The sequence below is a fragment of the Erpetoichthys calabaricus genome, chromosome 2, assembly GCF_900747795.2.
Source record: "Erpetoichthys calabaricus chromosome 2, fErpCal1.3, whole genome shotgun sequence".
Classification (NCBI taxonomy): domain Eukaryota; kingdom Metazoa; phylum Chordata; class Cladistia; order Polypteriformes; family Polypteridae; genus Erpetoichthys; species Erpetoichthys calabaricus.
Genome location: NC_041395.2, coordinates 40,399,152 through 40,471,240, shown reverse-complemented (window position 1 = coordinate 40,471,240; position 72,089 = coordinate 40,399,152). Strand labels below are relative to the sequence as shown.

The window sequence follows — 72,089 nt, the reverse complement described above, 5'->3', positions numbered from 1 at the left end:
CCTCCATACCACACTTTGAAAATATTTTTAAAGGTAGAGCACAAGTATTTTGGCTAAATTATATTTTTGACAAAGAGCCTTTTACACTGTTTCCTTGTGACAAAAACTCGGAGTCTATCCACTAATTTTCTTACAAACTCTTCCCAGAATTGTATGCAAAACAGAAACCAGCACTGGATAGGATGCCAGTCCACTGCAGGCAATTTTTACAATCACACATACGAGGTGAGTGTAGAGCTACCAGTTCTTTTATCATGCATGTTATCTCGAAGTATGAAACACATGAGAAGACCAATGTGGATACAAGAAAAAAACAAACACTACATGAATAGTGGCAAACTGTCAGACAGCTAAAGCTTGATTGGGACTATTCCAACAAAAAGGCTCTTGTAAAGACTTCTTCAATAGCCAAATCCCTGTAAAGTGCACCCTAGGAATAATTATCAACATATATAACTTGCTTCATTATGCCTTTGCATTACTCATATTAGTTATTTCAAATAGAAAGTGCCTTTGAAGGAAACAGGAAAGCTTCAGAGAATAATACTTATGTCAAAATAATGTCTTACTGTATCTCAGGATTATTGAAAGGAGAAAATAAAGCCATTATTCCTTCTCTTCTTTTCACAGAATCAATTTTTAAACATTTTGCACACTAACTTTAACATGATCTCTCTGTCTAGCAGAGTCTGAAAGGCATACCATACCAAGTCAGGTCCATTAGTCATGGGGTACCAATGAGAAACCTAAAAAGGTTGTTGTGCCTTGAGCTCAACTCTCCTTAACCAAAGGCAGCTTCCTCAATTAAAAACCCAAGATATCCACATTTTATTTTGCTTTTGCCCATCATTTCTGACAGGAATATCCTTTAGGGACCAACTACTGTTGAAATGATCCATTTCATGAAAGTACAGCACCTCGTATTAACATAACTCATTCGGATGCTCAACATGCTTCCACACTGCTAAACTGCTAAAATTGTTGGTGGCCACTCATAAATTCTACTTGTTGTTTTAACTAAGCCTACTTCAAAAACATAGGTATGTTTTTTAAATATGCACTACTCATTTATCGTTCATGGCTATGCCTTTTTTGACTGACTGATGCAGAGTTTATTATGTGATGCTGGGATCACTGTATAAAGTACTTATTAATGCAGTACATAGTGCATCTCCAACCAGCTGGATTGATCTTCTCCCAGGGCAAATTTTCCATAAGCCATGTGTGAATTTTAGACACATTAAATGTAGGATTGGGTGACATAGTGGTTTAGCACTGCTTTGTCACAGCCCCTCCAATTTTTGTTCAATTCCCAGCCACTGACTAGAAGCAGATAGCACATCCTCCTCTGTTCATGTAGATTTTTCCCATGTAGTCTGTGGGGTTACCTAGAAAAATTAAACTGAGAAGGGCTGAGTGAGTGAGGTTGAGTGTTTAAAGTAAGTGGGCACTGTTATAGCTGAATAGATTAGTTCCCACATTTCACCAAATGCTGTCTGCCTTATCACCCTACTGCCTGTCAGGTGTATACTCCAGTTCTGCTTCTGAACACATCTTAGCAATGTGGCAAAGTGGAAACAGGATTTAATTTTGAACCACTAAGCTGACAGTTGAATTGATATCTCCTATCCACTGTGTGACCATGAGCAAGTCACTTTACTTGCTAAGGCCAATTGTAAAAATAGATGTAAACATTTATATTATGAATCAGTGCTAAAGGCACTATATAAAATAAAGGTGGTTTGTTTATTCAGACCAGTCTTGCTCTGTTTTACACCATACCAGATAGACTCCACCTCATATCATTCTAGACACACCCAAAAGATATAAAATAAATTTCCATATATCCTTAGATCTTTTAGTTTTTACCTGCAGAGATGATTCTCCCTAGTGTATTCTGGAGAGACGTTTGGAACATTACTCTCCAGCCAAAAATGGAAACGCTGACACAGCCCATTGTCTCCTTCAACTAGAAACACAAACCAGTCTTTGCATTTGTGTAATTTTGTAGTTTCTGCGATACTGATGATAAAAACAAGCTTGTCACCTGCCTTGGCTTTCCTAACGATCAACTGGTTCCCTTCAATTGGCAGTCATTGTTAGCCATTTTATCCATCCAGACACCCATTCTCACTTCCTTCCCCCCCATTGGAAACACACCACCTCCTGCAATCACACCTCTCTGTTTTGTTGTTTTGTGAAAGCTGTCTCTCATCTCTCCCTTTGTATTTTTTAGTGTAATCTACTTTCTAACATGAAGAGTAAATTTATCAATCAATTATTATTATTATGTAATTACGAGTGCTGCCTCAAAACAGTTTGCAAAATAAATCATCACATAGTGGTTTGATTTCAGCTTGCAAACTTGTTAATAATTACATTATACTAAGAAGAACCCCCAATGAAACAATACTTCTAATCTTACTTTCTTTTCAGTGTATTGTTTTTTTTTTTTGTTTTTTTTTTAATTTAATACTGTATGTATTCTTAGGACACACATCATCACATCCTGCTTTGTTTTTTCTGTACTTTTAACTGCCTAGTCTATTTTGGGAGATATATATTAAAGACCCAAGTTTTATGTAGGTCTAATGATTTTACAATACCATCATAATACATACAATGACTCATTTCTCTCTAGGATTTTTTATATTCAAAAGGCAAAAGGCTCAATTAGCAATTATACAGTCATATGAAAAAGTTTGGGAACCCCTCTTAATTCTTTGGATTTTTGTTTATCATAGGCTGAGCTTTCAAAGTAGCAACTTCCTTTTAATATATGACATGCCTTATGGAAACAGTAGTATTTCAGTAGTGACATTAAGTTTATTGGATTAACAGAAAATATGCAATATGCATCATAACAAAATTAGACAGGTGCATAAATTTGGGCACCCCAACAGAGATATTACATCAATACTTAGTTGAGCCTCCTTTTGCAAATGTAATAGCCTCTAGACGCCTCCTATAGCCTTTGATGAGTGTCTGGATTCTGGTTGGAGGTATTTTTGACCATTCTTCCATATAAAATCTCTCCAGTTCAGGTAAATTTGATGCCTGCCAGGCATGGACAGCCTGCTTCAAATCATCCCATAGATTTTCAATGATATTCAAGTCAGGGGACTGTGACGGCCATTCCAGGACATTGTACTTCTCTCTTTGCATGAATGACTTTGTAGATTTTGAACTGTGTTTTGGGTCGTTGTCTTCTTGGAATATCCATCCCCTGCGTAACTTCAACTTTGTGACTGATGCTTGAACATTATCCAGAAGAATTTCTTGATACTGGGTTGAATTCATCCGACCCTTGACTTTAACAAAGGCCACAGTCCCTGAAATAGCCACACAGCCCCACAGCATGATGGAACCTCCACCAAATTTGACAGTAGGTAGCAGGTGTTTTTCTTGGAATGCGGTGTTCTTCTTCCGCCATGCAAAGCGCATTTTGTGATGACCAAATAACTAAATTTTTGTCTCCTCAGTCCAAAGCACTTTGTTCCAACATGAATCTGGCTTGTCTAAATGAGTATTTGCATACAACAAGCGACTCTGTTTGTGGCGTGAGTGCAGAAAGGGCTTCTTTCTCATCACCCTGCCATACAGATGTTCTTTGTGCAAATTGCGCTGGATTGTAGAACGATGTACAGATACACCATCTGCAACAAGATGTTCTTGCGGGTCTTTGGAGGTGATCTGTGGGTTGTCTGTAACCATTCTCACAATCCTGCGCATATGCCACTCCTGTATTTTTCTTGGCCTGCCAGACCTGGGTTTAACAGCAACTGTGCCTGTGGCCTTCCATTTCCTGATTTCATTCTTTACAGTTGAAACTGACAGTTTAAACCACTGAGATAGCTTTTTGTAGCCTTCCCCTAAACCAGGAGACTGAACAATCTTTGTTTTCAGATCTTTGGAGAGTTGCTTTGAGGATCCCATGCTGTCACTCTTCAAATGAGAATCAAAGGAAAGCACAACTTGCAATTGACCACCTTAAATACCTTTTCTCATGATCAGACACACCTGTCTATGAAGTTCAAGGCTTAATGAGCCAATCCAACCAATTTGGTATTGCAAGGAATCAGTATTGAGCAGTTACATGCATTCAAATCAGCAAAATTACAAGGGGACCCAAATTTTTGCACAGCTAGTTTTTCACATTTGATTTAAATTCATACAACTAAATACTGCTTCACTAAAAACCTTTGTTCAAAAAAGACCCCAGTACTCAGATGTTCCTAGGAAATGTAAGATATACCACTGTTATCTTTTTTGTTGAAAGTAAATTATTATGCAGGCTGAGAGGGGTTCCCAAACTTCTTCATTTGACTGTATAAAATTTATGGAAATTCAAGTCTGTTTGTTTGATGTTTGGGGGAAGGTGTTCATTTTTTTGACATTGTATTTATGAAGCTACAAAAACTTGAATGGTCAAAATGTTTTTCCTAAACTCTCATTCTTAGAATATCACATCAACCATAAACCTACTAATACCTCATTAATGAACAGAAAGAAGCCCTAGGGTTCTCTTATACATCTTGCTAAACTTGGCTTACTTTTTTATTTAACATTAATACTGTAACACAGCCAGAGCTGTTAAAAACTGTTTATGTTAAAACTGTTAGATTACAAACTAATCTGTCCTGTTTGTCATATAAATTTACTGGATTAGTATCAAAAATAATTTTCTCTGGTTTGTATATAACTTTTAAGAATAGTGTAATGAGCTTGTAGATTCAGGAAATCCTTTAAGTAGATGTGCGGTTCCCAAAGATCAAGAGTTAGCATGTTGATGTTGTTTTAGGTGTTCTGCTTTAGTGAACTAGGTGTACTATATCGGGGTAACTCTGGTCCTGGAGGACCACAGTGGCTGCAGGTTTGCATTCTAACCCTTTTCTTAATTAGTGACCTGTTTTTGCTGCTAATTAACTTCTTTTGAATAAATTTTAATTGACTTGCTCTTAAAGTCTCAGACCCCTTAATTGTTTCTTTTTCCTTAATTAGCTGGCAAACAATAATGAGATGCAAAATGAGCCAAAACATGACCAGTAAACTGTGTCCATCATACAATATCTGAAAATAAAGAAAGGTGAAGGTCTCAGGAATGTTGATCTGCGGAGGTCCCCAAAACATTTTAATAGTACTCTTAGAAAAGAGAAAATCAGCAATTTAGAAAATGTATGTTACTCCACAATGAGCGCAGCAATGAGCCATTGAATTAAAGAATGAGTTTAATTAATGACAAGAATCAGAGCCTAATTAAGCAGCTGGTTGGTCTTCTGTTGGCTCACTCATTTCGAGTTTCATTTCTGTTTGGGTGCCATTTAAGAAACGAAATTAAGCAATTCAGGAAACAATGAAGGAATTCAGGGGAAAAAAATCTTAAAAAAACAAATCAATTAAAATTAATTCAAAGGAAGTCAATTAGCAGCAAAAATAGGCCACTAATTAAGAAAAGGCTTAGAATGAAAACCTGCAGCCACTGTAGTCCTCCAGGATCGGAGTTGGGGACCTCTGTACTAGATGTACTAGGTAGGGTCCATTTGAAACAGACCTCAGAGCAGGCCCAGGACCTGATAAAGGGGCTCTACCTTATAGGCAGTGTGGTGTAGTGGTTAAGGCTTTGGACTTCAAACCCTGCGGTTGTGGGTTCAAATACTTCTACTGACACTTTGTGACCTTGAGTAACTCAATTAGCCTGCACTCCAATTGGAAAACCAAAAGAAATATAGCCTATTGTATCATAAATGTTGTAAGTTGCCTTGGATAAAGGTGTCAGCCAAATAACTAAATGTTATATCCTGCATATGAACCAGTGGGAATCTTCCAAGCAGCAGGAAACAAAATTTGCTTGAGGTTCATACATGTTATTTTATTTTTGCTATGCCTTGGGAAGTGTGGTAAAGTACTAATAAGAAGGGATGGAGACCCAAGTTCAAGATTAGGCTGGTGATGCTTGGAGATTTCCTCTAGGGTACATTAATAAAAATGACTGCATTCAATTTTAAAGTGTTGTAATGGATGGACAAGCAAAATTTTAAGATTGTTATGGTTCCTGTCAGGGAAATCCTGTTTAACTGTCATAGGCAAAAGAAAACACAAAAGAACAGTAAAAAAATATCTTGGTTGGAGAGACTTTGTAGTGGTCCCTTCCATCTAAATTAAATCAAATTAGTCTGAGCCCTAGTTGCAACATGCTTAAGAGCTTGCTGGTCTTAGACTGGTGACGATTTCCTGTTGCATCGTTTCTTAAATAGGGCATCGGAAAGACAATGTGTTAAGGATGGGGAGAAAGTGATGTTACTGATCATCAGGTAAAATCTTCTCCATTCTAAGACCTGAAGCAAAAAGTATGTTAGTGACTGTGAAATCACCCCTCTCTTCACTACTAGGCATCTCTAAACTCTTAAAACAGTCCCCATAAGACAATTGCTGGACCTGTGTATTTGACAATTGATGTGGTATTTTGGTGTGATACTCAGCTTTTTTTTAACATATTTGTCTATATAAATATATTATATATACATATACAGTATACCTGCGGTGGGTTGGCACCCTGCCCAGGATTGTTTCCTGCCTTGTGCCCTGTGTTGGCTGGGATTGGCTCCAGCAGACCCCCGTGACCCTGTGTTTGTGTTCAGCGGGTTGGAAAATGGATGGATGGATATACAGTATACACATATACAATATATTGCTGTTGTTAGAACAAAGGATTTCCTTTAGCCTCGCCTAAAAGATGGCATAGCTTGGATTATGTGATAAGTATTTGTATTTTAATATTTTCCAAGTAACTCTCCTCAGTCTATAAGATAATTTACTACTTGTTAGCTGTCTTTCTTATCTTTGTCTACATACATTTTGGAATGCTTTTGTCTTGTAAGAGGGGCAAAAAATCACAGAGTTCACTTGCTGCTTTCCAATAGATCTATTGAATAAATAGATACATAAATATATACTGGGCCCTTTGCCAAATGATGTCATAACATTTCTTTAAAAGTAATTCATAACAATAGGAGACACTTACAAAAAAAACGTTAAGATACTGTATGTGGATTCCCAGGCTGAAGATCAGGTTTTCTGGCACTGTGTATAAATACAGCTGATATATAGCTGAATCCACAATAACAATCAATTAGACACTTGTAGAAAAATAAGCCAGACTTTAAACTCACCTGTTCAAAATGTAACTAAGTATAGATATGTTTCTCTTTCTTTTGGAAGGCTGTGAGTTGTAGTGGATATGAAACTGTCCCCTAAACCAAAAGACAATCATTTTGATTCATGCTTCTGATTCACTGTGTGACCCTGAACATGTCATTTAATCTGTCTGTTTTCTAGCTGTTAAAAATAAAATGTAAAAAATATACAGTGGATCTCTATTTGTAAAGTACCTTGGGATGCTGTTTGCTATAGAGTAAAATAAGTCTGTTTGTTTGTTTGTCTAGGCGAAAAAAAAAAAATTCAAATAAACTTGGCTGGTCTTAAATGCCAGTAACTGTAATAATAGAACCCATAAGAAAAGCCAGCCACACACAGGAAGCAGTGCCTAAACTTAGTAAGCCACTGGCAGCTGTGCTAAAGCCTAAAAAAATAATAGAAAAATAGTGCCAGATGAAGATAGATATTGGACTAGAGTAGAGCTTTCCAAATTGGCTATCAAGAGATGTTACAAAAATTATCCTCTAATTTTTACTTCATATATAAAATAAAAATCGGGAGTGGTCTCCCCTAGACTTTCTCGCATACACAGATATGGGGATGGATATTGGAGGAGTACACCGCAAGACAATGATTATATTTTATATTATGTACATTAAAGAACAACCAACAACAAATCAAATCAAATAATAATATATTGAACAATTATTATAAAAAATAAAGTTGAAGAAATTGGACTCTGCAGTTGCATAAATAAAAGGTAAAGTACCACTTCTGGTTAGCGGAAATAGCCCAAAAGTTGACAGAAATCTACGTTTTGTACCATATACTTGTATGCAAAATTTGGTCGACCTAAGTGAAAGCGTACTCAAGTTATCGTGTTTATATACACAAACACACACCGACAGACACACAGACATAATTCCAAAAATGGTATTTTCGGACTCATGGACGTCTAAAATGTTGAGGTTCATCAAAATCTCGACATGAAATCTTTGGACGATTACAATACTTTCCCTATACTTCGTATACGAGAAAGTAAAAATGTGGTGCAGCTGCAAAGCTTGAAATGCTTATGATTCACAGAGAGTTGCTTAAGCCTTCTAATGGACGTGGCACCTGAACAGACAGCTGTTCACAAAAAAAGGCATGCTCTGGGTACATAAAGTGAAGTCATCAAAGAGAAAGCTGAATGGGGTACCGCCTGCATTGTCATTGTAACTGCACACTAAAACAACAAAATCACTGGTGACTGCTCAAACACATTAAATTAGGACATTAATCGATTCTTTTTTCTATTAATCTTTAAAAAAGAAAAACACAGCTACTTGATTACTAATTGAGTGTGTATTCCCCATCTTGATGCTTCACAAAGCAGGACCCCAGTTGAGTGCTGCAGGCAAGAATAGAGAGTCAAGGAATAACATATGGAATAGATACATCTAAAACATAATACAGAAAACCTTAAGATCTATCATTCATAACACCTTATTGTTTTCATCATTGTGTGACAAGCCGGCAGCCAATGAAGAAGAAATCAGTGCGTGAAATATATTGTATGCTGCATATGTTAACTTCTGTATCAACACTCTTGTACCCTCAAAATCAATGCACAGCTTTTCAAACAACAATCTCTGGATTGCTAAGGTATTAAAAAGTCTCTTGAATAAAAAGAAGAGAGCATTCAATCCTTGTGAGAATAAACTCTAATTGTGTACAGTGAGTGCTGAAAAAAAAAACATGAGTGAATATAAGGAAGCTTACTGAGCTGAAATAGAAACCAAACACACTCGGAGTAACACAAAAGATGTTTGAAATGTATTGGGCATAATTAAAGGACTCAATCCAGGGCTCAGGTGCTAGAAAAATGTGGACAAGACTAATACCCTGAACCAATTTTTTAATAGATTTTTCCACCTTCTTGCAATGACCAGTCTCCCCACACCATCCCTACTGCATCAGCAACTCCTTTCACTTCAGCTGGCATGACCAGTGATCAGTTCATCTCTGACCATCAGTATGGTGATCAAGTGAGGAGGCGATTGAGGAGGCTACACACAGGAAAAGCCATGTGACCATATGGCATCACTCCTCATATTCTTAAGACCTGTGTTGACCAATTTTGTGGTGTCCTTTGTCACCCGTTCAGTATGTCACTAAGGCTCTAAAAAGTTTTGCTGCTTTGGAAAATCATCCTGTATTGTTCCAATTCCAAAAAAGGCAATCTCCTCTTCACCTAATGATTTCACACAAGCAGCCTTTACATCCCACATCACGAAGACCTCTTGTCCTCTTGTGAAAGACCACTTGAACCCACTGCATTTTTCCAACTGGACAAAGATTGGAGTGAAAGATGCAAGTATCTACCTGCTCTACAAGGCTGAACAAAGCTGACAGCACTGTGGCGATTACACTGATTTCTCTAGTGCCTTCAATACTATCCAGCCATCCCTGTTAAAGAATAACCTCAGAGATATGAAGGTGGATGAACATATGGTGTCCTTAATAATGGATTCTCTGCCAGGCAGACAACAGTTTGTGAGGCTCATGGACTGTGTCCCTGATGTGGATGTGGGCAATGCTGGAACACCAGAAGAAGCAGTCCTTTTCTGCTTACACTGTAAATTTCATTCTATAAATATAACACCAGTTCATGTTGCTTGCAAAAACTCTCAGGTGATTCAGCATTAATAGGGCGTATTACACACATTGGAAATTTGGGAAAGGGTTATAGAGAGAAGATTTGGAGAAGAGACCATCATAGCAGAGGAGTAATTTGGTTTTATGTCAGGGAGAGGAACAACTGATGCAGTCTTTGCATTGAGATAGCTGATAGAGGAGCATCAAGAAAAACAGAAAGGATTGCATATGGTCTTTATCGCATTGGAAAAGGCTTATGATAAAGTGCCACATCAAGAGGTCTGGCGGTGCATGAGAGAGAACGGTGTACTAGAGAAGTATGTGAAGATTGTCCTTGATGTGTATGATGGAGTTAGTACTCATTTTAAAAGCAGTGTTGGGGTAACAGACAAAATCCAGACAAGTATGTGGTCAATGTACAAACTCCACACTCACAAAGATCTAGCTGAGGATCAAACTGTGGTCCGAGGAGCTATAAGACTAGAGCATTAGTCAAGCCAGTGGTTCTCAAACTATGGGGCGGGCTCCCCCTTAAAGGGGGCACGAAGATGTGAAAAAAAGAAAACAAGAATCGAAAATATGAAAAATACATCTATTGAAACCAAAACAAATTAACTTAAACTACATTCTGATACTAGAAAAATAAATATAGAGTTAGATAAATGTTGATAAAAGTTAAGTAGGTATAATAAAATATGCATCTATGATATATCATGAATTAAAAAAGAACAAATTGGTATTAGTGGGCTCCTTTCAAAAAAATGTTAGAGGGGCGCGATTAAAATTGTTATGAAAACTCGGGTCGCAAATACTTAAAGGCTGAGAAATGCTGAGTCAAGCCCTAGACATCTGCAGTTGTTAATTTAAATATTTCGTAGTTTTCATACAGTTTTACTATGTTTAGCACCTACTTAATTTTCATCAATGAAATTTGATACCATACTTTAGCTAGCATTAAGAAGATTCCCTGGGATTTATCTTCATGCATTTCTGTCCAAAAAATTTCTGATGTGCTTATCCAATATAGGTTGATGCAGAGCTGTCGCATTTGGCACAAGGATATTCAGTAGCCAACCCTTGACACGGCGTCAGTCCATATTTGTAAATTGCTGATTAGAGATTTTACTAAATAAAATAGAAACTGAAAATTAAACCATTTATACCAATACATAAATGACCTGTAATATATGCACATTTTTAAAGTTAAAATTCCAGTATGGGTGTCAAACATTGTAAGTGAAATTTGGGTCTAACAATTAAAAGCCAATAACAGCACTAAAAATAAACGGAACAAAAGAAAGAAAGAATAACAGAAACAAGGCATTTTCGGTGTCTGTTTCAAACTTATTTATGTTTTGGCATAAAAATTTACTTTTACCTATTTTTTCACATAGCAGCCATATGCTGATAGCAGCTGTAACTTAATTTCTGACCACAGTATAGTTAGCACTGGACTGCAGTTGATGGCAGGTGTTAATTACTGGAACATGATAAGGTGCACTATCAGCAGAAGACACCTGATGTTTAGTTTTTGGCCATTTACTCCAGTTTGTCCATGTTTTCAAATGAAGGTCCGTCAATTGTTTATCTTGCTTTCAACAGCACTAGGGTAATGCTTCCACAAACCACCAGGTGTCATTGTAATTATGATGAACCTAACACAAACAGCTTTGAATGGCCCGCCTCTTTAAATCAGTCCCAGTAACTGTTGTGGCTGAAGGTTGTCATTCTGGCTCATTTCAGCTTTTAACTGGGTTTTCACTTTCATTAAATTATACTGTTATTTTCAAGCTTCTGTCTTTTTCTGTCAATTCAAATATTACAAATTGTGATAATTATTAATATTGTCACACTTTGAAGAACTGGAACCAAATCAAATGTTGGTTCCCACATTGTGCACAGTAGGATAGGCACAAACAATTTTATATCTCATTACAATTTTTATGCAAACTTTTTACAAATGGAGCACAGGCAGGATGAGGGCTTTTATGGGAATGTTAAAGAGCTTTTGTGTTATAAAACCAAAAAAATTAATTCTAAGATTTTGTACTCATGTTTATATTCTGGTTCTATAAAATGTTGTTTCAAGTACAGTACGTCTGCTTTGCATGTTGGATACAGTGAATGAAGCTAACTCTCCAAAAATAAAATGAAATAACACAAAAATGACAAAAGAGATTCAAGTATTTAAAGTTCAGACAATTAGACAAATCTTAATACATTCATTACAAATAATAATAATAATAATTCTTTATAAACAGACCACATAAAAGTAATAATGGTACCCTAACTGTGAAACTGGTGGGAATGAAAACCTGCAGCAACTGCAGCCCCCCAGGCCTGGACTTGGGAAGGTCTGTCACATTAGCTAAAGAGGCTGAGCTGAGCTAGCTTTTTGTCTAATATTTGTCTGGTTTCACTTTTATCCATTGATAGAGTATGTTTGTTTATGTGTACTCTGCTGTCATTACTGTATATTATAGTTATACATTTGTATAACATTTGTATTTGATTACTGTACTCTGATTCTGTACTTAGTACAGATAACTCTATAAGAACAAAATCTTTAATTTAAATCACAGTGTACTGTATTTTGTGGAAAATCAACACACTTATTCATCCTGATTTACTCTAAACATAATATTTCTGTTTGGTACAAGTGAACAAATGTGTTTTTCTGTCCCAAGAATGACCAAAATCCCAAAGTCACAAATATCTGGACAGAAAATGTAAAACAAAATTATTGTCAGAAATCTTAGATTAAGTTAATTATACATTGAACAATCAATCAACTTTACTTAAAGTGCAGAATCACCATGCAGCACAGTCCCAATACACAATACAAATAAGAAGAATACAAGGGACAATGTATAAAGTAAGCAAATAAAAATAGAAATTAAAATAAAACAACAACATCAATGTTGAAAGAATATTAATAATAAAATTTAAATAAAATGACATTAAAGCACCAACTTAAGGTATGCCAACAAGTAATAAAAAAATACTTCAAGCATTTAAGGATTATTACAAAGATGATAGACCTGACTGAATTCTAAGGCAGGTTGTAAAGGAGTAAAAATAAGTTTTTAGTCTTGATTTAAAAATATCAACTGAGTGGGCTTCACTTACTCATAATGGTTGCCATTTCAAAGACAAGGTGCATGGCATGCAAATGCTCCATGACCAAGTGGATTTTTTTTTTAACTGGGGGAATTATCAAAAAACCAGCATTAAGAGAGTAAAGAGGACGTAATAGAGTGTATGGTGTAATTATTTCAGCTATGTGAGGTGGTGCAAGTCCATTCAAGGCGTTATACATTAAAAGAAGTTCTTTAAAAGCAGCTCTAGTTTGTAGTAGTAACCAGTGAAGAAAACTAGAGTCAGGTGTTATATGGTGAAATTGTTTGTTTTTGACAAGATTCTAGCTGCAGCTTTCTGAAAAAGCCAAAGACCTCTAGTAGCACTAGAAGTCTTCATACACAATACTAGTAGTATTGTGGAAAACCAACACAGTCAAGAGAAGGATGTGACAACATCAAACTGATTCAACCCCCAAGCCCTATGGCTCTAAACACAAACAGTATGAGCTGCATCACTTTGCTACATTTTATTTTTTTATTTTCGGAAATACAAATTAAATTAAAATTCTCTGTGTTTCCATGATATGGATAAATGTAATGAATGAATAAGATAACATAATAGTATAAAGTCTCCCTAAATTCTAAAATAATACCTTTTTCCAGCAGATATTCCAGCTGAAGTGTGTTAATGTAAGAGTAATGTAATGTCACAAATTTGCCTGTTACATTTAGTATGGGATGTGTTTTGATCCATCTACCAGTTGGCTCAGCAGTGATTGATAATTCAGAATGCAATTGCTTTCTATAAAATAATTTAATTCTCAATAGTGTATTTAATTTTAATGGAAACATGACCATTCATCTTGGTAACTTAAACAGCAGATTGCTTCTACACATGATTTTTTTGTTTATTTAAATCTAACCAGGTTGACTTTTAATGATATCCTGTGCTCCGGGTATAGTTTATTAAGATGCATAATAACAAAAAAGGTTAAATGCTAATAAAGCTTTGGAAATATAAAATTAATGGTGTATCATTCCTCAAGTACCTTTTTCACAGGGATGTATTTTTGAATTTATTGACTTAATTATGTTTGTTCTGTGTGCTAATTTTATAATTCAAGGAAGCACTTTTGTTTTTTAAGAATGTATAGTTTGCTTGTTCACCTTGTACTTATATATATGTTACCACCAAGGGTTCAACGAAATGTGGTTAAGCTGATTATTAGTTCCAAAAGTCACCAAGGTAAATGAGCATGAAAATCAGTGTGCCCTGGTTCATTGCCTCGTGACCATTGATGACCTGAGATATCTTGGCTCTCTATAGCCCACACAAGTATGCATTCAGTGGCCACTTTATTAGGTACACCTGTTCATTAATACAATGGTTTCCTCTTCTAAACAACTAATAATGTGATGCAACTCAATTTACTCTGCATGTAAACATGATAATGAGGTTTAGTTGTTGTTCGGTCAAACATTAGAGTGGCCAAGATACCTGATCTAACTGACTGTGGCATGATTGTTAGTTCCTGATATAGCTGGTTCCTTCCAGCATCTCAGAAACAGCTGCCATTTTGGAATTTTCACACGCTACAATCTCTGGAGTAGTGTTTCTCAAACTCAGTCATGGAGACCACATGTGGCTGCAGGTTTTGGACTCCCAGCCTAAATAAGATAAGTTAAGAGAGGTTATGCTTAAGGTACTGTATGTAACACACTATTCTGGAGTACTGGAGTACTGTATTCAGTTTTGATGTTCATATTATCAAAAAGATGTAGCTGTGCTTTAGAAAGTTTAGAGGAGAGTGATGTGGCTGATTCCAAGATTGAGAGGTATTATCTATGAGGAATGATTGAAGAAACTGAACATTTTAGTTTAAGCAGGTAAAGTGACATGATTAAATTGTTTGAAATTAAAAAAGGAATTAGTACAGTGTATCTTTGCTGTTAATTTAAAAGAAATTCTCTAACAACAACACTGGGACTGGGTTGGAAACTTGGTAAAGACAATATTTCACAAATATCTTCACACAAAGAACCATAGACACATGGAACACGTTATCAAGTAGTGTGGTGAAGAGTATGACTTTAATGACCATCAAATTTCTGCTTCACAACATATCTAAAATTGTCACTGACCACATACATCCCTTTATGACCATAGTCTACGCTGTTCTAAATGGATACCTCCAGCAGCATGATGCACCATTGTTGCAAAGCTCAAATCACTTGAAGTTGGCCCAAGAAATGTGACAGTCATTTTAGTTTAATCCATTTGACAGCATAATCCAAAGATTTGAGTCCAACTGACCATTTTTGTGAAAAAGTGGAACAAAAGGTTCACAGCACAAAAGTGTGACCAACAAATCTGTAAGAATTGTGTAATGATATAACATAAGCAGAAAACAAACCCTACGGCTTGTTCATGTACTATTTTGAACCTATGCTTTAAAGAATTCAGGCTGTTCTGGAAACAAAAGGGGGTTCTACCAGGTTGTAGATAGGTACAGTATATCTAATAAAGTGGCCTTTGAATGTAAAACAGATATAAAATAAAGACAACTGATCAACATCTCCTCAAGAATATTAGCATTCATTCTGTTGTCCATCTTAAGAAAAACATTACATGGAAAACCAACTGAAAGGTTAAAAGGTTAATTTTAAATAATATTTTTATATCTGTCTCTGTTGTGAAATGCAGCTTATCTATGTTTGTTAATTATGGAAGGAAATGATAAAAGTTAATATAGTCCTACTCTAACGTTATTTATTTTAGCCTCTTATTTGCCTTCTACCATAGCACATTTTACAGATTACAATGAAACAAACTTCCCCCAGCAGGTTTTTGACAATTATTATGTCGCAATTGAAATTTTGCTCTTGATTAGCATGGTAAACTTCATAATGTCAAACTAAAAACTAAATTGTAAGATCATTTTAATATTAACTATAAAAAAATCTGAAAAAATCTGATATCCAACGTATACTCACACCCTATAATCTGGAACACCTAAATTGGCTCTTCATATCTTCTTATATAATATGCTACCGTGGTTGTTCGTTTGTCTGTCTTGTATTAAATCACCTGTAGCTCGCAAACCGTTTGAACTATTGGCCTGAAATTTGGTACACATATACTACATGACGTCTACTATCTACTTTTGGGGTGATGATTGACATCCAAGATTATTCCTCTTTTTATTTTTATTTTATTTCATTGTAGAATCAACTCTCGGCAGCAGCCAGCAGGATGGCCGTGCGGCGCATGTGTTCAGGCGCCGTTCTCATCCCTACAACCTTCGCCGTCACGTCCCCTACCTCTTCATATATTAAATCATTCTTGAGGCAGATTGAATATTTAAGTGCCATCTTAAGTGAAAAATTAAAGAAAACATACTAAGTAATTGCAATGCAAACACTGACTTAATCAGTTTTAATGTAAAAACATGCCGTCGAAACAAGAGAAGAAGCTGGCCGCTAGGGTAGAGAAAAGAAGCGCATCCACCTCTGTGCAAACGAATGCTAAACTACAGAGAAAGAGTATGAAAACTGCATGCTCAAGTCAAGTGTATTCACTGCACATTATTGTGCAGTGCACCGTTACTGGTATTACATAATATAGCATGATGAATTGAAACCACCTATGTACCTATCACAGGGGAGTACCACAGTTAGAATAGTTCCTATCTAAAATGACATCATTAAGACTAAGAAACACTTTAAAAAGTTCATATGGTTGTTGAAACTCCCCAAGGCACTGAGAATCCCAGCTTAAATTGCAATAAGGAAATGGAGAATATATATTTCACTACTGTGAATCTTTCTAAGGAAGGGCATGTTCTAAAATGAGTGAGAACATTAGTCAGTGAAGTCACCAAGAGAGATATGGAAAATATAAACAATTACAGTTTTTCACAGATGGGATGGGAAAATAACCCATATCACAGTTAACAGCAACGGAGAACCAAAACAGCTACTGTCAGGGAGAAATTCATATTAGATCTTGACAGTAGATTACAAGAAAACAAGTAAAGAGCATGGTCACCAACTGTAAGAAGATTCTCTTGTCTGATGAGACCGATGTTGACCTATTTGTTCTCTTCTTTAAGCTTTATATTTAGTACAAGTTTAATGTAGCACACCATCTTGAGAACAGCAAGCATATGATGAAGCACAATGACTATGTAATGAGGACATCCTGGAAAGGATGTTAAGATTAAAAGGAAAAAATGGACGCACAAGAGTAGGCCTACAGATAAATTCTAGAGGAAAACATTGAAACCACATCTAAAAGACACTGGATTTAGAAGAAGACTGACCTTTAGAATATAACAAAAGACACCATAGATGTTTAAACCAGACATTTCACTATTCTGGAATGGTTCAATCAAAGTCCAAACTCTTTCCTATGAGAAAAAACAACAACAGTTGATTACTCTTGCACCACCTACCACTAGACACCAGTTCCAAAAATAAATAATAAAAATGGCCATGTCTGGTGTGGAAGGCTGGTATAGATTTTTCCGTTTACTAACACAGCTGTAATTTGTACCAAAACTGCCTCTACCAAATACTGACTCAAGATGTGAATACTTAAGTTAATTTTGAATTCTTTTAAAATAATTTTGAAATGTTTGTGTGTTGGTCATTTACAAATAAATCTGAATTAAATAAATGACTATCCCATATTGCTAGCACAAACAAGACTCTGTTAATGGTGGGGCTAACTGCAGGACTCAGGACACAATATAAATAAAATGTCCCCAGAAGTAGCCATGGACTAAGGCTAAAATTTAACTCCATTTCACTGGCCAGTTGTGTGGGTTCAGGAGAAATTTACTGGTAAGTGCTGTTCTTATGAGAGAAAAAGAGTCCAGTGTGGCAGGAGAAGGGCTAGAAATGGTCAGATAAAGTGTAGGTATTTAGTTTTGTTTCTGTTAACATTATACTTTTATCTAAACCCTTTCTTGTGACTCCCCTATATTTCATTAACACACTCTCCTTATATACTCTGGACTACTTGAAATTATTTTGATTTGAAAGGATGCTATAAGGGAGCTGTCTTGTCCACTCTATTGAATAAAATGTAAAAAATTAGGTAAAAGTTAAAATGAGAGTCAATAATTTTAGAGGTGCTGAAAGATTGTAAGGCTAGATACAGACACTAAGTCAATAGTAGATTGCATGAATTAATAGTAATAATCAGTGTTACATCTTAAAAGTAATAAGAATTAATAGACAACAAAATAGGAGAACTGGCTATGGCTGGAAGCTGAATGTTGGGCTGAATGAGATTCTGAGAAAAACATTAGGATAGAGTTCCAAAGAGCTAAATGAATAGTGCAGTGTGGTTTTGGAGCAATGAGATGTTTAGAATCATTAAACAGATTTAAATTATTTGGAATGAGTAATGAGGACAGATGCTTAGTTTCACAGTTATATGAGTGATTTACAGAGCCCTTAAGAAAACTGACAAATAAAAGGATACCAGTGGTCCTGGAATATTTGAATGCTACTTAGTTACAAAATATGGTACATGCTTGGATTCTACAAATAATATTTCAAGAACTGAAATATTTATTGTGGAAAGTGGGTTATGAGAATGCCTGAATCAATCCAACAGAGAAGTAATGAAATTATAGTAGGGAAGTTATAAATCTGAAATGGAGAAGGTTAGGGTCTACAGCAGGGGTCTGCACAGTCAGCCCAGCGGGGCTGTAGTGGCTGCAGGTTTTTGTTCCAACCTAATTGCTTAATTAGAAACCAATCTTTGCCAATAACAAATCTTATTTGATTTTATAGCTTGGTAGTGTTTTTCTCTATGTTAGGTCATTCTTATACTGTAGATTTTTTCCATTCCAAGGATATCATCCAAATGATTTGAAACCTGAAGCGGATGACTAATTATTAGTCCTTCACCTTTTTTCTCTTCAGTTTCCGTCCAAATATTTCATTAAACCAGATATTTCATAATGAAAAGCTAGATAGAGAACTGCTGGTTCCTTTATTACTTGTATCTTACAGCTTATAAGGAGCACCAAAAACATGAATGCAGCTGTTTAAGACTAAAATAAGCAATTACGGATCTGTCCTCATTCTCCTAGATCTCTCTTCCACCTTCGACACCCTCTCTGACCTTGATATCACTGAGACTGCTTTCAAGATGGTTTGAACCCTACCTTTCTGGTAGATCCTCCCGTGTGTCATGCAGAAGAGAGATGTCAAGGGCACATCAGAGAAGCATGGTAGTACCCCAAGGATTGGTACTGGGTCCTCTCCTCTTCTCTTTATGTACCATCTCACTAGGCTGCATCATTCTATGCCATGGTTTCTCACATCAGCTGATTACACACAGCTGTACTTTTCATTCCCTACAGAGGAAAATGAGTATCAGTTTGAATCACGGCATGTCTTCCTGATATCTCAACACAGATGAATGAAAACTATCTCCAATTCACACTAAAAAAAGATGGACATCCTTTTTTGTCCAAACCAGCCACCCCCATCTCTGTTCAGCTTGGGTCATTATAGGTAACACATGCCAAGTCTTTTACTGACCACATTGCAGATGTCCCTTGGTTTTGCAGATTTATTCTGTACAACACCTGTAAGATCAAACCATGTCTCTCAGAGTATGAAGCACAACTTCTGATCCAAGAGTATGCTACATTTGAACTACTGCAACTCTCTACTTGCAGGAGTATCTACGTGTGCTACCAAGCCACTGTATATGATTCAAAATGCAGAAGTATGTATTGTGTTCAACTAGCCAAGACAGACATGTCATTGCTCTTTTCAAGTTGCTACAATTGCTGCCTTTAGCAGCATGTATTAACTTCAAATCCTTAATGCTTACAATACAGAGTAGTCAAGGGGTCAGCACCTATGTATATGAAGACACTCATGAGGTCCTATGCTCCTTCTCACCCACTCACGTCTGCAACTGAACAGAATTCACTGATGCTATGTCTCTACGTAGCATCAAATCTCAACTGACTCTTTTCATTTGTACCTCTGAGCTGGTAGAATATGTTGCCCAATTCCATCCTACTGCTGACTCCCTCAATGTTTTTAGTAAGTGTTTTAAGAGTTTCTTCTTCTATGAGTACCTGTCTAACAGATATTGGCTTTGATAGATTCTTGTTCTTATGGAATGATTAACTAGTTTTTTGTTGTTTGGTTTAGAGTTCCTCACTTGTGATGATCAATTTTGTAGACTTGTCCTGTAAAACTTGTTCCTAAACAGTTCCCCAGACTGATGTTAACTCCTTTATGTTGACTCATTTGTAAGTCTCTTTGAATAAAAGTGTCTGCTAAGTGAATACATGTAAATGTAAATGAATCTCAACAGGAGAGACAACTATAATGCAGCATAAAACTTTTGCTTGAGCAATAAGTGCTACAACAGCAATAATTGAATTCTTACTAAAACTAGCCATGTTACCTGTCAAAAACAGGTAATGGAATACATTTTAAAACATTTGATATACCTTACCCTATGTGTACCATCAGTGCCTTTCCTCAGTATCCTTGTGTGTCTGAACCTCTCTTGACCATCACTCCCTCACTCAAGACTGTCATTTCGAGATGCCTTGCTTCCTCCTGCCTGCTTTTATACTTTCCCACAGTGCCTCCCATGCCTTTACTCCTCCTCATGTATCTTACACTTGCACTTTCTCTTTCAATCAAGCATCACTGAATCCAAACTAACCAATGATATTGCTCAGAGGAACTGGACACACACAAACACAACCCTTATTGTTTTATTATATAGCAGATTAGGTTATAAAAAAAAATCTGCAGCCACTATGGTCCTCCCGAACTGTCTTTACAGACCTCTGGTCTAGAGGATTGTCTTCAGATGTCAGAAAGGCATTTTAGCTATTAGCTAGATCTGCATGTGGAAGTTTCAAGATGATAACAAAGGTTGTTGGTTTTATCCATCCATCCATCCATTTTCCAACCCGCTGAATCTGAACACAGGGTCACGGGGGTCTGCTGGAGCCAATCCCAGCCAACACAGGGCACAAGGCAGGAAACAATCCTGGGCAGGGTGCCAACCCACCGCAGTGTTGGTTTTATTCTTCCAAAATAATTTTACATGCTGTTCAGGAGGATTTTGTTGTCAACAGTGTCAAAATGTATAGAGTGGTCAGGAAGAGCAAATATATAAAGTGATGCAGCAATATGGGCTGATATTGTCTGCTAGGCAAATCTTAGTCTTCAGTAAAGTTAATGGATGGTAAAATTGATTGAGACTGAGAATATGTATGATAATGAAAGAAGAGTACCAGAAGGACCAAAATCAAGCAAAGCATCCAAAGCACAGAATAGTTGGGCCTGAAATTAAACTTTATATATTATCATCAAGTAAAAAGTGACATATATACAGTAGTTCCTGAGGCAGAAGGCTGGGCAAGGAGAGGTACTTTGAAAACTAGAAATAATTTAATCAGAAAAGTGGTGATGTCTAGTTTACCCTAATAACATCATGACACCTATCAGCAAAGGAGGAGAAAGTTTTGTCTTTACCACTAATGTGAAGAAACTATTCAGTGGTGTTAAACTATATAGATCATTATAACCCCATATCCCAGTACTAAAAGAAGTTGCATTAGTTAATTAGTACTAGGGTGTTGTACCGTGTTAGCCATTATGAATTTAGAGAAAAGCCAAGCAAAATGACACCTTTTATTGGCTAACTAAAAAGATTACAATATGCAAGCTTTCGAGGCAACTCAGGCCCCTTCTTCAGGAAAGATCTTTACATCTTGCCTGAAGAAGGGGCCTGAGTTGCCTCGAAAGCTTGCATATTGTAATCTTTTTAGTTAGCCAATAAAAGGTGTCATTTTGCTTGGCTTTTCTCTACATTAGTTAATTAGTAAAGGCAATTGCCTGCCTATATTACGGCTATACAAATATTATGCATATGTATTTTTTCCCCACAAATGTGAGCTACGCAAATACAATTTTGCACAAATTGCATTTGACCCTTTTTGGTTTAAATATACTAAATACAAAAAGGAGTGGCAAGTTATTAGTGCACTTTTATTATTGTTCTGTTGACACTTGTTCAATTTCCACCCAGATCACTATCTGTGTGATTCTTTTCCCTGTGTTTCAGAGTTTTCATCAGGGTAACCTAAGTTCGTCCCTCATCCCAAATATGTGCAGGTTAGGTTTCGTCAGGTTTCTAAATTGACTCGGTGAGGGTGAGTGCACTCCGTCAAGGATTTTCATGACAGCCATGTTGGTTCTTGTGTTTCTTTAAATGATGGTGTTATAACCTCAGGCTTCATGCAAATAGAAATTTAAAGAAAATCATCAATATTTCATGCCATTATTTAAATTACACAATATTTTTTATCAAAAATATTATTATAAACATTAAAAATATACAAGGTTACTTTATTTCAGATTTTGATCATGTAAAGTAAAGCCATGCTACTGTACTTAGGTTTACTGGTCACTGATTTCTGCAGTGGTCAGTGCTGTGCTCCTTCTTTATAGCTCTAGGAAAATTAACTAGATTTCCAGCCTGGCTGCTACCTGTGGGAATTGCACTTTTTCCCTGAATATGAGTAAGTTTTTCTCATTGTAGTCAGGTTTTCCTACAGCATCTTATAGATGTGTAGTTTGGGCTGAATGGTGACTCACTCTGAATTGATCTAAAGTGAGTGAGTGTGCCCAGTGATAGACTGGCATCCTATTCTGGACTGACTTCTCCATTGTACCTGATGCTGTTGGGATAGGCTTCACCACCTTCTAACCCATATATTGGAATTAGCTGGTCTAAATAAGGAAATGATTAGTGATTTCTGGCCTAGAACTCACCTTGATACTCCTATTATTTTTAATTTCTCAACATGTAATTTTAAATCATTCCTGTTTATCATGGTGCCATAGAGTGGAGATATGTTGCAAGGTCAGAAATGAAAGTAAGAATTTCACTGAATTCTGTACACATAACACAGCTACTGGTAGTACTACTGCTGCTATAACAAGACTTAAAAGGGTTGTTTAGTGACTTCAGGACCATTACCGAAAAGTCCCACTGATTTTTTTCCATTACCCTACCTCTTCTATGTTGATACTGTACACTGTTCTCTTTGTTTACTTTTCTCTACAATATGCTTAATTAGCATGTCATCTCTGGGATAATGCATATTCATTACCAAAATCCACCTTGTTTATTTAAATATAGCAATCACGGATAAGTATAGAATAGTTAAGTATAGCTTCACTACTTGGGAGATTCTCTCTGTGTTCTGAATCATTTAGAAATGCATTCCTGCTTTCTTCCCCAATAGCTAAATGAGATCAAAAACATATTATCTAAATTAGCTTTTATCTGAACTTCACATTAGATTTTCCACTACCATGCGTAACACTGAGGTACTCTAAGACTTACTATGTTGAACTAATTTTTAAAATTTTTATAATATTTTTCATGTGAAAATTAGCTTAGCAAGTTCCATGTTCTAATGCTAAAGGAATGAAACTAAAACTGTTGACAATTTCAGTCAAACTTCAGCCTTGAGTTGAATGATTCATTCTAGCTATTCTTTTAAGTCAAAGACTGTTGTATGTCCTTCAAATCATTGTTTGGCTGAACTTCTTGTTTCCCTGTTTCTTCCTTTATATTTCAGTATTAGAAAATGTCTTTGTTGTCTTTAATCTTTTTTGAAATGTCTAAAAGATGTGTGTTTTATATCAAAGACGGGGTTCACTTTTCTGGTGCTGAGTCTGTAGGTTTAGCTGTCCCGTCATTTCCTAAGTATCTAGTGATTTAAATAAGCAAATAAACAAATGTACCGTCAAATAACAATTAATGAGCTTCTTTGTTACAGAGTGGAATATACTGTATGTTCCTGGGTCAGTGAATGGCTAATCTGTAGCTCAAGAAAACATTAGAGAAACAAAAAATGCAAAAGCTGAACTATTAACCAGACAAATAAGGTTCCTAACAATTGCAAGCTGTGATAAAAATAATGTATACCTTTTTTATTTTTATAGAAAAGTACATAATACAAAGGGGTATGCCTTAATAGAACATTTAATGTAGGCACTGAGAAAAAAATCAACACTGGCACTGCTCTTAGACACAAACTGAAAATATCTAACATTTTATTTATTTATTTAAAAAAGCCATTGTCTGTGAATTCACCACCTTATTATTTGAAGACATTTATTTAGGATTAAGCAGGTTAGAAAATGGATGGATGGATGGATAGTTATTTATTTGGAGTTTTTTACATCTTTGAAAGAATTTTTAAATATTTCTATAACTGTAGTTATACATTATATCTGATGATTTTCAATTTATTGCAATGTTTGCAGAAATATATATTATTAGATTATATCTAATTTTAAACAAAATAAATGTTTTAGAATAACTTTATGATAAAACGGCAAAATATTTAGAATTCCATGTAAAAATATTTGTCCCCTTTTACAATTGTACTTCTTTTCATTATGTACTTATTATTACTAAATATGGGAATCTGGTGTAAAATTTTGCCAAATCAATATGCGGATAACAATTTTGGATGATCCGCTGTGGCAACCCCTAATGGAAGCAGCCGAAAGAAGAAGAAGAATTACTAAATATGTTTCGACAGTCATTAACAAGTTGCCCCGTCAATGTAATTTAAGCATTTGCCTTGAAATTTTGTAATTAATTCAAAAGATTGAGAGCCTGCAAATTTTATTTGCATTGATTCTGATATTATTGACAATTTGTGACTTGCAGCTTTTCACCAGTAGATGTTGCAGTATGAATAACTGCACTGCTGATTTCATGAAACTATAAGTATGCTGTCTGAGCTGGTACGGCTGAATCACCGTCTAAGAAGCACTGCCTTTTAACCACAGTACAAACCACACATGCATGCTTCGAAGGTTTGAGATATCAACTAAACTGTAAAGTATTAATTTGATAATTATTAAGTTTGTTAAGGAAAGCTAAAACTAAGAGAGACCTGGAAGCAGCAGATAGGCACAAGCACCTAACTATAGTTAGGAGCTCAAAAATGCATTGTAGCCTCTTGATGTTTTTGACATTTCTGAAAATGGAAACTCAAGGTAACCATGAAATATAGCAAACCTGACATATCCACTGACTTGGGCCGATATCTTTCTAGAATGTTTAGGCACTTCAAGCATTTTGTGTCTTTTTAATGACAAGTCACTTTTACAAAAGGACATTTTCTACCACAATGTAAAAATCATTGGAAAAACAATAAAAAAATCACTTCATATTTATGTTCAAGCTCTGTTGGCAACCCCCTAGTACAAATGTGTTTCCAGTTATCTTTTAATTGGAAAAATAGTAATATATTATCAAATGGTTAATTTGAAAATATTAAATTCAATTTATTCTTGTTTAGCATGCTTCTACCCAGATAAAAGAAAAACAATATTTATAAAATGAATAGCTGAATTGAACAGGCCCTTTATAGTAAACCTCAGCTCAAAGCACTACATACGATTAGCAAATTCAAAAAGACTACACATATTATATGAGCAACACATTAATAGTAAAAACATGAATTAATTAGAAAATAAAAATAAAATAAGAGAGTACAAAGTGCACTGTGTGATACAGCGATCAGCATAGCTGCCTTATTGTCCACAGGAGATGAATCTGAATCTCCATCTGGACCTCATCAAAAACCTTACTGAATTTGAAAGCTTTCTCGTTGTTGTCATGTGTTGTCTGCAGGTACTCTGCTTTCCTCCAATGTCATAAAAGTGTTTATATTCAGTCATTTAGTGACTCTTAACTGGCATGACATAAGAGAGTGCAGGTGTTTACATGAGAATTGTATGCACTGTGAAGAGCTCATTAAATATTTCAAGGTTTGTTAATATCTTGTCTAGTCAAGTTGGGCTCTAGCTCCTCCCGGCACAGATTTAGAAATGGATAAACAGATGAAATTAGTCCAAAGCACTACTGATATGATACAATAGTGACACAAAGAAATATAGCTTTAAAAATCAGAAATCTAGATGAGGAAAGGAGGAATGAGAAATGAGGAAAGGAAAAAATAAAAGCTCCAGTGAGGCAGATGGTCTTTAAGTAACCTCTAGTCTATGTTTGGGAATTGTTGCAAATAGAAATTTTATATAAGATAATATTCTTTTTTTACACAGAGTATAATTCAAACATACATCTATCCATCCATAAGTCTTCTTATCACTTATTTACTCAGGATCACGGGAAGCTTTTGCCTGTCATAACTGCATTTATTGCAAGGCTGGAACCAACCCTTTACCATGCTATTGCAAGGCACAAAAATACATGAATACTCACTCACATCAGGCCACTTTAGAGCCACCAGATACCCTACCCTGTACATCATTGGATTGTGAGAGAAAAACCCACCTAAGCACAAGGAGAACCTGCAATCTCCAGTTCTGAGCTTAAACTGAGAGCCCAGGAACCTCCAGAGTGTGTTTTGAATATTCTCTCCTTGTTGGAATAAGTCTGCTAGCCACTTCCCCACCTTGCCACCACTACAAAAATGATCTACTACAGAACTCATCTGATATGCTAAAACAAATTCAAGTTATGGAGTTTAATATGCTTGAGTTGCTTAAGCATGCTACATATGCACTCAACAAATTGTTTTAATCCTGCTTGTATTTTGTTGGATACAAAAACATTCTGTACAAGGGTGAAACTTTCTGATGTAATGTAAGCAAAAGATGTTAGGATTCAAGTATTCAAGTAAATAAACAAGAAATGACATTAAAAACAAATAATAATACAATGAATTTCAGGTCTAAACACCCTTATTGAAATTTTAGCTTTGGCTGATTTAAAGATCTAAATATGGACAAATTCTGTCTGACATTTTTCACCTGTAATGAGACATTATAACCAACAATATTTCATTGTTCACTGGAAAATAAACAAATGATTTTAGAAAAAAAAACTTTCAATACCATGGTTGCATAAGTGTACACATCCTCTCAAATGAGAGTCCATAACAGTGCTGAGATTCATATACAAAGGTAGTCTGTTTCCCCTGACATCAGCCAAATGGATTCTGATTGGTCCTAAATAAAATCAGTTGCTTCTGATGTTCTCTGAATGTTTCGAGGTTGCATAGTACAAAGGCAATCATGACAAGCAAGAAAATAATAAAAGATCTATTGGATCTTATTGATGATTAGTGCAGAAAAGCAGAGGGATACAAAGGAACATTAAAGGCAAAACATGAAGCATAGAACATTGGGATTCCTGAAATTGTAAAGTTGAAGAGAAATTGTACCATCAGGACATTACAAAGATCAGGATAATTGTCCAAAATTTATGACCAGGAAAGGAAAAAGCTCAGATCAGAGGATATCAAGAGACTAAAAGCCACTTTTTCCAAAAACAAGAACTTCCAACTTTTTTTTAGATTTTAAAAGAATACAGAACTTTTTACCCTCAATAGTAGAAAACATGTTTTGTGCAAACCCAAAGAACAAAAGTACTTACTTTGAAACACAATAAAGAGGAGGTAGCATCACATATTGCACTGCTTCTCCTCAGCGGACCAAGAACTTAGATCAGGATGAAGAAGGAAATAAATTGCTCCAAATATCAAAATAGTTTGCATAACAGCTGCTGCCCTCTTTTACAATATCGTACTTAAATAAAAATTTCATCTTTTGATTTAAAGATTTAAAGCACACAGCCAACGTAAACAAGTGATGGCTTAAGAAACAAGAACAGCAATGTCTTGTAATGGCCCAGTCAAAGATTAACTTTAAGTGGACTCACCTAAAGAGGGCAATCCATACCAAATGCAGTTTGACTGAGTTTGAGGACTGAGGTAACATGAGATAATTGAAAAATCTAGATGTTTTAGACTGATGGAGACTTGTCCAAACAGATCAAATGTGTTATTCTTAACAAAACAGTCTGCAAAGTATAAATAATGTTACGTATTTTAATGATTTTTTTAAAATCCTGGCACCAGAGAGGGTTTCATGTTGGTAGTATATGCAGTGAAGATTCTCACTATATTCTGTACATCTAACAATACTATTACTACTGCTTCTACTATTACTTAAAAGTTGTGTATTCTTTGTAAACAAATGCAGTGAAAGTTTTTTTTTAATACATTTACATTTTTTCTCCCTAAAAATTAACATTTTGTATTTCTATATAACTATTACTGCTTATAACATCTTATTGAAGCTGAAAAAAATATCCGACATGATCTTGATTTCAAGCTTTAACTCACAGTGGACAGCACAATTCTACACATCTTTACTGTAACTTCAACTTTTGTTGGTTTAATTTTCTAAAACTTTTTTACCTGAAAATATGCACCTTGACACCTTTTATTTACTCTATCAAAAACATTCACACTTTCACAGCTGTGACACTCCTCTGCTTCGGGTAACTAATGATTTGCTTATGGCAGCAGACTCTGGACAAACCAGCATATTAATTTTATTAGACCTCAGTGCAGCACTTGACACTGTCAGACATGACACTCTACTGTCCAGAATGGAGAACATGCTGGGTATCTCTGACACTGCCCTCCAGTGGTTTAAGTCCTATCTGACTGATAGGCAAGAGTTTCTTAGTCTTGGCAACAGAAGGTCCAGCTCACCGCCACTTACGCAAGTAGTTCCTCAGGGCTCTGTTCTCAGCCCTCTGCTTTTCTGTATCTACTGTATATGCTTCCCCTTGGCCATATTATTTGTATTTATGGACTGGGTTTTCATTTTTGTGTAGATGATACCCACATTTATTTCAATGTTAAAAGCAACACTTTATCAGAGCTTTCTCAGCTCACAACTTGCCTCAGTGAAATGAAAACCTGGATAGAGCATAACTCACTTTTGACGGTGATCTCATTAGACCTTTTAATCTCTGTGTCATTTTTGATTCCTCCCTTTCTTACTCCACCCACATAAGCCACATTAAGAAACTTTCTTACTTTCACTTCCATAACATATTCCATGTTTGCTCATTCCTCTCCTTTTCTAATGATAAGAAACTTGGCCATGCTTCTAAAACATCGCATCGATTATTGTAACTCCCTACTTGCAGGTGCCCCTTCAAATCTTATATCACAGCTCCAGATAATTCAAAACTTTTCTACAAGAGTTCTTACACAAACCAGCAACAGTGAGCACAAAACACCTATCCTGTTTCACTTCCCCTGGCTCCTTGTGTCTTATAGGATTGAATATAAAATTATATTAATAACCTTCAAGTTTTAAATGGCATTGCACCGGACTGCATCAGTGACCTTCTCCATCACTATGCTCCTGTTCGGCCACTAAGGTCCTCTGATTCTGGCAATCTTGTTTTGCCCCAGGGTGACAGGGCTTTTAGATGTATAGTTACCAGACTTTGGAATGACCTCCAAAAATTAATGAGATCAGCTGACTCAGTTCATTCTTTTAAAAAACAACTTAAAATGCATCTGTTCAGGAAGGCTTTTAACTTAATCTAACTTCTTTCAGTTTACCTCTATGTCCATATACTCATCATAATCTGTGTGTGAGTTATATCACAAATGATGTTATTTGTTTCAGGCATTTCTTTTAGTATTAAGCTTAGTATTTTACTTTTTTTTTTCTTTTATTCTGTTTAATGAGCCTTGAGCATGGGAAAGGCGCTATATAAAATGCATTATCATTATTATTATTATTTAATGTTTTTTATATCCTTTACTTATCTGTTTAGTGTTCTAGGCAGAACATTTTTGTATCCAATGTTACATATACCCTGCTTTTCAAATAAGCGCAATGAGCATGGGAAAGGCGCTATATAAATAAAATGAATTGTTATTATTGGACAAAAGTCTAACAAAACACATTCAGAATTGAAAACTGTTATATTTGTATGCATAGCTTGAATATTCAAACAATCTAACAATATTAAACCCTGTAACTGAAACTGTCTTCTAGTGTCAAATTGATTATGCGATAAGCCATTCATCTAGATAGAATTTTCTAAGTCTCGCTAAGACTGAGGTAAAGGACGCTGCAAATACATATTTTCCAATTTTTAGGATGCCCAGAAGATGGCGATAGGTATTTGTTTTTCGTGAATTTTAGCCGCAAAACCGCCATAAAAATGATCAAATAATTTTATTGTTAAACAAAAATCTTCTTTAAACATTAAATCATCGTGTAATATTTACAATGATTATTCATCAGTCTCTTGTAAAAAAAATATTCTTATTTAAAAGTGTAGCTCTCTGCTTCAGATTCGTCGAGGAAAAAAAATCTCCAAAATCAACTCCCCTTTTTTATCCCAACTCCACCTCCAGCAAAATTCAGCACGCAACTTGGGGGCTGGAGTTCGTTCTTCATCTTCCGCTTTCAGTGAAAACTTGCTGCCAAATCCGATTTCTCTGGGGAAGCAGTACCACGTCTTCAACTCCGAGGAAGACTACAAAACAAAATAAAACAAAAAAAGAATTACCAAGGAAAGTAAAGTTCAGATTTTGGCAAGACGTGCGTCTGCTTGGGAGTCCCAAACGATTTCAGCTTGGAAAATAAGCTTTAAAGAACTTTTTAAGTAGGGGGACACCCCCTTTGGGAAAGCGGTTTCAGTCCAGTCGCAACTTCGTTTGCTGCTCTTAGAATTCTGATTTTCACGCGTCACTGACAATTTGGGGTACGCAAGGAATAACGTGAAGTGAGAAATGAGATGTTTCAAGATTCCTACATTCCTCCGAATGTATTGCTGGTTGCATTGGTTCCTATGCATTATCTGTTCGCATTTAAGTGAAGCATCCGTTAAACAGAGCTTCAGCCCAGAGGTGAGTAGAAAAGAACAAAACGAAGTAAACAACGTGCCGGACTGTCGGGGGTAATCTGCCCAGATCTTTTGTTACCCACTTGTGGGCACATGTGTGTTTATATAGACATGAGTATAGTGTATATAAACCACCTGTGTACGAGTAATATTTTGAACTGTACCAACCACTGTTCCCGTTTGTTACACTTTTAAAATTTTAATTTTGCTGTACAGAATGCAGTTCTCAGTAACAACTGCCCACCACCCGATTGTCACTAAGTGAAGGACTCGTTTTGTCTGCTACTGTGAAATGTGTGTTTCCAGAATTCGTTAAAAAACTATTCCCATGCCATACTAGATGATGCCAGTAAAAAATCGTTCGTTTTTAATATTATTTTTAAGCATATATCTCTAGCGATTTAGCAGATGGACGAACTCCAGTGACCATTAAGTTGTTTCGTAATGTTGTTTTCGTGCGACCGTAACAGAGGCCTTCCAGCGTATTGTGAACGACCGTCCTTTGGGATGTGCTTAACTGACGGTGATAGTCTCTACATTTTCCAAAAAATGTTGGAATGGAGGCTGACTAACTGACCCAAGTGTTTTTTAAGATTGTGTTAGGTATCGGTGTTTGGTTACGGTCACCTCTTGAACTCCGCATTAATGGTCCGCTTCTCAAACCTTTGATCTTTGTTTCAAACATTTGAATCAAACCGCCTCAACCTGCAAAGCCAAAGATTTGAGGCCGGCAACCCCGGGCAAGGCTAATGTGTATAGATGAATTACCGCCTCCTGAGTCCTACCTCTGTTTAATTCAGGTTAACCCAACCCAGAGTTGAGTTAGATAGCGAGGGCGCCACCACTTTTTTAAGTCGAGTAGTGTTAATCATACGACTAGTACAATGAGACGTATAGCCTTCTGACGTCAGTATTTTGGGTCAAGACCTGTACAACATCTTTCAACTGCCTCATGAAGTCCCATTAAACACGAGGCTAGTATTTGCGCAATGGACCCAATCTCCTGTACGCACCAAGAGTTTTTAGGTTCGGCCGCCAGTTGCGCGCCAACAGTTTCGGAACCATGCCGGTTCCTGCGCTCCAATATTGTTTCGGTCAGCTTGTTTATTGGTGATGGCTGGATTTGATTGTCGCAGTGCGTGTCAATGTTTTTGCGTAACCCTCCAAAAGCCTTTATTGCGCGCAAGACGCGATATCGCATTGGTTTTTCCAGCCCGCCTGTCCGGTACTGACTGGGGCTGTTTGACAAGAAGTTGAGTCAGAAGGTTCCATATTCCTTCAGTGTTAGGGTTTGGTTTGGTTTGATTGCGCCTTTGTCCGCGTGTGTGTTTTAACCCATACAACTCGCAGCATTGCCGATTCGTTGGGTGTTGGCCGTTGTGGAAACGACACCGTTTGTAGATTTAACTTGTGGTCGTGTGGAACCCCGTTTTATTACTCCTAGAGCTAATAGGTCATTAATTTAGGCACATATTTCGCAAAGTCGCGAGTTACCATCCTGTGGATGCCGGGACTACAGTTTTGAACCACACATGAAACTAGCAAAGGTCGAAATGTGGCGCAAGGGCAGATCTCTGCAAAAAGAATTGCTGCAACAAATACAGCCCGAGGCCACATTTTATGACCTCAAAATTATTAAGGAAGTCTGCATGGGGCCCGGCTTTGAAGAATCGATGACATATTTTCATAATGACTTCGGCACGAAATGTTGCTGGGCTCGCTGCCAAGGAGCTGATCCATAGTCTCACTACTGCCCCAAGGTCACAGCAGGATTGGATATATTGCATTTAAGGACTTCGAAAGCTATGATCTTGGAGTGCTTTGTGTGATTTGGTTTCCGTCTCAACCAGTTTCAAAACCGGTGGTGAATTGCTGTTTTTAATTGGAAAAAAAAATTATGGTAGTCTGGTCAACATTAATATCTACAGGTAAAAATACATAATTTGCTGTTATAATGAAGACGTGTGCATTGCCCAGACCACATGCTTTTTTTTTTTTGTTAAAAATGTATACTTATGTCAAAGGTTTTTACAACCAATATAGGTGCATATGATTAAATACAGTTTAATTCACACAAGTTTTAGTTGTGAAAATGCGATTCTTTCAAATAATGCAGTAATTTACACATTGCATAGAAACATTTTAAGAGAGAACAGAATAAATTTATGTTAAAGCCACAGGAAGAAGACATATTTCTTAAACTTCCTGCTAAAGTGAAACAAAGGAACTGTTAGAACTGGGTGTATAAACAGTGATTGAAATTAAAAGTACCCGAGTCAGATTATTAAGCTAATTGGGAAAAAAAATCAACAGCAATAAGAAACTAAACTGTGTGAAAAGTACTTGGAGAGTATTTGGGTGAGCAATTTACATTCCACATGACATTTGTCATATTTTTTATGGCTGCTTTGACATCTCCCTGATCTCCTAGTGCCTACAGGCTCCAGGGAAAGATAATTTGTTTCAGCCTAATTTCCTGTTTGTCAAAATCTTTTGTAAAATGGCCGAGCCCAGTCTGCCTGTTTGGAGTTATGCAGACACATTCCTTCATGTGACATGTTTATAAAACAAAAACATTTGTATTCATTCTAATTTTATCTTAATATGGGCCCTTTTCAAAATATGTCACAAATAAAACCATTCTGATGTCGAACTCTGTAGATTAAGCGTTCCTTAGCTGCTCAATCATGTCATTTCTCATTTTCTCTTCCCTCTGTACTTGATTGCACTGTTTTTCCTTTGTTTTTTCTCTTTGCCATATGATCCATGCCACTCCTTCCTTCTGATGGTTGCCAGGACCCTCTCTTGTGTGCTTTCCCAGTTTCCGTGATCTCATTTGTAGAAAGGTTTCACAGCAAGCAGCCAAGTCTAAACTGAATGCCTAGCTGCATTTTTAATGCAATGTTTTTGACTTATGTTACTCCTTGACAAATATTAGTACATTTTGTATTTAAAAAACAACCCTATATAAAATTGAAAACAACTACAGTAAGTTTTAAGAAAGTTATTGTAAATTAAATAATTTTAGTATTCACTGCACAATTTACTACTTCATTTGGCTGATTTCATAACAAAGTAACAATCACTAACATGCCTGTTATATCTTCATAATTCTCACTTATAACACTGGAATGTAAACTTTCCTTACTTTCAAGTGCACCTTTTGTTAAAACTACTAGTTAACATGAAAGTTACTAAAATATTTCTGACGTCTTGTTATTAACAGAAAATTACCTGTGGTGATTCTCCCTACTATTGTTTATGCATGAAGTGATACAATGAGCTGCTTAAATAAAAGTATGATTTGCTTTGAAATGAGCAATGCACTAATGGCACCCATGTTACAAGTCAGTGATGAGGCAAGAGGTATGTGATGAAATATCACAACTTCAAGCAACAAATTCACCCTAAATTGTGTGCCTATTCATTATTGTGGAAATTCCCAGTCATAAACCAGTTCTGATATATAAGCACAACATCAAATTATACAGCATGAAATTACTGATAGATAGCAGAATAACCATCAAGTTTAGAAAATAGCCGGAAATTCAACAGTTTGCTGTTTTAAACATTCATGAGTAAAATGTTCACCAGATCAGAAAATGAGTATCTCATTATATTGTGCAAACAAAGGGATTTGTAATGTGCCTCACTTAAGTCGGAAAAATAGTGGTATAATTTACATAATTCAGAAAAATAACTTAATGTTAGTTATTTTCATCTATAAGGGATTTTCGTAGTAAACTGGAAGAAGAAATGCTTCCTTCCACAGTCAATAGACAACGTGATGCAAGTAAATGTGAAAAATTAGCTGACTGATGATGGAAAAAAGGCACAATTGGCTGATCACTATAATTAGTAATGTAAAGTGATGCAAACTATGCTTCTTTTCATCACTAGCATGCTTGGGGACTTGTTTGAAAAGGCACTCAACTTCAAGCCAGTGCCTCAGGCTAGGTATAAAAGGCGTCACTTGCTTGTGGTTTTATGAGCCCATCAGGCATCTTAACAACACTTGGGATGCATTGCCTCCTTTGGAGTACTCTAAGTAGATAAAAAAAAAGGCTCAGCTTCAGGCAGTTATATTTAGCAAAGCAAAGATCTAAAAGAATAAATACATTATTTGCCAAAAAAAAAGATACAGTGTCAGTGTGAACTTGCACATGACTTACCATTATCTTCTACACATTGTCAGCTGTTGCAGTGGCTACCTGTGGGCCTCATATGAAGCAACCTCATGGAAAACAAATTTAAGTTTTAGTTGATGTGTGTTAATGTATGAGTCAATTTATCATATTGTTATACTTGTAACAATTACTATTACATTATTAACTCGCTAAAACATAGAAGCATAAAATAATTATATTTACATACAATGATTCAGTGTAATAATCAGTGTATTTAATAATTGAAGTAGAGAAAATTGATTTCTCTTAAGAGTTTTTGAGATTTGGTTGAATTTGAAACAGAAAAAATGTGTACATTCACAAGGTATTTGACATTAAGGCCTAGTCATCTGTATAGCATTGCCAATGCGTACAGAGTAGTTTGTATTTATAGACTCGGTCTGCTAATTATTTGACTTGGAAGATACTGTACATTTTGAGAGAATGACTTAACTTTGACCAAATACAGATCCTTTTAAGATTGTTTCTTAAGCTGGTTGCATTGTAGATGTAAAATATACAAAGTGTGTTGTGCAGTGCAAGAGAGGAAAATCATTTCATTGAAGTAATCAAAGACCTCCAAGTAGCATGCATGGGACAGACCTGCTGCTGTGCCTGTGACACAAAGACTTGTCTTAAAACCCTGCCAGATGAAAATGAAAAGCCTCTTTTTCTGGAGTGTAGTTGGTTCACTGGAGGTGTTTTTAAGATGTCTTGCCAGGTCTGGGGTGGGGGTGGGTGAAAGCAAAGTTGGTAACTTCTTTTTGGATCCTAGGCTTTCCGCCTTCTCTGTCTCTTTGAATAAGAGCTATTTTCATTCTGTCTTTTTGTATAATTGACAGCTTGAATTAGTTTTGTTGTTTTTTTTTTAGGAAAAGAGCAACTAATTTTATGAGGAGAGAACTCTAGAGTTTTGATTATCCTACAGTCCTACATTTCCTTTTGCAATCTGTCTGTCTCTGTGTCTGTTGGGATTGGCTGGGGAATATGTGTTTGTTGGGGAATGTGTTGCTTGCCTGTTTCTTCGTGTTCTGTGAGGAGAGAAAGGTGCTGACACAGGTTTGATGGGGGGGGGGGGGGGGGGGGCACAGACACTACCTCAGCTCAGTTCAGTTTAAAATACAGTAGTAATTAAAGGCAGGGAGCTAGTGAGTCATTTAAGTGAACGGGTGAAAAAAAGAAAGGGGGAAGTTGGAAAAACATACTGGGTGATATTCTGGAATAGCAGCATTACGTTTATATAACTAGAGCTATGCTGGAGAAAGTGTTAATGGATACCAACCTGAGCCTGACATCAGATTTAAATAATAGTTCTTATTTACATACTCCACTCAAAACCACAAACCCATATGTGTGCACAGATGCCAGAGAGACCGTGTTGGACCATCAGTTCCAGTATCTATTCTTACTAGCTTGATCACAAATACATAGATTTTCAGAGTACATCTGGGTGGAGAGGGCGGCACAGTGGTGCAGTGGTAGTGCCTCACAGTAAGGATACCTGAGTTCCTGTCCCAGGTACTGTCTGTGGTGGAGTTTGCACGTTGTCCCCGTGTCTGAGTGGGTTTCCTGCGGGTGTTGCAGTTTCCTCCCACAGTCAAAAAGCATGGAGGCAAGATGAATTGGTGATACTAAATTGGCCCTAGTGTGTGGTTGGTATTTATGAGTGTGTTTGTCCTGTGATGGTTCCTGCCTTGTACCCTATGCTAGCTGAGATAGACTCCTGCACACTCTGCAATCCTGTTTAGGACTAAGTAAGTTAGAAAACAGCTGATTGATCTGGGTGGAGAGTGCACCTTAGTAGCTTTGCTTTTGGACCGTAAACCTCAATGTTGTTTGGCGACTCTGAACAAGTCACTTTACTTGCCAGTGCTTCAGTTGTAGAAGGTTTGGTTTAGAAGTGTAATATAAACGCATAAGTGTAAATTTAAGATCCTCTTTGTCCTGTCCTGATATTTGTTTTTTCAAGGATTATCTTTATTTCTCTATATTGTCTGGTAATGTTTAGAATAAAAGGCAGTCATAATTGAGAGTATAGTGAGCTAGGAGCATTCATAAGGGTGTACCAGTTCTTGTTTTGTCACTGAAGAGATGTTTTTAAGTAATAGTGTGACAAGTTCCCCATCACTCTGCTGGGCTTTATCAAAGTAGCTAGGCTACATTTCTTCTTTATCCATTGTATTTTGGTAAAAGTAAAATAACATGGGCTCAGAGATTTTTGCTGCCAAGAAGAGAGATCAACATCTCTGTCAGGAAGTGAGAGAGAGTAAGTGAAAATGCATAAATATGAATATCTTCCATCTAGAGATCATATCTTGAAAAAGTGCCAACAATATCCTGAAAAAAGGAATTGTCAGAAAGGATAGCATCTTTATTACTCTTAGACAAATATGTATGTTTAAGGAATTATTTATTACCCAACTTTAATTTCATATTAAGCTGTACAATCCTGTTTTTGATATGCAGCTTTGTGTCCAAGTCACTTTGTGTTCCATTTGAACTTCTTTGTCTCAGCAAATTTAAAGGTGAAGCGTTTTGTATTTTTCACTTTAACTAAAATAATCATAATTTATTTTGCACCTTATGCCCAGTTTATGGGATTTCCACTCATTGAGTATTTGTCACATGCATCAGTAGGCTGCCAAAACTGTAAAAGTTGACAGTTTGTTCCCTACAATATAAGGAAAATTAAATCTTTACTATTTAACATGTTCATTTTAATATAATCAAGAAGTAAACATTAAGATTTAACAATTGTCAAGTGAAAAATCTTGTTGTAACCCCATGTTCTGAACACTCAGGAAGAAGCTTTCGTTCTGTGGTTTATAAGCACACACTGTTCTGTCATCTGTTTTTAATGGCTCTTTGAATCAGCTCCATTTTTCTTGGTTGAAGTTTGGAGAATACCTTTCTTGTATCACCACGCATATTGCAGTAGAGATGTGGTACTTCCTGTCTATCTTTTCAGTGTCACAACCATCTGTACTTCTTTTGCCTGTTTGTATAGGGCTGGCTCCAACAGTATGGCTACTTGCCCCCTGGGGATTTGCGGACACATACCATGCGGTCCCCACAAACTATCACAGAAGCAATAGAAACAATGCAGAAATTCTATGGGCTGACCATCACAGGAGAATTTGATCCTATCACCATGAAGTAAGTTACTTTCATAATATTGCATGTATACAAGCTCCCAAATGAGCTTCCAATATGAATTTTGTGCATGTTGTATAGCTCACCTGGTTACATGTTTAGTTTCATTGTTTAATGTATTCATGTCCCGCTTCCCACTCAAGACACCGGACACAGTTTGAAAGTCCTCCTATATCTGGAAGAGTTGCATACTGTGCCGACTGATTAGTGTCTCTAAATTGACCTCATATGAGTTCATGTTTGTGTGTGTTGGTCCTACAGTAGGGTCATCTTATTCAGGGATGATTTTTCCCTTGTACTCAAGTCTCCCAGGTCAATAAACATAGACACAGACATAAATATAATAATAATAAAACATTTTATTTATATAGTGCCTTCCCATGCTCAAGGCGCTTCACATAATCTGAGAAAGATAATATGCCCCTACTCCCCATAATCATAGAATGGATTAATTGGGTGAGAAAATTCAAGTATGATTAGCCTGTCCAAAGTATTTGTGCACAAAGAAAGGGATGTAATAACTGGATATACATTACAATAAAGTAGTAGATATGCCTTTCAGATTGAGAATAATAAATGAGGAATAGGCTGCAGGATATACAGTATATGGTGGAAATAACAATACTTCCTCATCAGAGCAAGTACTCGTGGAGGTTTATTCTAATATCACATTTGTACTAGCTACACTAACTGTGTTAGAATATGTCCCTCTATTGCACTGAGGTACAGTATTCAGTTTGATATCTTGCACTCTCTGTAGGCTAGAATGTACAATTGCTGTTGCTGGTGACTGGTGATATAACATGCACCAAGAGCAATTTATTTAAACGGCTATTATATGGGTTTACCAAAGCTGTCTTGTTGCTACACAAATTTGCTTTGTCATGGTGTTAAAGTGTTTGACATACAGTAAACTACACTCCAAGCAGCATTTAGCAAAACTAGATTGCAAAGTTAATCTGTTCAATTCAGTAGTGCACATTTCACTGAGTACAGGCTGAGAGCACTTACACACATTTTCAACCTTAGCGAATAACTAAAAAATGATAAACCTTACAACATTAACATGCATGGACACTTACTTAATGTATATTAAATACATAGTACAACAGGACAGTTTTAATAAATTATCCTACCAGGCCATTATTTCATCCAGCAGCATTAGGGCAAGCATGAAATAGTGAAACAGTAAATGTTATGCAGTGATCATGAGGCACACACAGGTGACATATGAACAGAGTTATTGCTACAGCATGACTTTATTGTGCAATAATCCACTAAAATAAAACAAATAATAATCACACACACAGCAAAATGTTTCCCCCCTCAGCCCTGTGTGTGTTAAGTTTGCAGCAGATTACTGTGTCAAGATGCACTTGAGGTGCATTGTCACTGCAGTTCTGCTGTATCTTGAAAATTGGATGTGGTTCAATGAAGATTGACTATATAGAACTAATAAAGAGAGAGTAAGATGGCGACTGTTTTTTGGTAAGACCTCAACTAAGACAGTCAAAATGAGATATTCTCTTTGAAGACTAAAATGGACGTTGTGAAATATGCTTTAACACTCCATCTTACCTACAGGGCCATGCAGCGACCAAGATGTGGAGTCCCTGACAAGTTTGGCTCGGAACTCAAAACAAATGTTAGAAGAAAGCGCTATGCTTTACAGGGTTTGAAATGGAATCACCAAGAAATTACCTATTGGTGCGTTTTATACTTTTGTCATTGATGATGTTATTTCTGTGTTTATGTGTCAGACAATACATATGTTACCTTCCTAACCTCTTTTTCTCTACAGCATACAGAATTATACTCCAAAGGTGGGTGAATATGAAACAAACCAGGCAATTCGCAAAGCCTTCAAAGTTTGGGAAAGTGTTACTCCACTGCGTTTCCGAGAAATACCATATTACCTAATACGAGACAAACATGAGAAGTTTGCTGATATCATGATCATGTTTGCTGATGGTTTCCATGGAGACAGCACACCATTTGATGGAGAAGGTGGTTTCCTGGCACATGCCTATTTTCCAGGACCTGGCATTGGGGGCGATACTCACTTTGACTCATCAGAGCCATGGACTGTAAATGATATTGACATAAATGGTAAGAATATTTGTATTATGGTAAAACTGTAAGGCTAGGTTTTACCACTATGCATGCATCAGCCTTCTTATATCGTCCAAATCTGATTTGTTATGGTACTCATTTAATTCGTTATTTAAAACTTGTCAGTCACAGTAGAAAATAACATTGATTGGTTTGCTTTGTAGGCAATGATGTGTTCCTTGTAGCAGTTCATGAGTTAGGCCATGCCCTTGGAATGGAACACTCAGGTGACCAGTCGGCCATTATGGCTCCCTTCTACCAGTGGATGGATACTCAAAATTTTGAACTACCTGAAGATGACCGCAGGGGAATCCAGTTACTTTACGGTAAGAAGTATAATGTTTCTGATAGCAAAATTGTCTTTTGTATCTGTTGGGTCATATGACAATAATATCACCCTAATTTTAATTTTTCCTTTATTATTCTCAGGGTCTCCTGACTCACAACCTTTCCCAACCGTGCCCCCTAAAAAGCCCACCAAGCGACCCTCAGTACCAAAGACTCCAAGTAAACCAAATGTTCCAGTAAACCCTGGTTCACCATATAGTCCCAACATTTGTGATGGCAACTTTGACACTATTGCAGTTTTGCGTGGAGAGATGTTTGTCTTCAAGGTATTTCTTTGTCCACAATAGGTGGAGAATGCTTAAATCATGTGGGATTTCAAAGAGAAATTACACGATGTAGTGATTTTATTTATGAGGCTACTTCTGCTGAAAATGCTAAGAGCGACCTATAATATCTATAGAAGCATCAGCACACTTTTATCACTGTCATTTATTTCACTGTGTACTGTTCCTCCCAACAGGAAAAGTGGTTCTGGCGAGTCCGAAATAATCGAGTGATGGATGGGTACCCCATGCCAATTGGTCACTTCTGGCGAGGACTTCCTCCTTCAATTAACAGTGCCTATGAACGGAAGGATGGAAAATTTGTTTTCTTCAAAGGTTAGACACATTATATTAAGGATCTGTGCAGAACTCAGCTATCTGAGCAACACTTTTACTGTTTTGCACTTGTAATTATAGCAGTTAAGTGTATCTTCAGCATTTTTTCTGATTCTTTCTTTTACAAAACGTTATCACAGCACTGAATTGTAAATTTCAGCTGCCTCATGCCTTATATAAATTAATAAACCTTGTAATTGTGTAATTTCAGATTTATGGACTACAAATCTAATATTATGTTTAGTAATAACCATAGTTCCAATAAGACTATGTCTTTGTATTATATATATTGTATAGTAAACCTTTGCATTTTTTACATGTTTTATGTTCCAAAGGATTTTATTCTTATTATGAGCCTTTATTTGTAGTTTTATTGCTGAAATCTGTGTATTTCCTTTCTCCATAGGTTGGCTTTACAATATTTATTCTTAGTAGATTTATTGTATTCTTTTTATTTATTATTGTAAAATGATTACTTGCTTATCCATTTTCACAATTTTCGGCAGGGTTGTGGAGAGCCAGGCCTTGTTAGGGCATTCCTCCCACATCCTAAAAGCAGGGTTATTATTATTATTTATTGGCAATTCTTAATTTGCTTCATATGATTGTGGGTGTGTACGTCAATGGGCTCTGCAATGTGCTGGCATCCCGTCCAGGGTTGGCTCCTATCTTGCATTCAATATACCCACACAGCCTTAACTAGATCAAACAGGGTTGAGAGTGTTGTTTGTGTCATGTTAAGAAAAACACAAAATTTTAATGCATTATATGTCAAACTGGCATACCATTTTTTTGAGCTTTGGCTGAATATAGTTGCAATATGGAACAGATGTGATTTTCTTAAATTTATAGCCAAGTACTAGGTCTGAGCCAGATGTCTGCTGAATTTAATCACTCATTCAAGTTAACATTATATACGGTTTAATGAAATTTGATTTGAAAGGATTTTTTTGTTCTTTTATTTCAGGAGATAAATATTGGGTGTTCAATGAAGCCAACTTAGAGCAAGGCTTCCCTAAATCCCTCAAGGAATTGGGGACTGGTTTGCCTAGCGATAGAATTGACTCTGCACTCTACTGGCTGAACAATGGAAAAACATATTTTTTTAGGGGTAACAAGTGAGTCTCTATAGTCATTTTTTTGTCTTATAATTTGAAGCTATCCTGATTACTTCTTGCTCTATTAGTTTGAAGTAAATACAGTATGCACTCATGTATCTGAATATTCCTTTTTCATGTACTCTTTCCAGATCTTCCTTTTTAAAGTTATTTCATCCCGCTGAGATCTTTCTCTGACTCATCTTGTGTTTCTATTTTCTTTGTTTGAAGGCTTACAGTTTGTTTTTTGTTTTTTGTCCCATTTTAGCATGTGATTCACCACTCTCAGACAGGCTCATTGATATTTAGCAGCCCTAACATTCCAAGGCTGCAATTTACCCCCTCAGGGCAGCCACAGCTCAGTGACAGGAAACTCTGCCACTCTACTTGATGTCGCCTTCTTGTCTAATTATTAACAATTGTGGAATTGTGGTTTTCTGTTTGCGGGTTGCAGTTTATGACATACATACCACCAACTGGTTACAATGACAGAACAGCAAATATCTGAAGGCAACCAGTTGTTTAAAAACAAGGTACCTTGGGACTGAATGAACAATTTATTGTTTTTTAGGTATTACCGATTTACAGAGGAAACAAGAACAGTTGATAATGATTATCCCAGGTTAATCAGTGTCTGGCAAGGAGTACCAGACTCTCCCAAAGGAGCCTTTATGGATGGCAATGGAGGTAAGATGCACTTCCTTCTTCAGAGTTAGGAAGAAGGTTTACTGTCTGGGTGCTGATATGCCTAGTTTAAGACAGGCATAGTACGAGATGATCACAATGCAAGGTGTTTATTCAACCAGAAGCAGAACAGTAATTATGCAGAGGTTTTTAGTTCACACAAAAGTCTTTATAACTGTGAAAGTCCACATTATCTCAGCTAATTACACAGGAATACATTCACAATTAATTGTTCTGGTCTGCCAGCACCTCTGCAGTAATATTTTGATTAGTTAATTCACATACAGATGTGTAAAACTTGCATAGTGGTACTTTTAAAATCTTCATTTTAAACTGCAAGGCATTTTAGAGGCCTTGCAAAATTCAAAGAAACAGTCATTCATTAAACATTTTATGGAAATTCACAGTAATTTGTTCTTAAGCATGTTTCACTTTTACTGAGATATTTTGTGTGATTCTAAGCTGCTACTGGAGAGTTTCAATTGTCTAAGCAGTCAGAGTTTGTTTGCATGAATCAATTTCTGCACCACGTCTAAACGCAACAACATATTTATTGGAGAAAGCTATTAATCATCAGTTTAGTTATGCTGTAGAGCTGAATATGTCATTCAATTACTACCTCATATGAATATGATTTTTTATGTAGTATTCCCTACATTTATTTTTTTGTTCTCCATTTAGAGTTCACAAATTCATAATAGTATGTGCTTCACGCTTTACTAAATGAGTATACATTCTAATTTGACAGAGGTCAAGCAAAAAGACATTTTCCCCTCAGGGATTATTAAACTGTACCAAATATCACAAGTTTTTTTGCACCAATGTCTTCCTTTCATGAGTACAATATAAAACTGGATCTACATCAAATACATCCATTGCAGAGAACACATCCACAATGAAACTAGTAATGCAGGAGAATGTAAACTTACTCAATACAGTATTAGCACACTAGAAATTTTGCAATGAATTGAAAATCATGATTGCTCTTTAAATTGCATGCATGAATTGTGGGAAATAAGTGCTACTTTTCATTTCAGGTTTTTTATGCTGTGCTATAGTGTGGAAGCTGACAATGCTAGCATGTAGGAGTTAAAACTGCTCTGTGTTTGGACTTCACCTTAAAAAGTCTGAATTAGCAAAAGAAATTTGACGATTTACTTCACGAGGTAGAAGTACACAATAAACAAGAGCAGCTGTGTCAAATATTTAAAATATTAAAATGTGTGCTACAAATTAATGTTTAAAAGTCTAAATATGCTCGATTGTAATATAAATGTCATTTTTCACCCTCTGATAACACCGGTCTATAAAAAAATATTTTTGTTTGCTACTGGGAACTTCAGAGCAGCTCTTTAAGTTTTTTGCACTGATTTCATATATGAAATCGGAATTAAGCTTGCACATCAGATTTCTGAGATACACATCATTGCCGTTTTGACACTTTTGAATATCAATATAATATATCAACACAATATCTAGAGTTTGAACTCTGTCCCACCAAAATTTTTTGAATGTGTTTATTCTAAAAACAAACCAGAAGACAGTGCCAGAAACACTTTAAAACATGTTTATGTCAATTTACCTTATTATAAAAGCGAGGTCAGTGTGCTCAAATTTGTCTGAAGCAATTGCTTTTGCGCTTGTACTGCACATCCATCTCTCTTTGCATGAACCAACAGTAGTCACCCATCATGCTCGGAGTAAATTTTCCCTGATATCGGTTTTCCATCACCTTTGTATCTTGTTGAAATCTTTCCCCATGCTCATCTCTGACATCACTTAGATTTGGTGGAAAAAAGTCAAGATGATAATGTAAAAAATTCGTCTTCACTGACATTCTGGCTCCCATAAGCTAATATACTTTCAGCATATTCTCCACAAGCTCAGTATAATTCTCTGCTCTGTGACTGTCAAGAAAATTGTGGACAACCTGCACAAATTAGGGTGCTGATTCAGTTGGCTTCAGTTTCCTTTTGAACTCATCATCGAGCATCAGTTCATGGATTTCAGGGACAACAAAAACACCTTCCTTAATTTTGGCTTCATTTTTCTCGAGACCAAACTTATTTCTTAAATGCCGAAAAGCATCGCCTTTACTGTCCAGTCACCCTAGTTGTCCAAGACCTGGAACATCATAACTAAAAACTGGGACGTGCTGGATGAAAACGATTTTCAGATTTGGAGTCAGCAAGTGAAACTTGTTAAAGTAGAGATGAGATAAAAGAATCCCAGTAGCAAAATGCTTGTTGACCAATGTAATAGTCCGTAAAAGACTAGAACCCTAGTAAAGGATACATAACATCATATTCACAATCACTGACCTTGAAATAGTCTAAAGCAGTACCCCACGTGCTCATGTTTCAAATTTGTCACTTTTAACCTACTGGGAGTGGCTCTTAGATGGCTACGAACATCAGTAAAGAATCAAATATCAAAACATCAACACTAGTATTTAAATAGTATTTCACATGCCTATATTACCAATCCCCATTTTTCAAAGTTTTGTAGAAATTAGTGACTTTGACCCCTCACATAGAATTAGAGGGTGAACCCCTGGTGTCAGTTGATGTGGCATGCACAACTTTAAGTCCTTCTGATTCTATTTGCTGAAGACACTTATGGGTTTACTCTTAATTACAAGGTTGTAATTTCCTGCGCAAAATATGATACAAAAAATGGACTAAACATAAGTATTTTTCAGGTCTAGTGAGCCAAAAATAACCCCAAAAAGCTTGATGTCTTGTCTAACTAGACTTCAAAGCATTCCTTAGTTATTCCTATGAACACAATATAAAAGCTCAGATCTCTTATCATAATTATAAAATCCACTACTTGTCTTTGGCACTAGGTGCTGTGGTAACAGGTACAATTATGAGCAGCCTTATTTTCAAACATGATGTTTTATTACAGTGCATCCGGAAAGTATTCACAGCGCATCACTTTTTCCACATTTTGTTATGTTACAGCCTTATTCCAAAATGGATTAAATTCATTTTTTTTCTCAGAATTCTACACACAGCACCCCATAATGACAATGTGAAAAAAGTTTACTTGAGGTTTTTGCAAATTTATTAAAAATAAAAAACTGAGAAATCACATGTACATAAGTATTCACAGCCTTTGCTCAATACTTTGTCGATGCACCTTTGGCAGCAATTACAGCCTCAAGTCTTTTTGAATATGATGCCACAAGCTTGGCACGCCTATCCTTGGCCAGTTTCGCCCATTCCTCTTTGCAGCACCTCTCAAGCTCCATCAGGTTGGATGGGGAGTGTCGGTGCACAGCCATTTTAAGATCTCTCCAGAGATGTTCAATCGGATTCAAGTCTGGGCTCTGGCTGGGCCACTCAAGGACATTCACAGAGTTGTCCTGAAGCCACTCCTTTGATATCTTGGCTGTGTGCTTAGGGTCGTTGTCCTGCTGAAAGAAGAACCGTCACCCCAGTCTGAGGTCAAGAGCGCTCTGGAGCAGGTTTTCATCCAGGATGTCTCTGTACATTGCTGCAGTCACCTTTCCCTTTATCCTGACTAGTCTCCCAGTTCCTACCGCTGAAAAACATCCCCACAGCATGATGCCACCACCACCACCGTGCTTAACCGTAGGGATGGTATTGGCCTGATGATGAGCAGTGCCTGATTTCCTCCAAACGTGACACCTGGCATTCACACCAAAGAGTTCAATCTTTGTCTCATCAGACCAGAGAAGGTTCTTTCTCATGGCCTAAGAGTCCTTCAGGTGCCTTTTGGCAAACTCCAGGCGGGCTGCCATGTGCCTTTTATTAAGGAGTTGCTTCCGTCTGGCCACTCTACCATACAGGCCTGATTGGTGGATTGCTGCAGAGATGGTTGCCCTTCTGGAAGGTTCTCCTCTCTCCACAGAGGACCTCTGGAGCTCTGACAGAGTGACTATCTGGTTCTTGGTCACCACCCTGACTAAGGCCCTTCTCCCCCGATCGCTCAGTTTAGATGGCCGGCCAGCTCTAGGAAGAGTCCTGGTGGTTTCGAACTTCTTCCACTTACGGATGATGGAGGCCACTGTGCTCATTGGGACCTTCAAAGCAGCAGAAATTTTTCTGTAACCTTCCCCAGATTTGTGCCTCGAGACAATTCCTTTGACTTCATGCTTGGTTTGTGATCTGACATGAACTGTCAACTGTGGGACCTTATATAGACAGGTGTGTGCCTTTCCAAATCATGTCCAATCAACTGAATTTACCACAGGTGGACTCCAGTTAAGCTGCAGAAACATCTCAAGGATGATCAGAGGAAACAGGATGCACCTGAGCTCAGTTTTGAGCTTCATGGCAAAGGCTGTGAATACTTATGTACACGTGCTTTCTCAATTTTTTTATTTTTAATAAATTTGCAAAAATCTCATGTAAACTTTTTTCACGATGTCATTATGGGGTGTTGTGTGTAGAATTCTGAGGAAATAAATGAATTTAATCCATTTTGGAATAAGGCTGTAACATAACAAAATGTGGAAAAAATGATGTGTTGTGAATACTTTCCGTATGCACTGTATATTATACACAATCCACGAGTCATACAAAAATCCAATAACAATTTGGAACTGTTCAGATCAAACAGACCCTACACAGATCTGATTTAAACAGGCCGTTTATCTCATCCACTCCCTTCCAGGTATGTTGAGGGGCAGATATGATGCCAGTTGGTTAACAGATGTGGGAGGCTGGTTCAGAGGCACTGTACTTTGTAACTTACTGTATAGTATCAAAGTTCTCTTTAAATCAGATTTGGCTATGTAAGGATGAAAATATGTATGGGATAAAAAAATATGACCAGTGTTGATCACGGTAAATCTAATGTGGCGACCTGCTAAGAAGGATTGGTTGATTATCACTCTTCAGTTGTTGTGCTTTGTTTTTGTTTAATGCTTACTTCAATAACACCTTTGTGCTTCTCAGTGACATGCAAAAACTATTTTCATCAGTATATTTAGTAATGGAGTATCACAGAGGTGAAGTAGTTGAAGCTTCTGCCACACTGCTATAGATTAATATAGATAAGTGTGACCCTAGTGTGTGCATGTGCACGTCTGATCACCTTGTGTTGGCCTTGCTTTGGGTTAAGAAATGGATGGATGGGTACGTAGAGCCTAAACATTCCATCTCTATTTGTTTTCTCCAGGTTTACTGTAAAACACAGGCCAAAATTTGCATGTTAGGTTGATTGGCCTACCTAATTTGAACCAGTATGAGTGAATATGGCTTAGTGTGCTCATTGTTAAACTGGTATCTCATCTTAGTTTGATTGTTGTTTTGTGCCTGATATTTCTGGCATATGCTCTGGCTATCTTTGCCATGAAATGGAATAGATGGGTTCAAAAAATTGTTAGGATATTTAGTCATGATTGGATTTGCAAAAAGTATATGGTAAAGGGACAGTTGTTGTGGTTTTTTTTATTATTTTGGTTGTCTTATCTAACCATTATTTTGTTCCATCATGTTACTCCTATTAAACAAAACATACTTCCTATTCTGCATTTTAATGAAACAGATAACTCAGATACACTATAGTGTTTATTCGTTCTACTGTTTCGTTGTCTTTTATGAGATAGAATATTCTATGTACAGTATGTGCTTGGTTTTATGTACATGTAAAGATTGCCTAATGTTATTTATGATTCCGGAAGTGGTTACTATCTGATTCAGTGGTGTGTGATTCCATCATCTAATATATAAAGCAGAGTCGATGTATGTTTGTTTGTCCACCATACAAATCTGCACTGGGCTTCCAATCGCCACCAAACTGGGCATGGGGCTGCTTTGTGACCAGGAGGAGGTCATGGGGTATGTTTGGTTGGGAAAAATGTCCTTGGTGAAGCGCAGGACACCTTTTGACCGACACAACATTCACCACATGCCCCCATACTTATCATCGACAAGATGGCCAAACATTGCAACAGACGTGAACAGTGGCACCATCTAGCAGCACATTTGGTCTCTGTGCATCCCTCTTAACCAATGTTTGTCAAGTATGAGAAAGCCGTTTGCTTTCATCGCGTGAAGGGGAACTGCTGTATGAATGTAAAACGTGAATGACCCAGTAAGCGTGACTGGCTTTTGCTCGCTTTCAGACTCACAGTAATATTTCAGTCTTAGTCTTTCTGACTGACTGGTGGCATTTGTTCGCTTTCCAACGTATTGTAAATAACGTACATTCATCTCACTCTGGTGCTTATTTCGTACGTAATACCATGTGACACATTATAATTGTCCTGCTTTTCGCTAATATACCCATGCCACCAAAAAAAAGACATAACATTAGAAAGTCCACTTCCGATGCCACAAATATTTCAAGGCCATTTCAAACATTGCACAAGACGTCAAGATGTTTTCATACCAAGAATTCCGCTGAATCCGAATGATTTACCCTTTGATTTCAAACGTTTACAATTTCATGTTCAAAAAAGTCTATTTCAAGGCCATCTCAAACACTGCGCAAGACGTCAAGATGTTTTCATACCAAGAATTCCGCTGATTCTGAATGATTTACCCATTGATTTCAAACGTCTACAATAAGGCTGCAGGACAAGCACTCCAAGTTAAAGGCATCAATTTGAAAAATCCATACTTTTCACACGGACAACTCTATGTAGCATGTTCTAGAATAGACAATCCTCACAATTTGTTCATTTTCGGAACCCCAAGACAAAACAAAAAATATAGTGTATCCAAAGCCTCTAAAATAACCACTTATATTAACTATTACAATAAAATCTCAATCAGAAAAATGTTTGTTCAATTTCTATGTTCTGTTTCTTTCATTTGTGAAATTCACCAGTTATAGATTCCCGGGCAACGCCGGGTACTCCTGCTAGTTTTATAAATAAAAACACTTTATTGGTGTTGAGTATTATTTTCAGATTTTATCTTCTCTAATATCTTTTAAAAAAGACTGGCTTAACAATCTAAGTAACTTTACTATGCTTTAAGGAAGCAATTATGCAATGACTGCATTGAATCTGCAAATATAGATATATACAAGGGTTGTCTTTATGTCATGCAAAAACGTGCACACCAGTCCTAAAAGCTTCATCTTGAATTTATATCGATAGCTTATGCCATGACACATGCAACATGACCCATGAATGGAACATCCAGCCCACAGCAGCCTCAAAATTAGGCCTCAACTCCAGTGCAACATAGCCAAGATAAAACAACGGCCAAACCATCACACCACATGTTAGGCACAAACATAGAACAAAGGCACAGGCACATGGAGTGCAAGTGGCATTGCTGACAAGAACCACAACTTTGTGAATTACACTGCACAGGTTGGTTCGGGTCCCCACTGCCACAACTACCCCTGCATCCACTGCTGACAGTGAGACACATTACACACGCCAATGACACATGCATCAACTACAAGACACATAATGTGGGGGCAACAAAGACTGACAGCCTCCTGCACAAACTTGCACTCTGATGCCAAAACCAAGTCATATATACCATTTGGACAAGAAAGATGGGATCCACAAACTCAGCAAAGCAGGACCCATTTCACTGATGACGTTTGGCACATATTTATTTATAATTGAATGAAGGAAGAAAAATAACCACCACCATTCACAGACACCTGACAGGTTCAATAACTTGTGTACATACTTGTTCAGATGAAATGCTTAAGCCAACACTTTCATGACCTGAAAATACATACATCTTTCCTCATTTTCCTACAAAAGCACAAGATTTGATTAATGCAAACAGGCCTTGTGCACAAGCTTTTAGAAACAGAAAGCATGTTGAACAAGAAGAAAAACTACAAGCACAGACAGACAATAGACAGATTCAAGAGTTGAAAAGTACTTTTTTACTACCTATACAGAAGACCAAAGCAGTTATAACACACATTACTTTCTACATTAGATGAGCACTGCTTAACTAATAAAAGAAATAACTTCCACAAGGAGTGCAATTCACCACTATTTAGAACAGTATCAGTATTTAGATGCAGTATCAACAGCTCCTTTTATTTTTTGCCTTCATGGCAGCTTTTGTTGATAGCCCCCAGGACAAGATGTCTATGTGTTCAAAATTATATTGGTGGACTACACCCCTACATAAACCAACCTACAAGATTTCAATAACACTAAAAAATCCTTATGCATAAACTATTACAAATACAACAGTTCATGAACATCAAAACAAAAACCACACATAGACAACAGAGAGGTTCAAGAAGTAAAAACGTACTTTCAAACTGAATTTACAGAAGACTGACGACATTATAATGTTCCAAAATCAAATGCAATTACTGCCGTTTTCATGACAAACAACAGGTAACCCCACCAGAAACAGATTTAGTCATTTAGTCCAAAGCTGACAAACCCTGGCATTTTAAGCCCTCATGTCAACCTGATTGTTTTCCATTCCCTTTTATTAGGGGATCAGATGTCCGTCTGTTCCACTAGTGTTTAATAATAATAAGATGCCAATCTTCTAAAACAAGATGATTCCCTTACTAGGGAAGACTACTGTTTTGTACACCAGTTCACCACTTGTAGGGTGGGACTATTTCAGTTGATACCTCTGTGTTGCCTTTCTTGCAGATTTCACCTATTTCTACAAGGACAATCGGTACTGGAAGTTGAACAACCAAAATGTGAAAGTAGAGCCTGGCTTTCCCAAATCTGTACTTCGTGATTGGATGGGCTGCGACAGAGATGGAGAGTTTGATGAAACTGGTGGTGGTGGTGGCGGTCCTGGAAAAGATGGCAAAGACACAGAAGTGATTATTATCGAGGTGGAAGAAGCAGACCAAGGAGTTAATGCTGCCGCTATAATCATCCCCATCTTCCTTCTTCTGTGTGTTCTGGCTGCTCTTGGTGCCATCATCTTCTTCAAAAGATATGGTACACCACGCCGACTGCTGTACTGTCAGCGCTCTCTGTTGGATAAGGTGTGAGTCAGCTGTAGGCAAGCTGCAGAGCGCAGGACAGCTCTGGGCAGGACCTCTGTGTTGCTGATCACCTTGTCTGTCACTCTTATAATCACGTCCTTCCTTACTGTTGCCAGTATTACTCCTGGTTACTCTGAGACTGATCACAGTACACCACCAGGAAACAGGGGATAGCTTCACTGAGGGGTCTCGCATTTTCTCCAAAGTAAGCCATTCTCTTCATCCCTAAACCATAACTAAATACTCTGGGCCATCTCAAGTTGCTCTTTCAGGGTAATAATGGAGTGAGGGGAGTGTGACAGTACGTAAGGACTAAATTGTATTCTCTACCTGTTTGGTGGTCTATTTCTAGTTATATACCTTAATTCTAAAGGGAATATTTCCTAGCATACAGCGCCACATAGTGGACATGTGTAACAACTGCAGTGTCTTAAAGGCAAAATATTTTTTTTTTTTATTTACTGTCTCACCCCCACATTAAATCCAAATGACATAATGAAAGAATAGTTTATTTCACATAAACCATGCCATGGAGCCGTAGTTAATTGCATCCCTGGAAATGATCTGAATGCAGAATGTAATGTTCACTCTGTATATGCTAAAAGGACCTTTTTCCCCTTTTCAGCTTCTTTACATCACATCAGAGTGAAAGAATTTGATATTTATTTCTCTTTAAGCACATACAGTATCAGGATTAGCACCTCAGACCTACCACCTATTACTTAGTGTCAACAAGTGCCATTCTCTGGGAGGGCAGGATTACCGTTCTGATTTCCACCGGTAGCTCAGGGTCCCTTGGTAGTATTCACACTAGGCACTAATGGAATTAATCCAATAGTGATTTTCTGCACTTATACACACCTGTTGGGATTTCAGCAACCTACCCTTCATTTTAATTAGTTTTTACCATTATGTGACGACCCAGTTTTTAATACTGATATATGTCTGTACCACGCACAAGATGGAGTCCAGTCTCCTGTTATACTCCCAGAACATGTGCTATTGTAATCCCAGTTATACATTCCATGTTAAGCTTTATTTTTTCAAATGGAAAGGCTCATATGGTGTCTGAATTTTTATCCATTCCTTGCAAAATGTTTAATTCTTTCGTCATGGTTTAATTTTTTTGAATGCACAGAGATGAAAGTGATGAAACAATTATTGATGCAGTTTTAGTCCCCAGACTAAAGTCCCCAGGGCTTTGAAAGAGAGTGTCTGTTAGAGTATGGATCAGGTGACCGGAGTACTTAGGTTAATGGATTAATATCTGGATTCAAAGCCTCCAAAACCACAGTCTACAGTTGTTAATTCAGACACAGTATGGTTTTAAACACACTGTAAAAGTAAGAAAGCACCACAGTAAAACTGACCAATCTCGCTGTCACGCCTGTGTAGCGTTGGCCAGATAGAGCTCCACCTCTGAGCAATGAGTTCACATTGGTTTCTCAGAATGTTAAGTCTGTTCATAACATTTTAGCAGGGAGCAGTATGAAAATCTCCTGACTTGGATCAAAATTTCTTACTGCCACTCCTCATTTCCACAAGTACCTAATGCTTAGCCCTACTTTTCTGAACTGTTTATTTTGGCATTTGGAGAGGTGTCCAAAGGGAATGCAGGAGCTTGTTGATTGAAGATAACCAATGGAGGCAAACATTCTTTAGTATAGCTTTGTGGAGGCTCATAAAAAAATAGTAGTACTTTTTAATGAGGGTTTATTCGGAAGCACAGGAATGGTTTGATAATGCTGTTTTGTGTAATTTTTTTGTTTGTATTTTATTGTCTGTAGTGATAACTAGAGGGTTGGTGGAACTGAACCTAGGTGACTTCTAAAATCAATATTTACTTTTTTTTTCGGCTGAAGAGAGGGAGACAGAAATTATCATTATTACAACAAGGACTGTGACAGACATTATTAGAGTGGAACCTATTTATATGCTAATTCATATAATGTTACTGTCTTTTACTGGAGATGATACCTAATAGATGAATTATTTAGTTTAAATCTTGTGTTTGTAATCATATACTAATAATTGGTATAGGGTGATCAATGTGCACATATGTGTTCATTTTTGTCACATAACATTGTTATACTGCTGATACTTCCCAAGTATAACAGCCAACAGGATTTAGCGGTTGTGCCCCTAGAGTATATTGACCCCTTTGTTTTCATTTTCATTGTTTTCTGAGGTGGGGCTCTCCATTAGTTATTTTTAACTCTATTCCTACTCGTTGAATTATCTTTATTTTCTTGAAGGTGTCTGGTGTTACTGATTGGGAAATTTAGGTTTTTAACCCAGTATAATTTGTTGTGCAAAATAAAGAGTCAATTTGTAGAGTTTATAAGTAGAAAATCATGCACAATGCACAATTGCAGAGTGCCTATTGCAGGAATACCACTGTCAGAAAAGCAGTCAATGTCTCAGTGGCTGATGGTAATTAACCGAAATTTAAAATACTGGGACCCAGTAAGGGAAGAGACTGGTTCTTCATAATTGTAAATATAATGTTTACATTGTCAATGCATTTCTCATTCCAATCTCATCCCAAAGCACTTTATAAAGAGTAGGTTGCAAGCTTTTCATTACAGTATGCACATGGCCTTGGGTTTCCCAACTCGTCACAGGCCTAGAGCGCCATCAGTTCAGTGATTTCCTCAGGATCGCTCGTTGAGTCTGGCTGGTTTAAGATTTGATCCAGTACTCTTTTATTATTAACCACTGGACCTCTCAGAATATTATAATCCTAGTGAAAGTCAAACCCCACCAACCCCCCATACCCCCATTCATTTTTAAGTCTTGCAGTTGTTAACTGGTCAGGCAGGTCCAAATAATTGTATTTTGATTATTCAAAAAAAATTCAGATTTTTTTTTATAAAAGAATGTAACATAAAGGGAATAACATTTAAATATTTTATGTCTTCTATTGTTATTGTTTTATTCATCGCAAATGATACAGTCTGTCATTTTGTATGGATTTAATTTTATTTTGGATTTTGTGCTTCCAATACATAAATAGGAAGGCAAAATATTTCTGCTGTTATCTCTGGCAGGAAGGTGATATTCCACTAGTGGTTCCTACAATCCCACTCTTCCACCACCATCTCACCTCCCCATCTTCCTTGACAATGCAACTAGGTATCGCAGCTTTCATGTATTAAATATTTTTAAAATTTTGTGTGGGAGGTTTCTGGGAAAATCTGACAAACTGTTTTTTTCAAGGTGGCAGTGCCTTTTTGTACACTCTGAGTACAGTCAGTAAACAAATCAATACAAGACTGATAAATGTAACACTTAATAAACAATATATACATATTTTCAATTGTGCAGTTTGAACCTAGGCATGCCTTCTATCAGTTTACTTAATACAAAAACATCCTTGTTGCTGAAACAATTCGACATTCTGCATTCCAGTATTTGATTTCTCTGTACAGCAGTTTGTCAGATTTTCTTACCTTGCTTTGATGATGTTGGAAAAAATAGCAACATTTGTTCACCATTGAACTCTGCTGGAGCACAGTGTGCTTATTTCGGGGGGTGGGGGGTGGTCGGCATGTCTTTTCATTTGTTTTATAGCAATAAAACTTTTTTCTTGCTGGTTTCTTTAGCAAAGTTTCTTTTGCTTTTATTTGAACTGTCAACAAGTCCTGCAGAGCGGGCTGGTAGATGACATTTAACTATGATTTTTTTTTAATTAAAAAAAAAAAAAAATTTCCTGACAACTTGTGTTTTGTAGCGTTTGTTTACATTTTATTGATCAGATGTCATACATGAAAAATCTTAACGCCTGTCTAGCTTTAATATTTAAATCACTGCTTCTCACTGTATAATATATATATATATATATATATATATGATATAGATATGTCTGTATGGAAAACAGATACTCATGCAGGTCACTTACAAGCTACAGATACCAAACTAAAACAAAAGTGGTTATTGATACAAGTAGATTAAACATAATACTGAAGCAGGATATTGTTTTAGCCAGGCCTTCAAAGGGAAAGGGGCACCTTGTGGGTAGCAAGTACTAAAATTAACAGCACAACTCTCCATACTTCTGAACATCAAGCTATTAAGATGGATTGAAGCAAGTTTCCTCAGCCACAGCAACATTTAATAATCCACACAATTATATGGTTAATTAAATTTTAAATCATCTTACAAGGTGCAATTACATTTGCATTTATTTGCTTAAAAGATGCTTTTTTCCAAAGCGATTTACAAAAGAGGTCAACTTGATCAAGGAACTTCAGGTTGGGGACAGTATTGGAACAAATGTTACAAGGACAAGTCTACAAAATTGATCACAAGGGAAGAGCTCAGAACAAAATGCAAGTGAGTTATAATTCCTAGGTTAAAAAAAAAGTAACAGCTAATATCAGTTAGACAGAAATTCACCCAGTCTTGAAATGCTTCTGAAACACAGTGAGGGAGTCAGAAGCTCAAATGGAGACGGGCAGCTCAATTTACCAGTAGGAGCTACACATGAAGACTGGATTGTGATTTGATGTCACATAGATGTGCTATCACCAGACTCCATTCATCAGCAAACCTGAGTGGTCGAGAAGGAGCACAGGCCCTCACAAGTGTCTCTGTACATATAGGTGCTGACCCACTGACGTCTCTGTAGGCAAGCATCAAGGATATGAACTTAGTATATGACAGTACAGAGAGCAGTTGTAGTGATCTAAAAAGAGGATGGACATGTGCCTGGGCTGTTTGAACACCAGATGTGGCCCTGCATTTTGACACATGCCAGCTCTCCTGCCAGCAGAAAGTTGCAGTAGTCCAGACGTGACAAGACCAAAGCCTGGATCAGGAGTTCTACTACAGTCTGATCTTGCATACATTTAATTTTTAATCCCAACACAATCATGGCACTATGCTCAAGAGACATGAATTGTTATCCCAGTTTGTCAGTATTATTACAGCAGTAATTACATACAGTGTACTGAATGTCCCAGAGGGCAAGCCACCACGTTCTTTGTCTAAAAATAACAGAAATAAGTTTTTGAGTTAATCCTCATCAGCACATTCACAGCAAACATTTTGTTGACTCTGCATTAAGCTAGAATGCCATTATTTTCTTTGCTGTTTTTGTTTTAGCTATTTTTTTCTGGTGATACTATTTTTGTTTTAGCTATTTTTCTGGATTCTCATGGGCACCAACACTTGCTGTGAGCCTGTATTGACATTGTACTATTTAAGTCTGAACTGCGTGTCAATTCACATCCAGACTTTGTGTAAATAGAGAAACAATCCCAAGTAAATAATTATATTCTTGAACAATTCAAAAAGAACTAAACAGAAAAAAGTTTAAGGTATTAATTGTGTGACCAAGAGTTTTGATTAGTCGGCCAATCACTCATGACCAGTGCCCGTCTGACCACTCTCTGATTTTGGCCTTAAAAATAATCTTCACTATTCTAAAAAATTCTCTCAATCTACCTAATTTTTTAGATTGGCTCAAATATGACACTAAAATGCACTGTTATAATAATAATAATAATAAAGGGAGATTGTCATCTGCAAAGATGGGGCGTGCTCAATTGAAGTCACTGCTAAGTTAAAATCTCATGGACTTTAGCCAGATCCCTCCACAAGCCAAAAATCCAAGCACCAGGAATGAAACGTGACCCTTGTGTTCCCAATCTTTTCCTGCAGAAGAAAAACAAACATTGATCCAATTATGGAAAATAAACATTTCCCTAATTGGAAAGGCGTCAAAATTTTGACTGTGGATGAAGCAGTGTTACTTGAAAAATAATAAATGTTGTTACATAAGAATAGAGAAAAGGAGGATGGGAATGAACAACATACAGTACTTTGTGCCATTGTATATGTTGATGTGCATTTGTTTGCACTTAATCAGACATATCACTTCATGATGCAAGTGTTAATGGACTTATTGTCTTAGTTTTCCAATGAACCTACTGAGTATTTGTCAGAACATACTAACTAGTAACAACTGAATTAATGGTGTCCTTTTAAACCTTCGCAGTGGAGGACTGAAATGTATTTAAAAGACAAGCCGGAGAAAATTTGTGCTTGACATCCTAGATCATGAAACATGCAGGCTTGAATTAAGGAGGGGGTGCAATTCACAGTCTCATTTTTAAAGTTGCCATGGTGGTAAGACCACTTTACTTTAGGTAAATTACAAAGGAGTTCTGATGATGTCTAAGCGACTATATCCCCAGGAGAGGCCAATTATCTGAGTTGCTGTGTATTGCTGACACTGGCCCTATCATGTCTCCATGAAACACCGGCAAAAACCGAGCTGATACTAATAAACACCTTTTTATTCAGGTGGCAGTTGGGACAGATCAAATGTTATGGGTACTGCTCTTATCCATTGAAATTGTCCCAGTTTAGAATAAAGCCAGTTACCAGTTTGATTTAGTAAATAGTTATAAACAATATGTACTGAGAAGCACAGCACAATACTAATGTTATTTATCTCCTTTATATACTGTACTGTATATATGGACTTTATTGTCAATGTGATAACATCTGGTTTCTGCTGTTCCTGAAATCATGTCGATGTTGTTGTTCCAAGACAGCCAGTTAGTTTTTGACATCATGACGCACATGCTTTAATAATGGTCTAATTAGCTCACTATGGGATTTTAAATGATGACATTTGTTCCTCAAAGCTAAGGGGATTTTTTTTGTTTTCATAAATGTCAAATGAAAAGTTATTTATTTTCTTCAAATTGGATTTTTGTATGCTTCATTGTAGTTCCTGCTTAATGATGTTAGAGGCTAGAGGTGTAGCTGCCACAGTCACAGATCCATACAACTAAAAATTCATACAAGTACAGTGAAATGAATGATACAAATCTGATTTATGTATACCTTGAAAAAAGAACTTTGCTCTTGAATGTGAACACTGTTGCTGTGTATTAATGAAAACCAGAAATTGCACAAATGGGAAGAAAATCTTTCAAACCAAGCTTCTTAACATTGCCAGTTAGTTGCATCCACAGACTTACCATGTTGTTCATCAAAATAATTTGAATATTTATTCTCCAGCATAACCTGGTGTTTTGCTTCAGATTCCCATTCATCAATTCATCATAAATGTACTTCTCCTTTATTTTCATTTGTTTCCACAAATTTTAATTAACCTAGCAGAATTCATTAAGCTAGTGAATTTTATGCTGAATGCTTTTTCTGTTGATTTCCACTACTGATTCACGATTTAACTGGCACAATTCTGAGTTATATCTCTATAAGAGCAGTGTTTCCATGTCAAGAGACAAATGGGAAATGTGAGCTTACAAGTGGGAAGTTTTATGAGTGAGCAGGCAACACTGACCTCTCACTTAGAGTATGTTTGGAAAATGGACAGACAGCTTCAAACAGACTTTTTTTTTGTAACCAGGAAATAAAAGGAATTCTAATGAGGAATCCAAAAGAATAGTCAAAAGGCTGGCCAGGTCTGAACATGTTTTTAAGAGAATCAAACAACTAAACTAAAAATGAAAGCCACATTCAAAGGCAATAAACAAACACAGACCTTTTGCTAAATAGTATTCTAATAGTTGTTTAGTGTATAATTTATTGTGACCAAAAAGTTAGGCTATAGTCTGTCCAAGGGTAGACATGGGAAGATGGACTAAAAGATGAAAAGCATTCGGGGCCAAGCCAAGAGCAGTTGAAAATTACATGAAAAGGCCAGAACCAGGAAAGTAAAAAAGCCAGAAATCAAACTCAAAACGTTGGGCAAAAAGTAACAAATCCTTAAGATCAAAACTAACTAAATGAGACTTTCACTATTATTTTCACAAAAGATCATTGTGAAACTTGTGACTTCTAAAGCACAGCACTGAAGACATCACATGAATGCTGATGTCCAGTCACATGACTGGCAACGGCACCATTGCTAACAATAAAAATAGCACAAATAGAATGAGAATGCCACAATATAGCAGCAATGGTGGCAGACACAAATTTACGAAATGGTAGTGTGGTGACATTACTAAAATTATGAGTCAATTACACAACAATGCTGAAAACTAAAAATTATAGGTATCATTTATGCACATACCTTCAAACAAATTATAACAGAACTAAACAAAATCTTTATTTTTTCCTTGACTTCAACCATCTGTTTACATGAGCCAGCATCTTCTGGAAGCAATGTATATAAACTAATTAAATTTTTGGTGCCTGTCAAAAAACACTCTGCAAAATGGATCAGTGATGACATAACATGTATAACAATAAAATTACAGAACAATAAGGATAACAATAATAACATCTGCAAAAAGTAAACAAAATAAACAAAGACGAAAACAAGCACATTGCTGAAATTCACCTCGTTTAATACTGTAAAACAAAAATATAGAAATAGTATTTTAGAGGTCTCATTGTGTTTCGGGGTGATGCAGTATACAATTAATGTGTTTATTTTCCTTTTAATATTAACAGAAAAATGTTGGCACCAGATTCTCTTTTGGGCCAACAAAGTGTCATATTAATAAGGACCTTGTGTTTCTTCCGGAACACTAACCAGAAATTGACGTGAACACAGTAAAGTGGGAAGGTCAGATGTCACAGGTGGTGTCTCCAAAAATCTCTAGATAGTGACTGCAGTATCAGCCTCCTCCGTTTACGACTGAACAGGTTGCACACACTTGGTCTGTTGCAATGTCTTGTTAGGTATATACACTATACTGCCAAAAGTATTGGGACGCCTGCCTTTATACACACATGAACTTTAATGACATCCCATTCTTAATACATAGGCTTTAATATGGAGTTGGCCCACCTTTTCCAGCTATAACAGCTTCAACTCTTCTGAGAAGGCTTTCCACAAGGTTTAGGAGTGTGTTTATGGGAATATTTAACCATTCTTCCAGGAGAGCATTTGTGAATTCAGGCACTGATTTTGGACGAGAAGGCCTGGCTCACTGTGTCCGCTCTAATTCATCCCTTAGGTGTTCTATTAGGTTGAAGTCAGGGCTTTGTGCAGGCCAGTCATGTTCCTCCACACCAAAATTGCTCATCCATTACTTTATAGACCTTGCTTTGTGCACTGGTGCGCAGTCATGTTGGAACAGGAAGAGGCCATCCCCAAACTGTTCCCACAAAGCTGGGAGCATGAAATTGTCTAAAATGCCTTCATATGCTGAAGCATTAAGAGTTCCTTTCATTGGAACTAAAGGGGCAAAACTGCAAAAACAACCCTACACCATAATCCTCTCTCCACCAAATTTTACACTTGGCACAATGCAGTCAGGCAAGTACCATTCTCCTGGCAACCACCAAACCTAGACTCATCCATCGGATTGCCAGACAGAGAAACGTGATTCATCACTCCAGAGGACATGTCTCCACTGTTCTAGAGTCCAGTGGCAGTGTCCTTTACACCACTGCATCTGACGCTTTGCATTGCACTTGGTGATGTAAGTCTTGGATGCAGCTGCTTGGCCATGGAAACCCATTCCCTGAAGCTCTCTATGCACTGTTCTTGAGATTTTGGAGGTCTGTAGCTATTGACTCGGCAGAAAGTTGGTGATTTCTGCACACTGTGCACCTCAGCATGCGCTGTCCCCGCTCTGTGATTTCACGTGGCCTACCGCTTCGTGGTTGAGTTGCTGTTGTTCCCAATTGCTTCCACTTTTTTATAATACCACTAACCCTTGACCGTGGAATATTTAGTAGACAGGAAATTTCACGAAAGGACTTACTGCACAGGTGGCATCCTATCACGGTACCACGCTTGAATTCACTGAGCTGCTGAGAGCGACCCATTCTTTCATAAATGTTTGTAGAAGCCATCTGCATGCCTAGGTGCTTGATGTTATACACCTGTGCCCATGGAAGTAATTGGAACACCTGAATTCAATGATTTGGAGGGATGTCCCAATACTGTTGGCAATATAGTGTACTTGGCTGTACAGCTTCAATTATGCAAACAGATGTGGCCTCACTGGCACATTCTGGTTTGAGCAGTCATATATATTAACAATTACAACATTTATTTATATTAACAACATTTTTTACCCTTTTAACTACCTCCATCTGGACAGACCTCTTTGTGTTTAGCAATAAATTGTGTTATTCTGTTTCTTCAATGAGCTTGGCCAAGTTTATTTGAACCACAGGTCTAAAGTCCAGGGCCCTGACGCTTAGAGAAAGCTAAAAAAAAAAAGCCAAACGTCCTAAATACATAGGGTATACAGCTGCTTTTATGATTATCTTTGCCAGATGTGTAATTAAATAAAACCTTTCTGCCTGGTGTGCTTTTCACAGTCATCAGTCCACTGTAGTTGATCTGAAATATTTCTTGTGGATTATGACTAAAGTGGCTTTACTATTGATCCTTACTTCATCCTGTGAAAACAACTATGAAGACGGAAGTAACTACTGCTAGGACTCAACAGCTACGGGCAACACCCATACATCTCACTTGTGCTCCTCCTGCTCAATTAAAGTTTGGGCATCAAGTTAAAAAAAAATTGAATGTCAGAAAGAACTCTGCTTCCAAAGTGATCAGACTTCAAGGCATACACGTATTCATCCATTTTTAAACCCACTAAATCCAGGACAGGATCATGGGCAGGTCTGCCTGTCAATTAAAGGGCACACTCTAGAGTTCGCAGCAGGCAATGGCATAATTTTGTTGGCTCCAAGCTTTTTCAAGGTACAGTAAAGCTTATCCTTGGTCACATACTGCCTGGTTTATTAGCTGAAAATGGCACACTGCACAGGTATTATGAGTAACTGAAATCTATGTCAATCTATGAAGTCCCAGAGGCAGCCACACACCATTGCCCTCAATGATGGCATTTTTCAGGCAAACCTAACAGTGATCAAAGGCACGGATGCTTGCTTTCTTGATCTGGATAAGAGGAGGGGAGGCAATCCTGTAAAACACTTCTTTGCAACTCATCAGCTTTGTGCCAGCTGCTTTTGATTGTTCTGCTTTTCACTCTCCACACCTGCTTCCTGTTGAGGCAGCCCATTCAGAAAAAAATACATAAAAACATCAGAAGCAGCAGCAATTCCTGGAGGGTTTTCTCAGTAAACTCTGAGAAGGGAAGCTTCAGCCAGCTGTTAACAGGGTCACACTGGACTGAGTAAACGAGAGCCAATGTGAGTTTAGCTCTGATGTGTTAACATTAGAACTCATAAGGATTTTCAGTCAATGAAATAAGAAATAATAGGAGGTGTAGTCCTCTTTCTGATTTTTGTTTTTGACTTATGGTCACCTGGGAAAAAAAGTGTGACCTACTTGACATGGCTAATGGAACCTAATTGCTCAAGGCCCTCAACCAAGACTGAATTTTTAAAAGACACTGAATAAGATGATCCAGCAAACATCTACCAGTTAAACCATGATTTGTGTACTCAAGGACTGCTCATCTGAGGCTTTTTTGCCCTATCACTTATGTATGCATACAGGTTCACTCCATTTAGCGAGCACTCTGTTAATGAGGTGTTTTTCATGTACATGATGTCTCTTTTTCATTATTTTATGGATTTTAGTTTTAGGTTAAATCTTTATTTGACTTAATTCCTGTGTTGGTACCCCCCTTAGAGTTCAGAGAATGAGGTGCCTGTAAGGAACCCAATTAACTTTAACTTCTGGTACAAAATTTAGCATAATCCTGGAATATTAAAATTTTAGTTGGATACACAGCTTATTTGAGTATGAGGTAGTCCTCCTCAGTCTGCCTTTCCTGCTTCTAACTTGTGGTACAAATACAGTAGGCCACACCCAGTGTTGGATTTATACTAAAATTTTGACTTGGGTTTCCAATACCAGATTTCTCTCCTCAGTATGGTTGTGTGGTATATTAGTACTGTAAAAGTACCTTAAAAACCTTCATTTTAAAATGGTAAGGTACCGGCATTATGTTAATTCTGGTACCAGAAGTAAATACGGGTTTACGATTTGGAAATGCACCTGTTCAGAGGTTTGTCATCAAATTAAATGGAAATTATTTTGCAAGTTTTGTAACCTAAAACCACAGACATTGCTGGAGCAGTGCTACTTGAATCGACTGCAAATCCCAGCAACCCCATGGGTACTGCATCATTTCCAGGAGGGCTACTCAATGGAACAAGACAAGGGCACTAGTTTTAAAAGCCATAAGGTGTCAGTAAGATCAAAATCTGTAGTGTCATTTTATCTCAATGCTTCACTGTACAGTTAAATTACAATTACATCCATCAGATTACAGTTTTCTTTGGATTTAAGCTCTTGTCCTGAGCCCATTTGTGTGATTTGGTCTGGGTTTGGAAGTCTTCCTCTGGGAAACACGCCAAACGTCTACAAATCTTCACTTACATAGGATGAAACTTTTACATAACTTTCCGGAGAATGTTTCAGGGGGTTTAATTTCATAACTACACCACCACCATTTGAAAAACTGGACTGTGTCATGTTTATCATTTTCTGCTTAGTGTTTTGTTGGATTTCTTTTGTATCTGTAATAATAATAATTTTTGTAGTTTACTACCATAAACATACACACACATTTTTATAATAAGTTAAATTTGGTAAAAAGTTATAATTCACTAAAGAAAAGCTGAACTACACACTTTTTCAAGGGGACACTACGCATCTTTGTCTCATAAGCCAGCCACACACATGTGATATGTTTGTGCAGTGATCCATCATTTTGCTTTTTATTCAGTGCAATAAACTTAAAATATACAGTAATCACAGACAAAAAAATGTAATTGTAAGGCATAACTGTAAACAATTTCCAGCTCCTCACTCTTGTTTATAAGCAGAACTCCATGGGACCCCCCCACCCAACCACTCTTCAGATGTACATATTTATATAAATACCATGGAGACTCAAAGGGGGCTTCATTTAATGATATGCAAAATGTGGCATGGCAGGGAGGCGGGATGGATAAATGAAGCAGCTGTGGTGAAAGGGGAGGGGTTATCCATTATTTGCTTCCGTACAGTTTTGATACTAGTTCTGAAGTATGAAAGATGGTATCGATACCAAAGTGAAAATTTTAGCAGTGATTCAATGCTACACCTCAACACCAAAATGATACCAAAGAAAATAACAGATAACTCCTCAAAACCTCCCCCAATTCCCTCCCCTGTCACCCAGTTGCTTCATTCCCCCATCTCACACACATGTGCACCATCCAGCTCCACCACACTCCACTTGTCTACTGTCAGAGGTAACCCAACTGTCAAACTATTACCCAGTTTTGCCAGGGTCTGTCCTAGGATGATGGTTTTTTAATCCAGTTTTTCTCCTTGGAATTGAAAGCATGCTGATATGCAGATATTGCCTGGAATTGTTGTGCCTGTGCACTACCAGATTAAATTCAGGTATCGACTTAAGCACAATGGTAGCATAGTGCCATTTAAAAATTTGTTAGTTGGGTACTTTTTTAGTACCAGTATACTGTGCAACAACAGTCACATCACCCAGTTAATTATGAAGTGTCCTTTATCAGTCAGTCAGTCCAGTCTACTTATAAAGGCGGCCTATATGGAACACACCACTCACTTACTTACAAGCTGCCCTCCATCACCTGCTCATGTTATATCTGGACCCTACATGATTTCTAATGTGCGGTGGGCACTGAATATTGGCCTACCGTGCTTTCTGAAACAGTCGCCACAGGTCACACCCAATAAGGTATAAGGTAGTCACCATGTTTCAGTCCTCCCTACTCCTCTCAGGCAGTCCATGCTAGTTACTGATTTTTACAGGTCATTGTGAATTTGTCGAACTTGCTCATCTTATACATGCCATCTGGGTCACTTCAGTCCTACTTACTGTGTATGAAGTAGTCAACTTGCTCAAGCCTTAATATTAACTTTGCAAGGTCCATACTGGCAAGACCAGTCAATTGAGTCACCTAATGGCCAATATTTATATGAAATCTTGCACTTCTTATTGTTCACTTTTCCAGCATCAGCATTATTGTGGTATCCACCGTTCAAAGGTCATATCAACAATTGAATATTAGTGTGGTCTGATTCCCACCTTTCCCCGCCAAGCCCTGAGAAACCAGACCTTTCAGGACTTTGGCAGGATGATGAAAGATGCCTTTTCTTCTCAGGAAGGTTGCATTATATGTCAAAAAAAGAAATCCTTAAACCAACAAAGTAAAGGAAAGCGACAGGATTTCTCCTGGAAACACTGCCTAAAATGAACTTCCCGAGTGAGCCCCTGCTATTGTGTGAATGCGGGAGGCAGGGTGGGCAAAGGGTGGGCTTTGGGTGTACATGGAAGACCTGTGACAGAGTGGTAATTAACAAGAGATGACGTATTTGGCAGTTATGGATGCTTCCCATGACACAAAAAGAGGCAGAGGTGGGAGTGGTGTCCCTGAACCAAGGAAGGGAAGGTGGGTCTGGTAGGCTAGTAGCTGTTTAATGTGCCACCTGATGCTAAGGAGATTTGGTGCTTTGGAGTTAAAGCTAACAGAATGACATTCATAAAATCAAACTGGCTTGGAAGCAGAGTTGGGGTTGTTACTCAAAAAAGTTGTTATAAATTACTAATTACTTCTCTTAAATTGTAACAATAACACTTTATTCATTACTTCCTGGAAATAGTTATCACATTACTTTAATCTCCAATCCCATGGAAATATGTACCAACTGGAAAGTACATGGACACCCACATGTTCTTTCATTTATTTTTTTAATAAGCAGGAATTTACCAATAACAGTGAACCAAAATTAAGCAGTTAAACCGCAAAATTGTGCATGAACTACATTACCACTTTCAAATATATGAACCACCGCATAGAGGCCTTTAGTTCACAAAAGAAAACTTGGTCTTAATAACTGGAACACCTGCAAACATGGAGTTGGTAAAACTAATGTTACTGTAGACAGGTTAACATGAAGAGTCCCGGTGTTTACTAAATGACATAATCAATGTACCTGTATCAGTGTGTATCTTCCATCTCTTTACACTATCAAAAAGTCAGTCAGTGTCTAACCCGCTATATCCTAACACAGGGTCATGGGGTCTGCTGGAGCCAATCCCAGCCAGTAGTGATGGGAATTCCGGCTCTTTTAAGAGAGCCGGCTCTTATGGCTCAGCTCACTTAAAAGAGCCGGCTCTTTCAGCTCCCAAGTGGCTCTTCAGATTTTTTTGGTGCTAAAATTAATTTATTACCAAAAATAATGTAAAATTATAAGTGAAATGAATTACTAACGTACAAAACATACATTATGTGAAATGTGTATTATTTATATGTCTTATAACATGGTGCAGAATAATAAATTTTAAGGTACAAAAACAAACCATCTCAATTTGAGAAAGATCCAATATTTTTAATTATTTACAGTGAAACAACATAAGCTTAGAGAATCACAAAACAAAATATAAATAATGTGTAAAACAAAAAAGTAGCATCCAGGAAACAGTTTTAGCTAGTCTTTAAAGAAGGTTGGCATTAAGAAAAACCAAGTGCCTCAGCTTTGAGGGGTTGATACTGTTTCTTCTGTCTGTTATTATCTGCCCGGTTTTGGAGAAGATTCTCTCTGAGGGGACTGATGTTGCTACAATGCACAGTCTCTGTGCCATTACATGCGTAAGACGTGGGTAAACTGAAGCCTTGGTCTCCCACCAGCTCAGCAGGTCTGCGCTTCTTTGGAAAAGAGGCTTCTCAAGATACGATCTCACTTCCGGTATTGCATCTGCTGAGGGATTCCTTCTTTTCTGAGTGTCTCCAGGACCAGTTGCTCGTTCTTCAAAGAACCTCCAAACAGCAGATGCTTGTGGCTCCTCTTGTTCATCCTCTGTTCCCTTTTCTCCCTCTTGGCCCACTGGCATTGGAGCTGGCTGGAAGTATTTTGCTGCTGCACTTATTCTCTGAAGAGCTTCATCAGCCGCTCTGTTTTCATTAAAGGCCAACCTTTTGAATCTTGGGTCAAGCATGGTGGTTTCTGAAAGAATACTGTTGTATTCTATTCTGTGAAACTTTCTGTCCATGGATGCACAGAGAGCAGCCACTAACTCTGCCACTTTCCCTGTGGTTACTCTGGTCTGGTGCTCAGTTGTTACTCTCTGCAGACCCTTGCACAGGATCAGCATTTTGGATGCTGTAACATAGCTGAAAATGAGTAAAGAATAACTGTTAAAATTATGCTTTGTTTTATTTAGCAGTATATATTATTCCCATTCATGTCTAATCTACTTTTCATACCAATAATGCAACAACAACTAATAAAAATGATAATAATAATTGAATAATAATGATATTAATAACAATAATAATAATGTAGTAGCATTTGTACACTGTACCTGTCTGCACTGATCTCCACAGTGACCTGCTCAAATGGCTCCAGAACCATGCATGTCTCCTGCAGCACCTCCCATTCCTCTTGGCTCAGAGGATCAACTGGTGCACTGATAACAGCCAGGGTAGAGATGACTGCATCCTTGGACTCCAGAATCCGTTTTAGCATATGAAAGGTTGAGTTCCACCTTGTAATGCACTCCTGTTTGAGCTTGAGTTCAGGCATGCCCATCTGTCGTTGGGTAGATTTGAGCTTCTCTGTGGCTGTTGTGCTCCTGTGGAAGAATTCCACTATTGCCTTCACTTTGTCCACAGTGGGTTTCATCACCTTCAGAGCATCTCTCACAAACAGGTTAATTGTGTGTGCAAGACATGGGTGGTGGGTCCATTTCAGGATTTTAATTGCTTTAATTATGTTAGATGCATTGTCACTGACACAGCAAACCACTTTGTTTTCCACATCCCACTCTTTTGCCACTTTGAGCAGCTCCTCTGCTAAGTTATTAGAAGTATGTCTGTCACTGAACTCAAAACAATCCAGAAGACAGGTCACCATTTTGTAATTTTCAATAAAGTGGCAAGTAACTGACATGTTGGATGTGGTGGCGCGGGATGTCCAACAGTCAGTTGTCAGGCAAACTCCTGGGGCTTTTTTAACTCTCTCTTGCAGTGAAGCACGTTTTCTGTCATATAGGTTTGGGATAATTTTGTGGGAGAGAGTTTTCCTGCTTGGAATTACATAAAATGGATTGAGAGCATGAGTAAAGGTCCTGAATCCTTTGTCTTCCACGATTGAAAATGGTTGGAAATCATGTGCAATCATTTTAGCCAATTCCTCATCAATTGTGTTCTGTTTAACTGGAGTTATGGCTTTTTGCACAAACTGTCTCATAGAGCTCTGGGTTGTAGGTCTAGGTGTAGGTCTGGATGACGGTGTAGACATTGACGAACTGGCACTTTCAACAGTTGCAGTAGACAAACTGTCACTTTCATTAGTAGCAGGTTCACTTGCTTTTCATTTTTCTTTGAACTGCACTGATGGATGTACAGTTCTCATGTGCCGGTGCAGATTATTTGTAGAGCTTGTTCGATATGAGATTTTAACCTTGCACGCTTTACACTCTGCCTTTGTATTATCAATGTAATTGAAATGTATCCAAATTTTACTCCGTTTCCTACAGTCACTCATTTTGTCGCGCGCGTGTCCTTCCCTCCTATTTCTCTCTCTGAGCGTGTGTGTGCCGTGTTTGTCTGTAGCACCGCCCCTCCCCCTCCTGCTCCTGCTCAGTGCAGACACGCATTTTCTAGTTGACCAATCCCATGCAGCTTGGAAAAAAAAATAGAGGAATAAAAAAAGCGGCTCCGACTCCGGCTCACAGACAGGAGCCGGCTCCGATCGTTCACTTCAAAGAGTCGGCTCCAAGAGCCGTTTCGTTCGCGACCGACACATCACTACCAGCCAGCACAGGGCACAAGGCAGGAACAAATCCTGGGCTGGGTACCAGCCTACCACAGGGCGCGCGCGCACACACACACACACACACACACAACCTGCATGTCTTTGGACGGTGGGAGGAAACCGGAGCATTCGGAGGAAACTCATGTATACACGGGGAGAACATGCAAACACCACGCAGGGAAGACTCGGAAGTGAACCCAGGTCTCCTTACAGTGAGGCAACAGCACTATCACTGCGCCACCGTGACACTATTATTAAAAAGTAACTTTGTAATTAAAAGATACATTAATTAATTACTGTTTGCAATTAACCGTCGTCACATTTAGTAACAATTAACGTAACGAGTCGGTTTCCTTACCTGTGCACGCACTTCAATCGTCTGTCTTTTTCGCGGGAACACCAGAGAAATCGAAATGCATGCCGGTATGCGGCGCAGCGGTTTATGACACGTGATGCGGATGACGTTTTCATTGGACTCGTTTCCATATTGACATTTGACATGTGTAAGACAGCGGATGTAACTTTAATTTAATGTTTTCTTTATCATGCTCAGGGACGCCATACAGCCTGAAAAATCCACCTTCTTTTATAGCTTTCTGCTTCATTTACTTACATTTTAAGCTCTTTTATTCGCTTTTTCTTGCTCTTCATTTCATTGTTTAGCTTCGTTTCTTTTTTTAAATCGTCGATTTCTTTCAATGAGGAATCGATTGATTTTTTAGTGCTTCGTTGCTGATTCCTGCCACACTCTCGTCCGTACTAAAATAATATTTGCTTGAATTTTCAATAATGTCGGTTCAGTTTTTCATTTTCTTATAGCGGAGCTTTTTGCAGGAGTGTCGGGAGTTGATCCAGGATCGTCCTTGTCCCCATGTTGCGAACTGTGCTCACAAATAAGAAGGGACTGATGCAACTTTGGCACAATGTATGACAGCTAATTCTTTACTTTGTACATTCATCATATTTATATTCTTACTAGTACTATATATGAAAACTTATTGAGCTGTACCTTCGTTTTTTTAGTTAAAGTTGGCTTGTCCTTCCTTTTTTTAGATCTCATTCCGCAGCCAACGCCTCTTCTTAACAAATTTCTTCGTTTACTTTTCTTCTCATTTACTGATAGTATAATGATTCATTAAGAATTAATATACAGTTCGGTGTTATATACTATATACTGTATACTAAATAATACTTGCGCCAAAAAGCCAATTTCCTTCTTAGCACTCACGTCTGTCCGGGTGGCCCTCTTCATTTCACTGCAGGTTATGTGGGATGTTTTTGACTGTACATCTGATTCTTTATGAGCTCTTTAATCAAACTGCTGTACATCAACAAGTAACAAAAGTAATAATGTATCCATTTATAAACGCTACGGGACTCACACTGACACCGTTCATATCATATCGTCGGCTTTAGAATTCAGTTTTCTCCGTTATTTAATCACATCCTTTAAGTGTCATGTAAAAATGAAACGTTATTTTCCGAAATAACGTATTTTTTAATCGACAAAATCGACTTCAATACAGCCCCCAGTGACATCAAATGCCTGCCCTATTAAGACATATACAACATTTATATATTATTTATTTAGAAACATATAACGTAAGTAACGACTTTGTTGTTAAGTCGATAATTTCAAGTGAATCCAAGGATTTAAGCAGTAAAGCGTTGCACGACGTAATTATTGGGGAATGTAATTAAATTACATTACCAGGCACGTCGTTAGTTTATAGCAGATATCACGGACTTAGCCCCCTCTGATTGTGCCCCTATTCCAAGATGGAGGTTAAAACGAAGACAGGGAGCTGCGTTGCGCTGGGGTTTGGTGAGGTATCCCGCGTGGCGTTTCGCTAAAGTTGTGATTCAGGACGGATGGGGGTTGGGGTTGGGTGATTTAGCTTTCGAAGATCAGGGACCGGACGCCAAATATCAGGTATTTAATCCACTTAATATCCCCTGTAACCCTGCACCACCACGATTTCTAATTAACTGCCGTCTTACCCCAAGCCATTCTTCTAGTCACAAATGCCCTATAATTGTATTATTCACCTCGTCCGTCCATTTCCTTTACCTCTTATTTAAGAGTAAACCTGGACCTGGAGTTTATGCTGGCAGTACTGGCGCTAATCAGAAATAAACCCTGGATTGTGTACCAGTCAATCAGTGGCTGATTTAGACGTGATGCCCAATGTGCGACTGTGTCCTGCTACCAAAGGATGACATGGTGTCACCGTGGGTGCCAACTTACGTTGATTGAATCATGCTGTGATTATTAGCTGGGAGGCCATCTGTGTGTAGGTAACTGCATTCTTCTTGTGTTTATGTGAAACTCTGGTCGCCATGTAGTGCCCTGCTGTTATATGTATTGGGCACTCTAAATAGGCTTGGTGTATGTGGAAGTGCCTTTCCATGCTGTGGTAAACCATCCAAGGCGGATTCCGTCAATGCTACCGTTCATTGTGGCTCTCACACTACTATTTTGTACATAAGAACATGCTTTTCTGAAATGGTGATAACAGAATAATAATTACAGGGTGTAATGGTAGCCCATGGTTAGTACTTTGCTTTCGCAGCTCCAGATTTTTACGTTGTTATTCCAATCCCAGTGTGGGATCCCCGTCAGTTATAAGAC

At 37.4% G+C, this 72,089-nt stretch overlaps 2 protein-coding genes across 2 annotated transcripts; one reads left to right on the top strand and one right to left on the bottom strand.

Annotated features, from left to right (window-relative positions):
* The first annotated feature begins 30,214 nt into the window (after window positions 1–30,214).
* On the top strand, window positions 30,215–55,463 carry mmp14a (matrix metallopeptidase 14a (membrane-inserted)). The gene is made up of 10 exons (XM_028793649.2): window positions 30,215–30,664; window positions 37,834–37,982; window positions 39,564–39,686; window positions 39,781–40,088; window positions 40,256–40,417; window positions 40,521–40,705; window positions 40,900–41,038; window positions 42,006–42,156; window positions 42,707–42,822; window positions 51,395–55,463. The coding sequence occupies exons 1-10, from the start codon at window positions 30,548–30,550 to the stop codon at window positions 51,748–51,750; spliced, it is 1,806 nt and encodes a 601-aa protein (XP_028649482.1). The 5' UTR covers window positions 30,215–30,547; the 3' UTR covers window positions 51,751–55,463.
* An 11,673-nt stretch (window positions 55,464–67,136) lies between these two features.
* On the bottom strand, window positions 67,137–68,941 carry LOC127526600 (E3 SUMO-protein ligase ZBED1-like). Its single transcript, XM_051922476.1, has 2 exons — window positions 68,004–68,941; window positions 67,137–67,812 (listed from the first exon to the last, which is right to left on the bottom strand). Exons 1-2 carry the CDS (start codon window positions 68,939–68,941, stop codon window positions 67,137–67,139), a joined length of 1,614 nt encoding a protein of 537 aa, XP_051778436.1.
* Between the last annotated feature and the right edge of the window lie 3,148 nt (window positions 68,942–72,089).

Bases quoted from the DNA above. Each gene is read 5' to 3' on its own strand.
- mmp14a (XM_028793649.2), top strand. From the start codon at position 30,548: ATGAGATGTTTCAAGATTCCTACATTCCTCCGAATGTATTGCTGGTTG. The intron at 30,665-37,833 runs GTGAGTAGAAAA...CTGTTTGTATAG, and splicing joins AACAGAGCTTCAGCCCAGAG to GGCTGGCTCCAACAGTATGG. The intron at 40,706-40,899 runs GTATTTCTTTGT...TCCTCCCAACAG, and splicing joins GAGAGATGTTTGTCTTCAAG to GAAAAGTGGTTCTGGCGAGT.
- LOC127526600 (XM_051922476.1), bottom strand. From the start codon at position 68,941: ATGTCTACACCGTCATCCAGACCTACACCTAGACCTACAACCCAGAGC. The intron at 67,813-68,003 runs GTACAGTGTACA...ACTCATTTTCAG, and splicing joins GTGGAGATCAGTGCAGACAG to CTATGTTACAGCATCCAAAA.